Here is a 72089-nt window from a genome sequence, read left to right as displayed (position 1 = left end):
AGGAGATCTACCAACATTTAAAAAGTGTTGCAGACACCCCCCCCCCCCCGATCATGAACAGCCCCCAGGTACAAGTGCCTCCAGTATAGGTAGCTATGTATAGGTCCCTTCAGCAAAGGTAGCTGGGTACAGGTCCCTTCACTGGGTACAAGTGCCTCTAGTATAGGTAGGTAGAGATAGGTGCCTCTAGCATAGGTAGGTAGGTATAGGTGCCTCTAGCATAGGTAGGTAGGGATGGGTCCCATTAGCATAGGTAGGTGGGGATGGGTCCCATTAGCATAGGTAGGTGGGGATGGGTGTCAGCATAGGTAGGTAGGGATAGGTGCCTATAGCATAGGTAGGTGGGGATGGGTCCCTTTAGCATAGGTAGGTGGAGATGGGTGTCAGCATAGGTAGGTAGGGATAGGTGCCTATAGCATAGGTAGGTAGGGATGGGTGCCTATAGCATAGATAGGTAGGGATGGGTGCCTCTAGCATAGGTAGGTGGGGATGGGTGCCTCTAGCATAGGTAGGTAGGGATGGGTGCCTCTAGCATAGGTAGGTAGGGATGGGTCCCATTAGCATAGGTAGGTGGGGATGGGTCCCTTTAGCATAGGTAGGTGGGGATGGGTCCCATTAGCATAGGTAGGTGGGGATGGGTCCCATTAGCATAGGTAGGTGGGGATGGGTGTCAGCATAGGTAGGTGGGGATGGGTGTCAGCATAGGTAGGTAGGAATAGGTGCCTCTAGCATAGGTAGGTGGGGATGGGTCCCATTAGCATAGGTAGGTGGGGATGGGTGTCAGCATAGGTACGTAGGGATAGGTGCCTCTAGCATAGGTAGGTGGGGATGGGTGCCTTTAGCATAGGTAGGTGGGGATGGGTCCCTTTAGCATAGGTAGGTGGGGATGGGTCCCTTTAGCATAGGTAGGTGGGGATGGGTCCCTTTAGCATAGGTAGGTGGGGATGGGTCCCATTAGCATAGGTAGGTGGGGATGGGTGTCAGCATAGGTAGGTAGGGATAGGTGCCTCTAGCATAGGTAGGTGGGGATGGGTCCCATTAGCATAGGTAGGTGGGGATGGGTGTCAGCATAGGTAGGTAGGGATAGGTGCCTCTAGCATAGGTAGGTGGGGATGGGTGCCTTTAGCATAGGTAGGTGGGGATGGGTCCCTTTAGCATAGGTAGGTGGGGATGGGTCCCTTTAGCATAGGTAGGTGGGGATGGGTCCCTTTAGCATAGGTAGGTGGGGATGGGTCCCTTTAGCATAGGTAGGTGGGGATGGGTCCCTTTAGCATAGGTAGGTGGGGATGGGTCCCTTTAGCATAGGTAGGTGGGGATGGGTCCCTTTAGCATAGGTAGGTGGGGATAGGTCCCTTTAGCATAGGTAGGTGGGGATGGGTCCCTTTAGCATAGGTAGGTGGGGATGGGTCTCTTTAGCATAGGTAGGTGGGGATGGGTCCCTTTAGCATAGGTAGGTGGGGATGGGTCCCTTTAGCATAGGTAGGTGGGGAAGGGTCCCTTTAGCATAGGTAGGTGGGGATGGGTCCCTTTAGCATAGGTGGGGATGGGTCCCTTTAGCATAGGTGGGGATGGGTGCCATTAGCATAGGTGGGGATAGGTTCCATTAGCATAGGTGGGGATAGCTGCCATTAGCATAGGTGGGGATAGGTGCCATTCGCGTAGGTAGGATGGGTGCTCAAACACTTACCTCCCTCCAGCGGCGATGTCTGGTCTCCCCTCTCAGACTCGGAGCACTCCGGCGGGCAGCGTGCTTGCATGAGGCGGGCAGCGTGCTTGCATGAGGCGGGCAGCGTGCTTGCATGAGGCGGGCAGCGTGCTTGCATGAGGCGGGCATGCGTGCCCGGCGCCGCCTCCAGCGATGACGTCGCGTCATGGCCTCTTCAGCCGCGCCTCCTCTCTCCTCCCCTGCTTCCTATTGGCCAGCGGCTGGCAGCAGAATTCGATGGGACAGCTGCCAGCCGCAAAATGTGATGGGACGCGGCCAAGAGGCCGCAATCTACCAAATAGGCGGTCGCGATCTACCGGTAGATCGCGATCGACCTATTGGGCACCCCCGGCTTACATTTTCTGTTTAACGTATTCCTGAACTGAGAGGGATATGGTGTCCATATGTTATTTCCTTGTAAACAATACCAGTTGCCTGGCCATCCTGCTGTTCTCTTTGGCTGTAACAAGCTTGTGGCTAATCCAGTCAGACTTGAGTCAGAAACATTCTAAACTGCATGCTTGTTTAGGGTCTATGGCTAAGGCTGGGTTCACATTTGCGTTAGCAGTCAGGATTTTCCGGACCGGATCCGGAACGTATACTGTACATACGGAACGGACGTTTGGCAATCCAATGATAGTCTATGGATGCGTACATACTCGTTCGTTCCACGCGGACCGGATCCGGACCAGATACGGACTCCGGACACTTTTCCAACTTGCTCTATTTTTCACGTACGTCGGATACGGCCGCCGCACCCGGACCGGATCCTGACTGCACCATCCGCACAGCTGAACCAATGAGAAACAGAAAGGAGGCAACACACTGGCTATAAAAAAATCTGGACGTTCTACCCACTTCCTATGCGTTTTCATGGGCCCAGCGTTTGAGGAGTGGAGCAGCAGGGACTTGTGGCTGGAGATATTTGGCAGCATGTCGGACGAGAAGAGGTGAGGCCCTACACACCTGAGGACCTGATTCTACAGGTGCAGCAGCTACCTGCCTGGTGCACCCACCATCTCCTGCGAGGAGCACGCCTTCTTCCCACATAGTAATAGGTAAAAATCAAAAAGGAGACAATTCCCAGGTAAAATGAGTACAAAAACACTGGATCCATGGTCCAAACTGCAGTCTCTATATCCAAGGATGGTCTCCACACTTCAGGCTGTCTCCAACAATGACCCCAGGGCTTCTGCAGACCTCCCAGACCGCAAGAATGTATGTAGTCTGTATCTCTTTAAAAGCAGATCCGGATATCAACCGGATCACCTACTGATGAAAAAACGGATGCAAACAGAACTGATCCGGACCGGATCCTGAGTGCAACCGTACGCATCCGGTCCGGATGTGCACGGACTGGATCCGGACATCCGTTCCGTCTTTTGCAAAAACGCAAGTGTAAACGGGGTCTAAGACCATTAGAGGTAGAGAATTGACAGGCTGCCGGACAACTGGTATTGTTTAAAAGGAAATACATATGGGATCCTCCATATCCCTCTCAGTTCAGGTTTCCTTTAAATTAAAGCCATTTGAGTCATAGGAACAGGAAGTGAGGAAATGTTTTATCTAACTGGGGACACAGAGAGCAGCAATAAACTAGAAGAGTTTCTAGCTACTCCCCACTAGGTTACTATATGTTACTATTTATGGCCAGGAACTTTTTTCTTCCTGGCTATCTCCACAATTATCCCCCACCTCCCCTTAACACATTTACAGCACTCTTCCTGCATACCCTCTAATTATACTTAAAAAATCCCCTCAAAAAACAGCGATTGCTTCACTTTACGATTTTCAGAAAGCATCCCAATGTATTGCGGGGGAATGCTGCCGCACCATTGTAGGGGGTCAACCTACTGCAGTGTTCCTGTTTAAAGCTCAAACACTCTGGTGTTACACTCAGAATCAAGCTTAATCCAGATTTTTTTTCTTCTCTATTAGCATATGCAAAAATGCAAAAGAACCCAAAGAAGGCACACGAAAACGCCATGCAGCATCTGAAAAATTGTAGCGCTGCTATCCAGATGTTTTCTGTGTGCGACTTTTGGATACAGTGGAAAAGACGCTGATGGAAATACATTAGTATGCAACTCTGTGTGCAGAACATGCAAATGAATTCGCATGTAGTGGAAATAGGCCCTAAAGTGGAACTGTTTAAGAGGAGGTCAACAATGGAAATCGACATATGTCTCTCACTTCAAGCTTTAGATCTCCTTTCAAGCAGAAGTTGGAAAACTTGGTTAATCTCAATTTTGGATTCCAGCTTTGTTCGCTGCAACAAGGTCATGCAAACTGCAAAGAGTTGGTAGAGTTGAACAATGGAGTAGGTGATGTATTGTCTGGATCTTACCATATTGGCTTTCTGAGGTTCTCATGATAAATGCCACTTTCACAATTTATGCTCAGTGTCCTACGATCAGAGGGACCCATGCCACTTGCCATTGACATAGCGTCCATCCACTTTTTTGCAGGGCCAGTTTTTTAGTCACAACGGGAAAAATGTATTCGGGGATCCCGTGAGAAACACCCTCACTAACATACCTTACCCCCCCCCCCCCCAAAAAAAAAAGAGGCATTCGGCCTCCTCCTGCTAAATCCCCCCCCCCCCCAGGTCTCCTCCAACTTTATTGTAGTTCCCAGAGCCACTGCAGAGCTTTTGGCAGTGTAGTGACTCACCTGTCTCGGGTGGCACACACCTCTATTAGTCCGTGGGTCCATCTTCATCCTAACAGGGACACCTCTTCTCCGTGACCGGACACATGTTGTAATGTAACATGCCATTGGGTCATTGAGAAGATGCGGCCAGTGAGAATAAAGACGAGAATGCATGGAGCAATGAGAAGTACACCACCCGGGACAGGTGAGTTGCTACACTGCCCAAAACTTTGCAGGGGACTACAATAAAGTTGGGGCGAGACCTGGATGGGGCCCTGGGGCAATTACCTAAGTTACCCCTATGGTAGTGCTGGCCCAGACCTGCTTTTTGGAACCATCATACAAGTCTCTACCGGTTGTAAGTATACTTTCTGAGCACAGGAACTTCCTGCAGAAGTGGTCATGTGATTGCTATGTAATTGACACATCTCCAACAAGGCTGTACTGACTGTGACCCACATCACATGCATTACAATGTAATAATAATATATCATAATGTTTAGTAATACAGTTCCATTCCATATACAAAGGTATAGTGACAAAGAAACAATCCTTCTACAATTGTATTTTTGAATCTGTATTATTATTTTCCGGCGGCTAAAGAAAGTGCCAGCATTTTGTGCCACACTTTAATTAAAGGGCACTTCAAAATAATGCTGCTGTGATTTTTCTGCCTTTTTAAAAGTCAAGTGACTCCTGCTTCCCACTTGTCATCAATCAGCATACAGGTTCTGCGCTTTTATAATAATTGATAATGGATGTATTGTTGCATGTACAATGACTAAAAGCGCTTTACGGAAGGGAGAAAGACATTCACTGAACTGCCTAAAATAGATGTTTTCTGTTCTGCATTTGTCGCCTCGTCTCTTAGCGAGCCTTTGAAGTTAATACACGACATAAGACAAGGGATGAAAAAATTGATATCATATGAAAGCCCGGGAAGAATTACAAAGACAGAGAATTACCTTTAAAGTTTGCAAAAGAACCGGTCGTGTTTTACATAGTGTGCTACTCTGCCTCTGCCATTGTTCCGTACCCAATTAGCCATGTCATAGTAACTGATCACTTATGTTTGAAAGATGCGTGTGAATTATTAACTAGCAAGCAATGGAAGATATGACTTATTCTCATGCTAGTGAACCGGCGATTGTTGAGGGCTGCTTACTTTTTAATTCCAGAGGAACTTGGAACGGCATGACCAAACTTAAGGTGCCTATACATCACTTCATTATGAGGGCCGATCTACCTTCTCATTTGGAATCAGTGTAACGGATTGATCTGGAATGCTGGAATATCTTGGTCACAAAGGGCTTCAAAAACACACGATTGGTTCACACGATGGCCAGGGGCCCCGGACCTCTCTCACTGGCCAGGGCCCCAAGGCCAACACGTGCTACCTGGAGGGGAGTGCAGGTGGGCCTGGACCTCTCACACCCAGGCTCTGGACCTCTCACATCCAGAAAACCCACCAACACTGCCTCCATACTGAATGCTAAATTCAGGGAGGGACCCCTGTGGGAGGGATGCCTGCACGGGGCGGTCCTGCTAGCGTTCTATTGCTTGTGTGTGTTGAATTTAGCATTCAGTATGGAGGCAGTGTTGGTGGGTTTTCTGGATGTGAGAGGTCCAGAGCCTGGGTGTGAGAGGTCCAGGCCCACCTGCACTCCCCTCCAGGTATCACGTGTTGGCCTTGGGGCCCCGGCCAGTGAGAGAGGTCCGGGGCCCCTGGCCATCGTGTGAACCAATCGTGTGTTTTTAAACGTTTTCTTTCAGCTCTAGGACATGGCGGACAGGTGAGCGGTTAGGGAGGGACCCCTGTGGGAGGGATGCCTGCACGGGGCGGTCCTGCTAGCGACGCAATCTTGCGATGGCGTCCAACTGAAGCCTCCCACCTGAATGCTAATGGCTGCTAGATGTGGTATGGCAGGTAAAGGGTGTATGACAGTGCATCCTGATTGGCTGACGAGCACCTGCTGACCACTTTTAAATGTAGCTGGATGCATGTACTGCTGTGTTCTATTGCTTGTGTGTGTTGAATTTCACAAAGGGCTTCATTGGTTGCATGGTGGTAATCGCGTTCAAAATAGCGAGAATCGACATACCCAATGGACCGCCGACCAGTGTCCCTCCAAGTGTATTTGTGTTCCTGTGCTTATGTGCAGTGTGTAAAGGCTCACCTCCCCTCTGGTGTAACTTCTGGCCTTCTCGGGGCCACAGCTAGTGCCTGTACCACGTAACCCCAGTGCATATAGTAACATCCTACATGCAGAGCCGGGACAATGTCCTCCAGAACCCAAGGCTGAGACACCAAAGTGCGCTCCTCCATCCCTCACACTCCAGTCATCACACACTAATTGCAATTAGACTAAGAGGCCCTAACCCCCCTAACACTTTTTTTTTCAGAGCCCCTGAATGAGTCACAATTGTGACGAAACGCGTAGGGCGGAGTGGGAGGTGCGCGCTGACGTCACACCAGGAAGTTGGGTTATTGGAGGTAACGCGTGGCTCTGAGGTCCGCGGGCAGAGCATCTCATGTACTATACGATTCCCTGTAAGGAAGTTTTTATAAAATAAATCTGGACATTTGTTTATTGGAGCAGCAGTGTCTCCTTGGCTGACTGGCTTTATATGATATTCTCAAACTCAAGAGGTGCTTCTGGTGAGTGGAACCACAAAAGGGGGAGTGACACTCTTTCCCTTCCCAAGGTGGTGGCACTACCCCCAGGAGTGCAGCACGGGGTGCAAGTTATAGGTTTATTTTAAGACAATACTTGGCACTATGTGCATGTTTTATTGATTTTACAGGGTAAACTTCCGCAGCGAAGTATTGATGCACAGTGATTTTTTTCTATTGACTGTATCAAGTGACCTTTTCTTACTGCGATCCCCTGCCAAATTTAACCATAGGAGCGCAGTGATTCTTGAAATTTGGTACTCCTTAAACCATGCTGAACACCCTTTCTGATAAAACACTTGCAGCAAGACATGTCAGAACCTCAAGTCGGCAAGCTACTGGTCCATCTTGACATTGTTGGTATCCTAACTGCAATTGACTTTCTTATTAAACATCATGGACAAGCCAATGAAAAGTGTTACCTGGGGACAGGCTTTACCAACACTGCCTTAAAGGGGTTCTGTGGAGGCTTAAAAAAAAGCTGACACTTTCCTGGGGATTCTATCGGCCCCCTGCAGCTGTCATGTCCCGCGCCGTCCTCCTACGAACCTCCGTTCTCTACCACCAGTCTGGTCTAATTATTTGTCTAACAAGACGAATAATGCTTGCTCCTGCTCGCGTCTCCGGGAGCTTACTGCGTGCGCGGGAGTGAGCATGCACGCGGGCCGCGCAGCCGCGGTCTACTTAAATGAATAATTAGACCGGGAACGGCGGCGGGGAACAGATGATCGTAGGAGGATGGCGTGGGACAGCTACAGGGGGCCAATAGAAGCCCCAGCTAAGTGTCAGTTTTTTTTTCTTTTTAAGGCTCCACAGAACCACTTTAAGAGAAAGTCTTTTTTTTTTTTTTTTAGCTTTTATAGGTCTTTCTAGTGGTGGCACTACTGCTGCTGCCTTCTTGTCCACCATAGGTAGCAGAGCTCTGACAGATAGCAGAAGCATCTCTATTACCTCTGAAAAATGTTGTAGTAACATATTTTGTCTTCATGTCAACTGGTCTCGTAGCATTAATCCGAGAGTTTGGCAGAAGCACCATTGACGTGTATTCCCCATAAACGAGACAGGCAGGCCTTAGATCAGAGATAAAAAAGAGCACTGAAAATTTTCTCCCACTCACAAGACTCCGGGATGAGAGCCCACAGCAGCTCTTGTGGGCTGTTATGGTTTGTGTCTAAATTGTGGTGTTACTTTTGTCAACCTCAGCTTCTTTAGAAGCCAGCATTACAAAAAAAATCAAAAACATAACAAAAAACCCTCTTTGAAACATGTTTCCCTTAGTAAAAGTCAAAGCCCATTAAGAAAAAATTATCATAAGAAAAATATCCTTTATTGACCAAGAGAGAACCCCCTGAGGTTTTTAAGATTCCCTTTTGTAAATCTGAAAATAGTGAGAAACTCATTATAAAAATATAATAAGAGACGATCCATCCTCAATGAAGCAAGTGCAACATCATTAAAAGTCAACACAAGTTCTTCGAGGAAAGACAACTGGGCCTTCATCAGCTTAATGAGCTTGAATAAAATTAGTGAGCGTGGTTTACATTTCTTCAGTGGTTTTAATTATAAGTTTCAGATAATCAAAGGACAACATTGAGCAATCTATATGTTTTATGATTATAATTCAAATTTAGAAATGTGTGCAGCTTGCAGACTTGCAGAGCAAACATTGAAAACATGACATTGTCTTGAATTTCGGTAAGCTTCATATCGATGTTTTTTCACCAGTGTTTTGAAGTAGAAAATTATTATTGTTTTGCGTAAAGGGAACCAAGCACCTATTTTTTCCTGGCTTCAAATAGGTATAGGAGCTGCTATAGCTGCTATGTCCCCTCCCTCCCCTTCCAGCTGCAGGACAGCCAGGCAACTGGTATTGTTTAAAAGGAAGCAAATATGGCAGCCTCCATATTCTTCTCACTTCAGTTGTGCTTTAATCTTATTTTGGATAAGCTAGGACATTTGTTATCATCTTTTGCTTTCTGTTTACCTGTTGGGGAGATTTCCCCTCTCCTACTGTTCTTGCCGACCATGTCATCTGGACAGGAAGTGAGGACAAATATTCTCAAGAAGCTCAGGTTTAATGAGAATCACGTTATCAGTTTATTAACCACTTATGATGGATACAAGTATGTGGGCAGTAAGTCTGTGTCTCAGTTTGTCAATGCTTATTGTTAGACATAGATAGTGGGAGGTTACTGTTAGGCATAGATGTAGGGAGAACAAAGAAAACCCTGAGAATCACTCGTGAGGAGATGGACTAATCCAAAACTTGTCAGTTCTCTCAGATTTTAACAGCTTACTTTTTTTTTGCTGTAGTGCCAAATCTCTTGCTGTGTCAGGGAAGAGACCAGGTGCATGAGGAAAACACAGTAGATTCTTGAAGTCATCTTCTCCTTTTCAGCAGAGGGTCTTAATAGCAGTGTAAGAAATGTTAAGTGGAGGGTGAGGGTGGGGGGGGGGGGAGCGTTTCACAAGGGAGATGTTGTAGGGGTAGGGGGCAGAGTGTAGCTGAGCCTGTATGTGTGTGTAGGGAGCAGAACACAGGAAAAAGAAACTACCTGAGATGTTGGTGGCCTCCAGTGCCTGATAACATCTACTGTAAAGTGGTCTGAAACTCCGACATAACATTTAATAATAATGTGTTTTCCTACTTTCTATTACTCATACAGTTATCATATTTGATTTTGTGAATAAGTAATATTATCTGTTTACAAATTACAAGTTTCCAAAGTGTAGTTTATCTTGCCCTGAAAACTGCCATTGCATTTTATTCAAACTGCTTTTTATTATATATTAAAATCTTCTAATTAGCTGTTTGTGTGCTTGAAGCACGGATAGCTTCACAGAGAGCTCCTTTTCACTTGTTAGACTTTGTTTACACACATGTATCAACATTGGCAAGCAAACAAAGATACTGTTATCTCCAGTTTGGATGCAGAGGATTTGAAGCTGAATAGCAGGACAAAGTGCTTTGTTTAACCATTTCAGTGATGTTCTGCTTGAAAAAAATTCTGGGATAGTAGCTTTCAAGCTGTGAGGAATCTTTTAGAGCAAATTAGAAATGCTGACTTTCAAACCACTTATATATATTTAATAAAATAAAACGATTGCATTCCTGGACTGAGAACCTACCTGTATTTATGTGACAGTTTTCTAATTTATCCAGGTGTCATGGTATGTGTAAATAAAAATTAAGGCGCTTCAACTGGACTCCCTTTTCTGTTCTCGAAGATGTTTCATCACTCTTTTTCCTCAATGACCTTTTCTACTTTTTCTTCTTTCTTTAGGTAATTTTAGATACCCTTTTACCTACACGATTGTTGGCTTCTTGCTTGGCCAGTGGTATAACTACAATTCTTGAGGCCCCCAGCTTAACTTTGATGCCCCCCTCAATGTTCACACCCCTTCCCTTGCCTCCCTTTGGTGCCCTTCACTTCCATGGCGCCCATCTCACAATAGTCATAAAACAAGTGTGGCCATCATGATCTTCATACTCATAACAAGTGTAGCCACAACAACACCTGATATGAAGTATAGTTGCCTGTATCGGAGAAAGGGAAGGTGAGTAGGTGGGGGCCCCCCACAGCTCTGGGTCCATCTTCGATTGCAGGGATTGCCCTCCTCTAGTTACGCCCCTCAATTTGGCAATGTCTTCTTCTCTCTCTGCACTGACCTTTTTATCTAAAATAGTTCTTTACCTTCTTTGTAATTTAGAGTGCCTTTGCTTTTTGGATACTCTAGACTGAATTGATGAACAAGTAAGGCCCGGTTCACACTTGCGGTGGCCCTCCGGAATCGCCGTGCTGGAGCCGCACCGCTTGCAGAACGGACGCACGGCATAGCAATGAAAGCCTATGCGTCCGTTCACATGCGTCCGTTCTGCCGAACCGGAGCCGGACCGGATCCGGGCCGGATCCGGACTCCGGCCTCCGTTCCAACATGCGCTATTTTTTCATCCGGCTCCTCCGGCAGCCGTATCCGGGGCGGAGCCGGACTGCACCATCCGGCCAATACAAACCAATGGGAACCGGAGAGCGCACAACACACTGGCTGAGAAATCCGGATGTTCTACCCCACTTCCTATGGGGATTGTTGCGGCGATATTGGATGGGGACACATGGGCAAGCATTTTGGAGTGGAGCAGCACAGCTGGATCCGGATCCGGAGATGTTGGCAGCATGTCGGAGGTGGAGGTGAGTGCTAAACAGCAGAGGGCCTGATTCCACAGGTCCCCCTTCTGCTGACCTCCCAGACCCCAACATTTTTTTTGTTTTTAACGTAACTTTTGCCAAACGGATCCGGATCGCATCCTGATGGACACCTGATGCAACCTGACCGGATCCGGATCGGATCCGGATCAGAACCGTACGGTTCCGATCCGGATCCGGTCCGGATCCGGTCAGGTCATCCGGTCCGTTTGGCAAACAACCGCTAATGTGAACCGGGCCTAAGTTACCCATAAAGCACATTGACCTCAATTCTGGTAGAGTTTTCAAACAAATTACCTAATGTACGGTAATTTACCTTATGGGGTAATAACATTTAACAATTGTGGTAGGTTTTAGTCATGTTTTAGCTCATGTGGTAAATTTTAGTCATGAATTACCGAATGTGGTAAATTATGCCGTAATTTGTGCGGAAATTTGCATTCATTTTACCAAAAATCTCTATTCTCATGGAAATTAGGGGGCATGTTAGCACATAATTTACTGATCAGTTTAAAACCTGCCTGTACCTTGCAGTAAAGTCAATTTGCATGTATTTTGCAGTTTTTAGTGGAGTTCCAATTGCTGTTTTAGTGGAGTTCCAAGTCAGGCTGTGTAATAGAAAATAATAGTAGAAGTAAAACTTCAAATATTTACTGGATATTTGTTTTTATAAGGGATGCCTATAAATATACTTTACATAGATTGCTACATAATCAAATACACCTTCCCCCCTCAAAAAATACATCTTCCAAAGACTATCCTACCTCATGGAAGACAATTTAAGACTACTATTATTTATTTACCACATGCTAACCACTGAAATACCTCATGTATTACCGCACTTTATGCATTTATCGTATGTTTGACGGCATGTGCGAAAATGCAGAAAAATCTTTCAGAATTGCAAAAAAAAAGAGGAAAATGCCGCATGAGGTATTTTACAGACAAAAAAAACAGTATTTACCTCACATAGCTACCAGAATTGAGGCTGTTGTGTTGAGTTAATACAATTTCCTTAACAATACTTGCGGCCTGCACCCATCCAATTTAGAGTGGCCAATGACTGGCTTACTTTACCACCTCCATGTAGTATGAGGTGGACTAACAGATTTTGAATACTATGAACAGATAGTGTAGGTAAACTCTCATATTACATGGAAGTGGTAAAATCGACCAATCACTGGCCAATAAAAATTGGATGTAGGTATCAAGGTTTAGCCAGAGTTGAAGTGTTTGTTGAAGGAAGATAAAGGTTCATCTTTTGAAAAGAGGATTGTTAGGAATATTGTTACCTCTGCAGCGGGGAGCGGCGCGGCCGCCGCTCCTGCGCCTGACGTCACGGCGGATCCCGCTGCGTCCTCCTCCTCATCTCTCTCCGGCAGAACAGGTCTCTCCAGGGTGCATCAGGACAGAATAGCGCACGCGCGCAACAGGAGACAGGACCTTTATGCATTAAGGAGGTGGGTCAGCTGACCTCCTGGTCAGCTGACAGTGATGGGCTGACTTTCTCTGCTGATTGGCTGTGGTGCGCTGGGCGGAACTGCGGGGTTACCTGTCTGTATTTAAGACCTGAGCTGTAAGTAGCTCATTGTCTGCTGTTGCTGATACTTTGCGGTTAAGCTCTCAGACCTTAGTCAGTTCCTGGTGTGTTTGATCCGGCAGGACCCCGAGGATTCACACATAGCTTAGGAATATTATTATTATCTATCGTCATTGTAATTACATTATTGTATATCCTTATTGTGTATGCTGCCGACCTCGGCCCAACCCCAACTCTGAACCTTCGCTCATCTGACCTGTTACCGACCTCGGCTTGTTTACTCACTATGTATTTGCCTGACGATATTGTACCGCTACCTGACAGACCTGTTACCGACATTGCCTGTACGACCACTCTATTTAGTGATAGTCCCTACAGCCAAGGGCTATCACATAGGAGTACTCCTGTGTTATACTGTGCACAAAGACACGTGTGATCACACTCTGAATAAAATACTGTCTTCGATGCTGTTAGAGCTTATACTGATCATTACAAGGATCAAACTAGGGATGCTCAATTGGATTTTGAAGGAAATGCAATTTCTTCATTTCCGATCGGAAATCCGTATTTCCGCATTGCAATGCGGAAATACTAATGAGGGACGTGGATTTTTGCGGAAACGCAGAAATTTGTTCCGCTTACCGATATGCAGTGATTTTACGCCAATCAGAGAATACAGATTTTAGGTGAAAATTTTGGCGGAAAACCATTAAAATCATTACCAATATTTGGTAATTCTAAGCAAATCAGAAGCCTCAGAAAGTCGGAATGAGTTAGCCAATCAGATAATGTATTTTTTCGTGGAACTCTGCTTACTGATATTCAGCAATTTTAAGCCAATCAGAACTTCACTTCAGAAGACTTACAATGAATTTGTCAGAGAATGCGTACATTTTTGGCGGAAAATCCACATCAGAATGTGGAAATACATGGAAGGAGGAAAGCGGTAATCAGTACTGGCGGTAAGCGGAATTTCCACAGGAGCGGAAATTGTCATTTCCGACCATCCCTAGATCAACTATTTTAAACAGGAAGTGGCTGTTTATCCTGATGAGTTAGTCACTTCTGAACAGTTGTGCCAGCAATAGTAAGTTAAACACCTCTATATTTTCTCTTCTATCTTATCCCACAGCCTTTGTCCTAGAGGAAGATGCACATAATGATCTGCTTGCTCCTTCAGGGGCTGACTGCTGACATTATCACCGTGGAAACATCCCAGAGATTTGCTGTAAATCAGGGGCATAGCAATAGGGGGTGCAGAGGTAGTGATCGCACTGGGGCCCTTGAGCCAGAGTGGCCCCGAAGAGCCCTCGCTTAAAGGGACACTTAAGTCAAACAAAAAAATGAGTTTTACTCACCTGGGGCTTCCAATAGCCCGGCAGCCACTTCCTGTTTCGGTGACAGGAGCTGATAGGCTGGGGACGCGAGTGATTCTTCGCGTTCCTGGCCACAATAGCGCCATCTATGCTCCTATAGCATATATGATATACCATATAGCAGCATAGAGGGTGCTAATGTGTCTGGGAATGCGAAGAATCACTCGCGTCCCCAGCCTGTCAGCTCCTGTCCCCGAAACAGGAAGTGGCTGCCGGCGGGGCCAGGAGGATCGGAGGGAGACGGCGAGGGCACCGGACAGCTGCAGGGGGCTATTGGAAGCCCTAGGTGAGTAAAACTCATTTTTTTTGTTTGACTTAAGTGTCCCTTTAACTACAGTATTAGCTTTCTATTGATCTTGTGCTCATAATAATCACTTCTATTGATGCTTTGAACAGTAGTAATGAACAAACTGTTCCCCACCCCCTTCTTGCACCTCTGACACTGTAGTTATCATTGACAGGTTTTGGTGCGCCGTATCAATTGTTATGTATAGAGTGCTTGGGGGGCCCCATTGTAAAACTTGCATCGGGGCATACAGCTCCTTAGCTAGGCCACTGCTGTAAATTATATTTTTTGGCCAAAGTTCTAGTGTGAATAAATCAATCAGGCTTCCTGAAATGGCAATTTAATGCCCCCTCCTCCCCCTTAGCAGCACAATGTTAATAGACGCACAATGGCTTTATGCTCTGATCTTGTATTTGCTTAATGGGATGGAAAAAATACATCCTAGAGCAATAATTGTTTCCATTTTACACCAGCACTGTTTATATAATTTTCCCAGTGTATGACCGGTGATGGCAGATATAACTGTGATAAATATGTACTGTAGTATCAATAACTACAACCTCTTACTGTATCAGCATACAGGAGAAGCACAGATAAAGTGGATCTGAACTCCTGCACAGGGCAGAAAACATAGAGAAATGCACCCTGTATGTATTTATCCTGTATAATTCCCCCTCATTTGTGTCTAATCACAAGTTGTAATTTGATCTCTCCCCTGTGTCACGTGACTGCCAAGGCAGATAAGCTCATTTGAAAGTACAGGATGTTAATAATATGTCTGCCTCCATGAAAGCAGGAAGTAGAAACACTGCAGATTTATTGTAGGCTTTATATCAGTGGTACGAAAGAAATGTTTTTCTTTAAAGGTTATTGTGCTGTTGCGTATCTTTTAGAGCAGAGAGGGAGTTCTGAGTTCAGGTCTGCTTTAACAACGGATGTATTAAAAAAACTTTGGAATGTATTTCCTACCGTTGTCTTCCTCTGTCATTAAGCAGAGCAACAACACGACGTGTGAAAACTGCTCAGCACAGCACAATCGCTGCGTTCTCGGAGGCTGTCCGTGGCCTACAGAGAGATTTAATGGCAGAATTGTCAGTTCGTTGCTGAACAAGCTAGAAGAATATCAAGTTAAACATTATTACAAAGAAGGCAGCATTTTTCCCACAAGGAATTAATTTGTTTTAGGCATCTTACATAGCAAAAGTAAAAGCGTACTTTCAAAACCTGTGAGGGCACCAATACATTGACAATGGTATACTAGAGAAGAAAAGCCAGGCATCGATGGATTAATGTTTACGTACTTTTATTCCTAAGGGTACATCAGTAAAGGCAAATAGGTGTGAGGAGTGGCCTGACAGCCGTTGGGTATGGGTATTACGGTACCTACTTTGTCAGAGGTTACCTGCTTGGTCAGAGGCCTCTAACGAAGTGGGTTAGACCCGTGAAATGGCTGTCAGGGTGCTCCTCAAACCTTTTTGCCTTTACTGATGTATCCTGTTAGTGGAAATTTTTGCTGCTGAGAGCATTTCTGAGTTTCTTAAAGCATGCATGATTGTTCCTGGCCAGTTTACATGCATCACTAGGGATGAGTGTTCTGATTTGTACTGTGAATGCTTTGGAACAGAACTCTTGTTCTGCTTTGCAACAGAACAGATTATTGCCGCCTCTGTGCGCTAGCCCCCACTTTGTGTTTCAGCTCTCCAGCCACTTCCTCTTCAAGGCAGGAAGGAGGAAGTAGCTGTAACGCAATGTGAAGGGCAGCGCAAAAAGCAGAGGCAGCGACTAGGGTGAGTTAACCCCCTCTGCCGTGGTGCACATAACTTTAAATTTGAGTTCTGTTCTGAAGCATTCAGGACAGTGGAACAACTCTGAACCCTCATCCCTAATTCCTATTATAGACAAATGTGTTCTGCTCTCTGAGGAACCTGTTCTGTCTCAAAGGTAGTGGGAGGATGAGTGCAACAGGAACCAAACAAGTGGTCAGCCATGAGTTTTACAGCGTGGGCAATTGGGGGAGGCCCTCAACATTGGGGGACTCTTGGGGAACGCATTAGCTACACATCTACATTGTTCACAAATGACTGGTTCAAGTGACAAAAATCTGTGGTGTAGTTATGGACCCCAGTGCAACTTTTATATTGGGCATCGGCTGTGTCAGAGAGGTCTAAGCACGGGAGGGAGACAGTTTGTTAACGATTACCACTATTTCAAGTACAAATAGAAGCGATCATTACCAGCATAGTACCAGTGAAGAGCTAATAACGTGGCTGATAGATCTCTGGTCCAGGGTTCCTGTGTGGTCACAACGTCTGCATCCCATGTTGCTACACTACTGACAAAAATCTAGTATATGAACATAGAATATTTCTGACAAATGATTTAAAGTTTAACAGTTTATGATGAGAATCAGTCAGGCCTGAATCATAAATTGTGCCTGCCTCTCCCTCCTTCACATTTTCATTGGCCAACTGTCACAAGTCTGAAGCCCGCTAATCTTGTCACTAATATCACATGCCTAAAGATGGCTGGATAGTGTGGAAAGGGTTTAGAGACTTGCTGAGGTTTATATTACGATCTTCCTGTCCCTGAGAAATCCTGTAGTTTACTATGAAATCTGGTGGTCCTGGAAACTTCTCAGAGATGCTAACCCTCTATCTACAAAAAAAGTTTTATTTGTTGCTTCCTCTGGAAAAACTTGTGTCTGGACAAGATATTAAAGAAATGATCCTTGACTGGAGCACCAGAAAGCAATAAAAAGCCCAAAATAGGCCCTGAACGTCTCCACATCAAAAACCATTTTTACCCAGGACTTAAAAAGAACCCAAGTAGAACCTAATGCAAAAAAATGAAATGCTTCCCTAAGAGGAAAGATCTTCCAGAGGCTTCCCATGTCCCCCTCCTGCCCAGGACCCTCTAAAAATGTGCGTCCATACTCCTCTTCATGCATGAGCACATGCGTGCTGCACCCACACAAGCACGGCTACACCTGTGCAATAGCATGGAGCCATTTGTTTATGAGTGGCTTTGGCTTACTGCACTGGCATGCCCTTAATCGCGCAGGTGCAGTATGGCCATGCTCATGCTTGTAAAGGAGTGCAGCCACATAACATATTTTACAAGCTTTGGTTGGATATGTTTCGGGGGTCCATGTTTGGGAATAGTGGGGGTCAGGAGGATGTGGGTAGCCTCTATAGGAGCTAGAGACTTCCCTCTTCTTAAGGTAAAGGGGGAAGAGGCGCCCAGAGCAGATAAAATACGTTAAAAACAAATAAAATGAAAAAAGTGAGGTGGCTTACCTCAATGAAGACAAGTTCACATATTAATAGAATTTTATTGCACTGGCAACGCGTTTCGTGGGTGCATACCCACTTCCTCAGGCCAAATAGCAGTGCCTAATAGTGCTTGTAGCCACAAATAAGGCGCCTTATTTATAAGCAATATGGAGGGCGCTTGTGGAGGTGCTCCTATGAGCGTGCTGTTTCACCTGCTGCAAACTAGTTAAATATGGGGACCCACTCACCTCATATAAACTGATAGATCAATGGTAAACAAAGAGACTAGTTGCGCTGGGCCTAAAGATGTTATCTAGCAGTTTAACGAATAATAGATACTGTTCAACTTAATGAAAACATTTACAAATTGGGCAATTTTTATCTTGATTTTTTTCATGCACATTGGAAGGTCTGTGTATGTCTGAGTGAGTGGATGATATGTATATACATTGAATATGAAATATATGCAATATTGTGATGAAAAAATTGCTTTATTTATGCAACAACTGACAGTTTGTGTTTTAAAAGTATATTTTGAATAAATTCTGATAAATGTTTTCATTAAGTTGAACAGTATCTATTATTCGTTAAACTGCTAGATAACATCTTTAGGCCCAGCGCAACTAGTCTCTTTGTTTACTAAGGCGCCTTATTTGTGGCTACAAGCACTATTAGGCACTGCTATTTGGCCCGAGGAAGTGGGTATGCACCCACGAAACGCGTTGCCAGTGCAATAAAATTCTATTAATACGTGAACTTGTCTTCATTGAGGTAAGCCACCTCACTTTTTTCATTTTATTTGTTTTTAACATATTTTATCTGCTCTGGGCGCCTCTTCCCCCTTTACCTTGTGCCTTCACCCTCCTTTTGGAGGGGGATCAACCCTCTTTGACCAGCTTAGGTCATTTGAGGTTTGCTTTTTATCAAGAGTGCGACCATCACCAGCTCCGTCTTGTCACCCGAGTGGAGACGGGGTTATACATCTCCACCTGCTTCTAGTGGTCAGTTGCCCTTCTGCAACCCACCTTTGTGAGTATAATACATTCGCATATTTTACATGCTTCTGGTACTGACATACTGCACCATTTGGGCTCCTGTTGTCTCTGTGTTTTCTTCCTGCAGGGTGCAATTTTTATTATCCCTACTTTTTGTCTGTCCCTCTTCTTAGGTAAGTATCTGTTTTGCTGTTGTTGTTTTGGCCTTGGGTACGCTTAAAGGTTTGTTTTCCATTGTAGGCAACTTGCCATTTTTTTCAGATTGTTTGCGATTTGCACAATGTCACCAGGATGCTGTCAACGTAGTGGTAATCATGGCGACACACTTTCATTAGTGTGATTCAACGCAAACGTAGGGTCTCCTGCAGTGTGCTCTACATTCTTCAAATTCATTTTTTTAAATTTTTCTTCTCACAAATTGTCAGAGAAATGCAAACCCAATCGCATGGTGACAAAGAAAGTTCACCCCCAATAATTCCACGAAGAAAACATTAAAAACTGCATTGGTGTAATTAGAAAAATGGCGATTTGCAGCAAAAAAAAGAGGCCTAATTACCATAAATGTCTGTCCTGGTAAATCTGCTCCAGTAATAAAGAACTCTACCTACAGATATTTGGGTGGAGATGACTGCAGGTACGTGTAAGATACACATCTGTCACACATTGTTGGATTCACTTGATTGAAAACAAGGTCCCTTGACTGTAACATGCCTATCTGCCACATTACCAGCGTGTTTTGAGGATGAGGGGCATCAAGGTTTCATGATATTTAGCTACATCTCTGGTACACAAAATTCATCTGTGGAAGGTTGAAACAATTACTACAGAGTACCAGACTTTCTCTGCAAGATCAACTCATTGTGAATACAAGAAGAACAAAATAAGAGAGGCACCAAAAACTATAAAAGAACCCTAGATAAATGGTATTTAAATGTAAAGGAGGCAGGGGTACACTTTTGCCCAATGAAGCAGGCTGTGTCCTATGAAACGCATTGCATCTTGGAGTTTTTTCAAAATAAGTTACCAATAAAAAGTCTTTCAAAATATTGACTATTTGAGTCATATGATATGAGGTAAGTGTCCTACCTGCTTTACACTTACCAGTCAATCCCATTCATCTTGGGTTCTTTTATACTTTGTGGTGCCTCTGTTAGTGTGTTCTTATTGATTGTTCACCGTCGGTGGAGGGGTGTCACCCTCCCTTTCTTCCATTACAGAGAGTGTCTTTAACATCTGAAGTGGGGTTGGGTCTATCTCCCCACCTGCCTTTACAGTGGATGCCTTGCAGGCAACCCAGACTCGTGAGTATAATCTTTCACGAGTCACATACCATACGTCCTGATGTATTATTATACTACACTATATTGGGCTCTCTAGTTATCTAGTCCATTCCCCTATACACATTATGTAGTTTACACCAACCCATTCCTTGCAATCACCCCCCTACTATAACATATCACTAAACACTATTTTTGAAGTACTATTCTTATTACACTAACTAATAATCCATTTGTATCTTTTTATGGCAACATTTATAGCTATGCCTCTGTCTTTTGTTTACAGTTGTTTATCCCTTGCTTATTGCCTGAAGAAGTGGGCTGTGCCCGCGAAACGCGTTGCATCTTTGGGGTATTTTCAATAAATGTGTATATCTATATATTTACATTCCTTGGTGTCTGCTTTAATGAAGGCGAGTCCACCACATCCTCCCAGCATTTTTTTTTTAAATTTTATGTACTTTTATCCTTCTGGCGCCTCTGTTCACCTACCAATATATTTGAGTCCACCCCAGGTGGAGGGGTGATCTACCCCCTTTCTTCCTATCTACAGAGAGCGACTTCTTAATCCTTAGTGAGGACAGGTCTACTCTCCTCACCTGCCTAATGAGTGGTTACCTTGGTGGTAACCCGTGTTTGTGAGTATTACCATCTCACTGTTTCATTTATCCAATCAATTTTGACATACTACACCATATTGGGCTCTTGATTTCTCTTCAACTTTATATTGGGCACTCGGTTGTCTTCTTCTCCTTGTACATACAAGGCTGAGATCACCCTGTAAAATATGATGCTTCAGCTGGAGTGGTGTCAACCAGTTTTTCTCAACATTATTAAAGTGCAAGTCCAGCCAGAAACAGAATGTAAAATATGAAATGCACATCTGTTGTTGTCAACATTGGTAGTGTGTTTTATGGCTTATAAAACTTCTAAATAACTTTACCAAGGTTCTCCCAATGTCACAACTGTTCTTTGTTCCAGACCTCTATACTTCTGACACCAGTAATTAACTGCTACTGAATTTACTACGGTGATGTCAGACTTGCTTCCAAGCCTGGTGGGAAGTGAGTGTCTCAAGAGAAGTTTGTAGATTTGTGGATCAACCCCTCCTCCCCACACATTTCTTTAGATTGTAAGCTCACAAGGGCAGGGCTCTTTCACCCTTTCTGTCTTGAAATTTGTTATTCATTTTGTATCTTGCAATCCGTTATACATTTTATCCGTCATGTTACATTTGTCACTGAATACAGTTTACCAATTCTGTATCAGTGTCCATACTTGGTGTGTATACCAGTGTCTGCATTATTATGTACCCCGTGCTTGTTTTTCTTACTTTGTACAGTGCCAGAGAATATGTTGGTGCTTTATAAATCAATAATGATAGTAATAATAATGATGAACCAGGGCTCAGCCATTCCACTCAGGTACCAGTGCTGTAATTGACAGGATAATTTTAGCAATCCAGCAATCTCAAAACAAAATCTCGAAACAAGTCAAACCCTGGATTTCCATATTTCCTCTCTGGACAGGGTGGAGACACGTGATGACAACATTACTCACAGATGGGGATACACAAGAAACCAGGGTTCAAATCTTGGCTATTCCTGTTCAGTAAGCCAGCACCTTTTCAGCAATGAGACCTTGGGCAAGACTCCCTAACACTGCTACTGCCTATAGAGCGTGCCCTTAGTGGCTGCAGCTTTGGCGATTTGAATCCGCCAGTAGAAAAACGCAATATAATTGTTCTAGGTCTTGTCTTGTTTTTTTCTTGAATAATACAAGCTGTGGCTTGAATAAATCCATTGGTGTAGAAATAGGCCATGTAGATGTTGCAACCACACTGGGCTCCTGGACTGGAGGGGCCCACTAAGGACACCCTATTAGCTGCTATGTTAGCTTTTGATCGGTGCTATGCTGTTAATGATTGCCTACATGTGTTTTGTATTGTGGTAATTATTACCCTCCCCTGCTCACATCTTTCTGACACTGCTGCTGGCCTTGGCATGTTTTAGTGCTCTTTATAATGTTATGTATGGAGGGTCTGAGTGACCCCAATATAAAACTCAACCTGGGGACTATTGTTCCTTAGCAACACCACTAAATGAAGTAGTCGTGGATTTATACACATCAACTTTGTTGTCTATAATAACGTGTCAATAATTAAAGGGGTGTTTTAGAAGCCCTGTGTGTAGCAGATAGGTGCTCTTAAAAAAACGCTGTAATGGCCTTGGCCAAATATAATTATATATAACCATTTGCAGTTATACTTTCTCATCTGCCAGAGCGTAGAGGATTTTCTGCATTAATACTATGAATTAATTAACATTCCCTTTCCCAGCAGAATAAATTGCAGAACATCTTGACACTGCCATAGCGTACTCACGGCATTGCCTACTGACTGATTTAGGCGCTAAGGCAAGCACTTATATTAAAGGGCTGATGAATAGCTTATAGCCAGATTATCATGCAAATTAATTTTTTTCAGCTTTAATTCTTTTCTCTTTGAACACAAGCAGTCATCAGCCCAACAGTTGTATCAGTTCGAGTACTGCACTATTTTATTTTTACATTAGTTTTTGTGTATTCAGGTGGCCATACCCTATATACAATTTTAATAGATTCGATGTTAAATTTGATAATAAAATCAAATCTAGGGAAAATCTATCTGTAATTTTACCAAAATTGTATTATCGCCTTAACCTTCCTCTCACACGAACCCTCCCTCTATCTACTCCTAACATTAACCTACCTATATCAAAACCTAACACTAACAATCTTTACCAACTCATAATGCTAACCTGTCACTATCTAATCTAAGCATAACTACTACTACTTTAGCCTAAAGGTGCGTACACACGCACTACTACAGAGAACGACGGGTCCGTCAGACCCTCCCGTTCAGAAACAGCCTTATCAGTTTGCAGACAGACTGTACACACGCACTACTGTCGGGAGAACGACCGCCCAGTAGGAGGGTCTGACGGACCCGTCGTTCTCTGTAGTAGTGCGTATGTACGCACCATAACACATACTTATCCCTACCTACTCCTAACGCTAACCCGGTAACTCACCCCCGCTACCGATATATAAAACTCTGCCACTTTTTGTCCCTCTGTCACTGCGGCGCTTTAGAGGCAGTTTCCATCTCCCATGCCCAATGTTTATCGGACTCCATGTGATGCAATATGGTCTGTGTGCCACCGGTCTTCTCTGTTTCCAGTACCCTCACTCTACTTCCTGATTAGCGGAAGTAGAGTGAGTGCGCTGGAGATGGCGAAGACTGGAGGCATGCCAACCTTTATCACATTGCATGGCGCCTGGTAGAGATATGTGTTCCAGGTAAACGCTTCTTGCTGCCCAAGCTCTGCAATAAGAAGGAGAGCCAGTGGCGTAGCTAAGAAGCAGTGGGCCCTGATGCAAGTTTTACATGATTGCCTCCCCCCCCCCCCCCCATGCACTCTATACATAACAATTGATACAGTACACCAGAACCTGCGAAGGACAACTATAGTGTCAGAGGTGCAAGAAGGGACTGGGGGGGGGGGACTTTGTTAATGATTACTACTATTCAAAGTATCTATAGAAGTGATTATTATGAGCACAGGACCAATAGAGAGCCAATACTGTAGTTGAGGTAGGGCCCCCCAAACCCAAGGGCCCTAATGCAGTCACTACCTCTGCATCCGCTATTGCTACAACCCCTGAGGAGAGCACAGAAAAGGGTGGCTGAGGAGAGGGAGGGAGGAGTTGGGCCCCCCGAAGTTTGCACGCTTCTCCTCATCCTGCGCAGGGCACATTATCTGTCTACCTATACTGGGGGCACCTATACTTAGCTACCTATACAGGAGTCACATATACCTGGCTTCCTATGCAGGAGGCACCTATACTTGGATATCCTATACTGGGGGCACATATACCTGGCTACCTACTTATCTATACTGAGGGTATTTTTTTGGGTCGCACCGGGCCATAACATATGGTGCACATTGTCGATGAGTAGGGGAGGGAGCATCCTCACAAACTTGCTTCAGGCAGCAAAAAGTCTAGGACAGGCACTGGGTGAGAAAATATGTGTTAATCTTCTCCTATAAAGTACCATCTGCTGCCCTGCATTGCTCTGCATGGCCTAGCCCCAGGCTACTGAAGCAGCACTAGAATGTATATCAGAGGGTGAAAGTAAAAAGCCCCCCCCAGCACTGGAGCCCACCTATGGCTGCTGAGGCTTTGCCCCTACTAGTTTTATTATTATTATTATTTATTGTATTTATAAAGCGCCAACATATTACGCAGTGCTGAAAGTTTTATCTTTGCTAGACATATACGGTACTTTGATGAATATTAATAAACTTTTGCAGCTGCCAACTTTTGAAAGCAAAACATTTTTAAGAGGTATGAATTACAAATGTTATTCTTGCTCTTTGCCCAATTCAGCGAAACTTCATTGAGACCTTTAATGTCACACTCTGATTCCTACTTCAATGAAAGTCTGATAGACACTCTCAGCTTGTTACTCGCTCCTCTTTCACGGCAAATACCTTCCTGTCTTCAGCGCTGTGTCACAGACTTCCAGGCTTGTTAAGAGGATGCCATGTTGTGAGTTATTGGTCCAGGCAAGTTCAACTTCTGACAGGCTCCGTTTGATATAATGCATATTGGAAGACGGGGGACACAATGAATCTCTCTCTCCAGAGCCCTCGTTCTTTCAGTTATTTATGCTTGTGATGTGAAGGTGCTGCCTGTGTATGTCTAACTTCTTTGCTCTTGGGGCACTGGGAAGGCATCCTGCTGTTTTGCTCCATCTGGATGATGCCACAAAGATCTCTTCCAGCCTGTCTTACTTTGTTTTGTTCCCTCTTGTTTTTTCTTCTTCAGTTGCTGGGAAATAAGTTTCGGTTCACAGAGGTATAAAACTCGGGCTGTCAGCAGAAGAAAAGAAACAATTCCGCCTTTCTTGCTGGGAGGACGCAACAAGCGGGGGCCGTTAGCAGCCCGTGGATCGGAGATGAAGAGGGCATAAAATGGTAGAACGCCTCTGGGGTTTACTGGAATGATAAGACTCTTTCTTCATAGAAACACAAAGCGGAAGACATTAGCGGTTCTTATTGAAGGTGAAAGTTATCTAGCGGTGTTTAAAGGCCTACTCTAGGAATACATTTTGTTTTAGTTTTCTACAGTGTGAAAAGGAGTTAACACCTCTTTGGGGCTTTTATTGCTGTTTTTTGTCCACCCCTGGGAGAAGTTGAGTCACTTTCTCTCCTCTCTCTCCAGTAGGGGCGATGATGGCAACAAGTGAAACCATTTTGGAACATAGGAAAGTAACAGGACTCCTGTAAATGTTAAAGCAATCCAGAGCGCAGGAAAAAACATAAAAAGAACATACTACCTGATCCAGAAGGCTAGCTGGATCAGGTAGAGCCTCTTACCACCACTCCCCACTACTCCTGAACCTTTCATTTTGGTTCTGAAAAAAAATGGCCACAACCCCGGGGTCACGACGCTGCAGCTCCCCTCTCTGCTTCTTCTCACAGAGCATAGAGGTGGGGTAGAGCCACTGAGGGGAGGGATAGAGACGGGGAGAGGAGAAAAGAGGCAGGAAAGAGGCTCCAGGAGGAGGGGAGGGGGCGTTTTGCAGGAATGCCTCTCCTACAAGGGACTGGTGTTGATTCTTCGTGGTCGTAGTTGCCTCTAAGTATCTAGATGAGAGAGACCAGGAGCCCGATGGTGCAGTATCGTTTGTTAAAGGGAAGGTTCGGGGAGGGCTGTAAAAAAATCAAAATCAAAATCCACTTACCTGGGGCTTCCTCCAGCCCGTGGCAGGCAGGAGGTGCCCTCGCCGCCGCTCCGCAGGCTCCTGGTGGCCTCCGGTGGCCGACCCGACCTGGCCAGGCCGGCTGCCAGGTCGGGCTCTTCTGCGCTCCAAATGCCGGCACTTCTGCGTCCCACGCGGACGCGCTGACGTCATCGGACGTCCGCCGGGCTGTACTGCGCAGGCGCAGAACTACTGCGCCTGCGCAGTACAGCCCGGCGGACGTCCGATGACGTCAGCGCGTCCGCGTGGGACGCAGAAGTGCCGGCATTTGGAGCGCAGAAGAGCCCGACCTGGCAGCCGGCCTGGCCAGGTCGGGTCGGCCACCGGAGGCCACCGGGAGCCTGCGGAGCGGCGGCGAGGGCACCTCCTGCCTGCCACGGGCTGGAGGAAGCCCCAGGTAAGTGGATTTTGATTTTGATTTTTTTACAGCCCTCCCCGAACCTTCCCTTTAAATTTGCATATGTTAATATGTAAGTATTATACACACAAGGATGGGTTGCACTATACTGCAACCACTATTCAGGCTTATGGGAAAGTAACCATCCCGTTTGGTATTCCGGGTCCACGTGGCAGGCTCTGTTTGGTCACACTCCTTGCGTTATTCGGGAACGCAGTGTTCACAATGTAAGCCCCAAAAGGTAAAGCTAATCTATACACACTGTACCTGAACCAGAATTGAAACCTTTGGATGGTTTCAATCCCATAAAACAATCTGTATAGAACTATGGTTTGTAATGTTTACTATACAGATGTTTTACAAAATTATATTTGTAATGCTATCTGTAATGATCCGCTCAGGTGGCTGCACAGGCAGACAGCTGTTTGACCATTCCTCAAGCCTGTAGGATGCAGGTCTGTGGATAATAGACCTGTCTTTGTTTTGCAAGCTTCAGACCTGCTCTGCTGCTGAGGAATTTGCATATACTGATTATGCAGATTGCCTGGTCGCCTCCCTTGAAGGCTTGCAGCATAAATACCATGTGATCCCACAATCCTTTGCTGGTCATAATGGTTTGTTACTGTTGAAACACTCCTGCAGTGACAGCCTTGCTATTGTTTGCTAAAGATTATCTTATTCCTGGGGACTGCATTAGGCATCCCTCTAGTACAGTCAGGTTGTTTTATTTGTATTGCCTGTTCTGTCTTCTGTTTGTCCTTGCGATTGCACTGTCGCCAGCGGTGGGCGATGGTGAATCGTTTGTTCCAGAACTTGGATCACACTTGCTCTGGCGGAAAGAGCAGTGGATCCTGGTAAGCTCTGTTTCTGTACTTGGTTCACACTTGCTCTGGCGGAAAGAGCAGTGGATCTTGCTAACTCTGTTTCCCTACTTGGTTTACACTCGCTCTGGCGGAAAGAGCAGTGGATCCTTCCTGTCCTGTCTCTGAACTTAGATCGCACTCGCTCTGGCGGAAGTGCGGTGGATCTTATTTGTCCTATTCCTGTTTCTGTTCGTTTGTCTGTCTGGATCGCACTCGCTCTAGCGGTAGCAGCAGTGGTTCCTTTTGAACTCTGTCTGGGAGTGTAGGCCAGAGCTGCGGTTGCTGCTGGCTGCTCCTTCTCTCTGTCTTGTCTGATACGAACGCTTGCTGTAGGCTCGGTGGGGTAACCGTTGAGCAAGCGTTTGCGTTCTATGTTTCGTGTTTGTGTGGCGTTGGTTAGTTAGGGTGGTGTGCTTGTCTCTGTTGCGCTTATCGTGTGGAGACCGCACCGTAAACGCGTTCACTGTTGCGAATGAGTGCGGTGTTCGCGTTTAGCTAGCGTTTGTTGCTTTCCTTATCTTCTCATTGGTGTTTGCTGTGCCTTTGCTACTCTCGTGCTCTGCCTTGCTCACTCTTGTGTCACTTCTGGCAATCGCCTCTCTCGCGATTGCGTTCCTACTTTGTTTTTGCTGTTGTGTGTTCACCGTCGCGGATTGGCGACTAGATTGGTGCACACACATACATTCTGTCCCTGTGCTCTTTCTCATTGGCAATCGCAGCTCTTGCGATTGCGTTCTCACTTGGTTTCCCTCGTACAATTCCTATCTGGCATCTGTGGCTGGGCAGAGGATCTGTTCCTCTGCACTCCACGGCTCCATCTGCCGGCAGGAATTCCCCTCTACAGGTGCATTGCACCTTTTGCTGGGTTCTTTCAGATTATACGCTTGTGGAGGATTTCCGCAGTGTCAGCGTGCATCCTGTGCACTGACCACGGAGAGAATTCCACAATCGTTACACTATCAAAACTATACTATGGCTTGTGAGCAAATAGAACATGCGTCCATATGTTTTTATAATAGGCACTTACTTTTTTATTGACCTGAGGAAGTGGGCCAGCACCCGTGAAACGCGTTGTCTATTGTGCATGATTAAAACGTATACGGTACTTATCTTTGTGGTTTGTCCTTAAAGTGAACCTCTGGACTAAAAATCTACTCAGCAGAACTGAAAAGGCTTGGTGTTTCTTTAACAGTTTCACAGCATCAGAACTTTGTTTTCCTTACCAAAGCATAATTTTTAGTTGCATTTTTAGCTAAGCCACCCATCAAAGAAAACTGCCCGGGCTTTTTTTGCCTGATGCTGTGCAAAGCATGATGGGATTTCCTATGTTGTTATTCACGTTGCCTAGCAACTGGGAGGGGTGATCAGCACACAGGACAGTTGGAACTGTGTCTCAGGCTCCCTGTCACCTCCTTTCAACCAAAAAGATGGCTGCCCTCATGAAATCAAACATTTGCCGGTCTTTTAAAACAGGGTGGGTGAGAGAATTTATTGCCTATATATTTTAATTAACATAACTAATGTAACTTAATGACAGTATGTTTGTTTAGGCTGGAGTTCCTCTTTAAGAAGGTAAGCTCTACATATTCCTAGATATTACTTGATTATTAGAAACTTAGGCCGCCTCCAACAGTGTATATAGATCTCCTGCAAGGGACACCCCTTCTGTTGTCAGCAATTTCAGGGGTCCGCAGAGGAGTGAAGGGAAGATGGAGATCGGCACACAAAGGACACAGAGGCATGTCATCAAGCAAAGAATGTGCCTCTGTGTCCCATTTGTATTAAAAAAAAAACACTTTCTCGATTCCATAGTTGGGAGGGTTTGGTGTATGCACAGTTGCAATTTTTACAAACTGCACCAGCGCACAATGCTCCTAGCCACTGGAACGCGATTGAGGAAGCACATGCAGCTTTCCAAGGGGACAGCTGCTGAATAAATCGCCACAAAATAAATGAGGGACCAGTAGGACTACAGGGAGCCAGAAGCCCTAGATAAGTTAAACTAGGCAGATTACTTTTACCTTAAGTTTCCTTTAAAGAGAGTCTGAAGCCATAATTAAAGTGGCTTTTTTCCTTATATATAGCAGGGGCATGTGTGCCCCTGCTAAAACGCCGCTATCCGGCGGCTGAACGAGGGTCCTTTCCCCTCCAAATCCCCCCTGTGCTGCCCGGGGAGCGCTTCAGTGTGAGGCAGGGCTATGAGCTGCAGCCCTGCCTCACACGCGTCTATCAGTGGCGGATCTCCGCCTCTCCCCCGCCCCTCTCAGTCTGCCTTCGCTGAGAGGGGCGGGGGAGAGGCGGAGATCAGCTGCTGATAGTCGCGTGTGAGGCAGGGCTGCAGCTCATAGCCCTGCCTCACACGGAAGCGCACAGGGGTAGCAAAATCTGGATTTTGCAGGGGGGATTTGGAGGGGAAAGGACCCTCATTCAGCCACGGGATAGCGGCGTTTTAGCAGGGGCAAACATGCCCCTGCTATATATAAGGAAAAAAGCAATTTTTATTAAGGCTTCAGAGTCTCTTTAAGCAGAGAAAGGGGCTGATGCGCAAAATGTATCTGATAAATTATTCTACTTTACTTATTTTTCAGCCTAAGGAGAGATAATTAATAGATAAATGGATAAGGGGCCTGATGACGAAGTACCAGGAAATTTGCTGTGTGCAGATCGGTGCTAACACTAGGGGAGCACCGCGGGTTACATTTGTAGCGCTACACTGATTACTAGGGCAACTTGTGCGTTGCTATTATAAATGTACTGCATATTGCCATAGCAAGGCGTGCATTATCCTGTTATAGGAAGTTGCACTAATAGTATTAATACTGGTAAAATTGCTGTACATGGCACATAAACAGGTGGCCCAAGAAGGGATAAATCATGAGCTAAGACAGATAAGGAGAGTTAATTCAAGAGATAAATAGAAAAGGAGCGATCATTTATCAGATAAAATGGAATAGGAAAGATACATGGGCCTGACGCATTATACTGCTGTAACGTTTCTGTGCACAGAGAGCCCACGTCAATTTTTCCGTTACTAGTAATGACCGTGGTGCTAAATAGTTAATGTGCGGTGCTCCCCTGAACGCTTGTAACGGTAACATTTCTGTGCGCTCCTTGCACGCGGCAGACTTTACAGCAGCATAGTGCATCAGTCCCCTTGTGAGTTAAAGTGGACCTGAACTCTTGCACAGGACAGAAGAAAAACCTAGAGAAATGCACCCTGTATGTATTTAGAGAGTTTAGCCTTTCTAATTCCTCCTCACCTGTGACTAATCACAAGCGTAACTTGATCTCTAGCAATATGGTAGAGTGAAGAGAAAGGCTCGCACTGCTGCAGAGATGAATTTATTGTTGGAAATATCAAAGTGCAATAAACAAAATGGCAAAGTTGGATGCAAGAGGTACACATACCATGGTGAGAGGAGGCACATGGATGGTGGTGGGTGGTGGGTACAGGATGCCTGATGTCCGTTTTGCGCAACATACCTACGGTAGCCTCTGTAGAAGCGCTGTGTTGCGCGAAACGGCCGTCAGGCATCCTGTATCCAGCACCCACCACCATCCACGTGCCTCCTCTCACCATGGTATGTGTACCTTTTGCATCCAACTTTGCAATTTTGTTTATTGCACTTTGCTACTTATATTTGTTGGCTTGAGCACGCTAAGGAAGTACTTTTAGGAAGAGGCACCTTCAACCCAGATTGTGCACAGTATATGTTTGTTTGCTGTAGTGCCAACCTTCTGTTACTCTTTGGCCTCCCCTGTAATTTGATCTCTCACCTGTGTCAGCTCAGTCAGGAATCTCCTCTGCCATGGCAGAGCAGCTAATTTGTAAACACAGGATGTTAACAATATGACTGCTTCCCTGAAAGCAGGAAGTAGACACACTGCAGATTTATTGCACGATTTTAATCAGCTGTAACAAAGAAATGTTTTTCTTTAAAGGTTATTATGTTGTTGCGTATCTTTTAGAGCAGAGAGGAAGTTGAGAGTTCAGGTCCTCTTTAAGGCAGATATAGGGCCTAATGCAGTAAAAATCCATTGGCTGACTTACGCAGGGAGTGCATGGCAATTCACAGTTGCTAGTGAAGGGGGAGCACGAGCTGTTATCCCTTAGCGCCATGTGAGTTATTGCAGTAACACATGCATTGCTATGGTAATGCGTATTACACACCATGCACCCTTTGTACTAGTATGGTAAAATTGCTGCATGCTCCCTGCACACTGCAACATTGCTGAAGTATACTGCATCAGGCCCATGAAGAAAAAAATAATGAGGTATGCAGATACGAGTCACAGTTAACTTTTTCACCTGAGTTTTCTCCTTGGCAGTGGCTTAGCAATAGGGGGTGCAGAGGTAGCAACTGCATCGGGGTCCTCGGGCCAGAGGGGCCCTTAAGGGTCCACCCTCTATCACAGTATTAGTTCTCTATTGGCCCTGTGTTGGTAATAATCACTTCTATAGATGCTTTAAATAGTGGTAATCCTTAAAGAGAACCCGAGGTGGTGTTCTGACAATGCTATCCGCCTACAGAGGCTGGGTCTGCCTATGCAGCCCAGCCTCTGTTGCTATCCAGATCCCCCCTAAGCCCCTCCTGCGCTCTGTTATCCCCCATAAATCCCAGCTGTACTGTGTGGGCTGTGTTTACCTCTGTAGTGTCAGTCTCGCCTCCTCCATAGGGGAGGGAAGGGACACGGGCGGGGACCGGAGCTATGCAGGAGGAGGGGGAGCGCCGAGACTGACAGTACAGAGGTAAACACAGCCCGCTGCGACTTGCTGCGTGTCGACAGCACGCCTGTGATTTATGGGGAATAGCAAAGTGCAGGGGGAGGCTTAGGGGGGATCTGGATAGCAACAGCGGCTGGGCAGTATAAGCAGACCCAGCCTCTGTATGCGGATAGCATTGTCAGAACCCCACCTCGGGTTCTCTTTAACAAAGTGCTCCCCATCCCCTTCTTGCATCTCTGACACTGTAGTTGCCATTGGCAGGTTTTGTTGCGCCGTGTCAATTGTTATATATAGAGTGCTTGGGGGGCCCCATGGGAAACTTTCACCTGGGCCCATAGCTCATTAGCTACGCCATTCCTCCTTGGTGATATTTTCACAACTTGTAAATAAGATGCATTTTAAATCCACCGGCAAGCAAGAAAACTTTGCAGTACTTTTTCAATTAAATGCTGAAAAGTTATTTTAAATACAAGATGAAAAATTATCTCCTAGGAGCAAACTCGGTAGAAAAAGTGAATTGCATATGAGCCAAGGAGAGATAATTCATACATTTAATTTATGATGCAATCCTGTGAAGTGAAAACATCCCATTAGGTCTGAGACACAGAACCCCACATTAAAGGGAACCTGAACCGAGTAACATTATTTAAACTAAACACATGATGTAACTGCAAATGAATACTACACATTTACCTTGTCGTCAGTTGCTCTCAGAAGCTCGAGTCCTTCCAGTTCTGACTAAATCTAGTTGGAACTGAAAGCTGTTCACCATATCAGTTGCTACCAGTTGCTGTCAGTTATAACTAAAAGGACAACTGATGTGCTAGGTAATGGCCATGTTTCCCTATGGCTCAAGTGGACAATTTTACAATTTAATGGAGGGCTGACCTGGAAGCTGTTACTGGGTCATCACCATTTTTAAAATGGAGGACAGAGAATTTCATTGATCACAGTGGACAAACAGGACGTAGTAGAAGAGAAAGATATTGATGAGTAGACGGCACAGGAGGTAAGTATGACATGTGCATGTTTATTTTTACTTTTGTTTTTCAGTTCAGGTTTTCTTTAAAGAGGAACTGTCACGAAAAATTTTAAGTTTAAAACAAATACAAATAAGACGTACATTTCTTCCCGGTAGAAGCCGCCAAATTTCGGAGAGCGGCGAATCGCGACGGCACGCCCATGGATACCATGCTCCATTTGTTCCACTGACTCCTTCCTGGTAAGCACTAGCTCACTTTTCAGCGGGCACGCTGTCCTTACTGCACTTAGCACTGGTTTATGCTCCTTTGCACACACTTTTTCAGCATAGTTATGCTGACTCCATTATCTTTTGCACCTTATATCTATTGTCGTTTACTCTATGAGGGGTTCATCTTTACACAGTCATATCTTTCTTATCACGTGTTTGTTCAGGCTGCCTTGCTTATGCATTGATTATATTGATTAGTGACCAGTAGTCCTAATTATTATTGTGCTTTACCGCTTATTATCTTGTTTTAGGGACAGTGGTATATATCCTTATCAGCATTATATAATACAATATATGCATTCTCATTATTGTTGCATGGCTCCTATTGTTTTTAAGTGATTTTATTTTTCTGAATAAAGATGATGGATTTAATATTTATTCATTGAGTGGTGCGGTCTTTGAGGGAACTACTTTTCTTATTTAGTTCTTGTTTACATTTTTGAGTTCCTTACTGCACACTCAGTACACTGTACTTCATTGCATTATTGAGTGGTTGATGGTGCTTGCCCATTTCTGTGGTCTACTCTGTACATTTCTTCCTGAGTAAAATGAGCCATAAATTACTTTTCTCCTATGTTGCTGTCACTTACGGTAAGTAGTGCAAATCTGACATTACCGACAGATTTTGGACTAGCCCATCTTCTCATAGGGGGGTTCTTAGGGTTTTCTTTATTTTTAAAAGCACTTAGTGAATGGGAATTGCTCTGTCCAACTGCCAAAAAAGTGTGCAGCGAGCACCGAGGCTGGCCAGCATCTTTGTATTAATCATTTTAAGGGAATGTCTTTATAAAGAATAAAGGCCATGCTGAGAATCCCCCATGAAGAAATGGACTAGCCCAAAACCTGTCGGTAATGTCAGATTTCTACTACCTACTGTTAGTGACTGCAACATAGCAGAAAAGTCATTTATGGCTCATTTTACTCTGGGAGAAATGTACTTCTTATTTGTATGTGTTTTAAATTTTAAGATCTTCGCAACAATTCCTCTTTAAGTAAGAGTGGTCTAGAATGAGGAGTCCAAGATCAGAGACTGTGATTTTCCTTTAAAAGAAAATATATTTTATTTTAAAATGGTTATTCTAACGTTTCCTTACAGGGGCGGTGTAGTAATAATAGGACAATTTATGCACCTGGAACTTAAGTGGTTTCATATAGTTCTTGAAGTGAAGTTTAATCAAAGCTGATTACAGCACAGGGTTAAACTCTTCCCTGTGATTTATGCAGGTTTGCATGCTCTGTGTAGAGTAATGAGTCACTCAGCACAAATAGAGGGATAATATGGACATGTATCATACGAGATCAATTTAGCCAGATTAAATGATAATTACAGTTACTGGAATAATAAGCTTAAAATATGAGGTAATGTCTTACGATGACCGCATACAGTAGTCTCAATGAGCGGATCCATTTGATGGCTGGAAAAAAAGCATCTTACATGTTATGCACCACTCAAAAGACAGACGATACGCAGCAGCCATGATGGAATATTTCAGCCAATCGCTTTGTGGAAGGGAGCAGCAATTGAGCCTGTCCCCCCCCTCCCCATTATTTGCAATAAAAAACACTGCTTCTATGTGTAGATGTATTCTTCTTCACACTCCTGGATTCTGATTTGATTCATTTGAGGCACTATTCCCCTTTTGCAATTCACTTTTTCTTGGGAGATACGATTCATCGGCCCATATGCAATTCACTTTTTCACTTGAGTTTTCTCATAGGTGATATTTTCACAACTTGTCAATAAAATGTCTTTTAACTACTCTCGCCTTTTGGATGTTGCTATTACGTCCAAAAGGCTGCTGCTGCTCTGTTGCGCATGCCTGCGCACTCCCGTGCCGCCTCTCGTTAGCCCGGAGATCAATGAATGGGAACACAGTTTCCACTGATCTAAGTCCCCGTTAGAAAGGCCGATGGTTTTTTTCAGGAGCCGCAATCTTTCTAAAGAAAAAAAAAAGTTTCCCATCCTCCCATTTTCCCATCCATTTCCCATAAATACAATTTATTACATTGAAAATTAACTGTTCACCACCCACACTCCCAAAAAGTACCCAATTTTTTTTTTTTTAATTAAAAGAAAAAAATTACAATAAAAATAAAAAACAAAGTATACATAGTTACCTAAGGGTCTGAACTTTTTTAATATGTATGTGAAGAGGAAATATTACTATAATATTTTAAATTATAAGCTTGTAAATAGTGATGGATGCAAAACTGTAAAAATGCACCTTTATTTCCAAATAAAATATTGGCGGACATCATTTAAATTGTGTAATAACGGGGACAAATGGGCAAATAAAATACGTGTCATTTTATTTATTCCAAAACCTTTAGAACTAATTATTGGAACATAAATTGGCTTGGTTAGCTCAGTGACCCCTGACCTACATACACAGGTTAATCCGATTACAAGAAAGAGTATTTAAGGGGGTCAATTATAAGTTTCCCTCCTCTTTTAATTTTCTCTGAAGAGTAGCAACATGGGGGTCTCGAAACAACTCTCAAATGACATGAAGACAAAGATTGTTCACCATCATGGTTTAGGGGAAGGATACTGAAAGCTGTTCCAGAGATTTCAGCTGTCTGTTTCCACAGTTAGGAACATATTGAGGAAATGGAAGACCACAGGCTCAGTTCAAGTTAAGGCTTGAAGTTGCAGACCAAGAAAAATCTCAGATAGACAGAAGCGACAAATGCTGAGAACAGTCATAGTCAATCCACAGACCAGCACCAAAGACCTACAACATCATTTTTCTGGAGATGGAGTCACTGTACATCTTTCAACTATTCGGCGCACTTTACACAAGGAGATCCTGTATGCAAGAGTGATGCATAGGAAGCCTTTTTTCCACCCACAGCACAAACAGAGCCGCTTGAGGTATGCTAAAGCAGATTTGGACAAGCCAGCTTCATTTTGGAATAAGATGTGGACTGATGAGTTATTTGGGCATAACAAGGGGCATTATGCATGGAGGAAAAAGAACACAGCATTCCAAGAAAAACACCTGCTACCTACAGTAAAATATGGTGGTGGTTCCATCATGCTGTGGGGCTGTGTGGCCTGTGCAGGGACTGGGAATCTTGTCAAAGTTGAGGGACGCATGGATTCCACTCAGTATCAGCAGATTCTGGAGACCAATGTCCAGGAATCCATGATAAAGCTAAAGCTGTGCCAAGGCTGGATCTTTCAACACTGCTCAAAATCCACTAAGGCATTCATGCAGAGGAACAAGTACAACGTTCTGGAATGGCCATCTCAGTCCCCAGACCTGAATATAATTGCAAATCTGTGGTGAGAGTTAAAGAGAGCTATCCATGCTCGGAAGCCATCTGTCAGAATCCGCTCTGCTGGCCTTGATTCCCTGGATATTTTGTTGGTTTCTTATGCAGGTTGCATAGTTTAGTCCAGGGAAAAGAGGCCTTTTTGTCACTTATCTTGCAATCTGCTTGTCTGCTTCCTTTGAAGGTTTTCAGTATAAGTGTCACTTCCGTCCAGAATTCCATGCTCGTCATAGTCTTTGTCCCATACTCACGGGCTGCAAAAGTGGCCTGTCGCCAGCACACGTGAGCGTGTGGGCGACAGGCCGGCGACAGCTCCTCGCCTTGTCCCTCCGCGTACACACGCGGAAGAGAGACCAGCGGCGCGACGGAAGCTGTCGCCGACGTTCCTCCTCCCCCCGCCGGAAGCTCCGTATACCTCAATGGAGGTTGCTGTTGCTAGTCCGCGTACTCACACGGACTAGCAACAGTTGCGGCGGAGTTGCGGCGGCGACTGTCGCCAGGCGATTGAAACTTTCAATCGCCTGGCGACATCAGCGACGGGCGACAGTTCGGGGTGCGCGCCCGTGCGACGACGCATACGCCGCAACACGCACGCGCCGCGTGTTGCGGCGACAATTGTAGCCCGTGAGTATGGGCCATTAATTCTTGGGGAGTGCATTTTGCACTCCTATTAGTGCAGTCAGGTTTGTGTATAATTTGTACTGCCTATTCTTGCCTTGTCTTGTCCTTGCGATTGTACTATCTCCAGCGGTGGCTGTTCCCTTAAAGAGAGCCAATGCATAAGATAAACAAATAAGGAGAGATACCGGTAATTCATGAGGTAAACGCATAAGGAGAGAAACATCATCAGTTAAGTCGAATAAAGAGAGATAAATCATGAGTTAAGTCATTTAAGGAGAGATAAATTGTAAGTTAATAAGCAAGGTGAGATAATTCAACAGAAAAGCTTTGTGAATCGATCCTGGCATTTATTCAATTCCTTTTCTCCAAAGTTTTCTCCTAGGAGATAATATTTCGATTGCATTTTGCAATTGAAAAAGTACCAAAAACTAGGTAAGAAGTACTGTCATAATTATTCAGAGTATTTTCTTGCTTGCTGGTGGCTTAAAGGAGTCATCAGGGAAAATTAATAAAATAAGTGCTACTTACCGGGGGCTTCCTCCAGCCCCAAGCTCCCAGCATGTTCCTCGCCGCAGCTCTGCAGTCAGCCATTCGCCGCAGCTCTGTCCAGGTCCCCGGTGATGACTTCAGGGCGACCTCCAGGTCGGCCTGTACTGCGCCTGTGCGAGCGGCGCTGTCAATCACTGCCACATGAGCCGGAGTGGACTGCACAGGCGCAGAACTACTGCGCCTGCGCAGTCCGCTCCGGCCCACGTGGGGGTGATTGACAGACGCAGTACAGGCCGACCTGGAGGTCGCCCTAACGTCATTGCCGGGGACCGGGACGGAGCTGCGGCGAATGGCTGACTGCAGAGCTGCGGCGAGGGACATGCTGGGAGCTTGGGGCTGGAGGAAGCCCCCGGTAAGTAGCACTTATTTTATGAATTTTTCCCCTGATAACTCCTTTAACTACTTGAAGACCTTAATGATTGAAATCTATGCTCTGTTTTGATGGCTACCTGGCTGCCGGGGTGTAGATTTCAATCCACCGACGCCACGCATTCTCGCTGCTTTCGTCTCTCCCGACGATCTCGCTGATGTCTCCCTGCCGCAGCTTATCCGCTCTGCCGTCTCTATAACGACAGAGGCCTGTGAGCAGGTCAGGAGCCGATTTCATTGGCTCCTGACGCTGTCTATCAACGTAAGCGATTCCCATTGGCTTACGTTGATAGGCAGGGTCAGGAGCCAATGAAAGCAGCTCCTGACCGGCTCACAGGTCACTGGGTGGCCCAGGTTCCCAACGTGCGACTGTGATGGCGATTGCAGCGGGTATGTGCGTTGATTCGCCGGTATTTGTTATTTGTCGCTATTCCGCTGTTTCTTGTACCATAGGCCTCTGGTCCTTAAGGGGGCAGAGACCGCTGGTACTTAAGTGGTTAAAAATAATTTTATTGATATGGTGTAAAAATATTACCTAAAAGAAAACTTAGGAGAAAAAGGGAATTGAATAAGGACCCTTTATCTGTTTCTCAGCTTATCTATACCTAACAACCAAAAACAATTCTAAAAAAAGGTGGGAAAGGTATTGTTAAAATTAAACTAATCAAAAACAACTTCTTTTGATAGATATTCTTGACTGAAAAGTGCTGAATATTTATTTTATAAATAAGTAAAAATAGATATTTCATGAGATTCTTTTTTGTAAATTGTAGAACGGGGAAAATTGCAACCTCATCAAAAGAAAAAAAATGGCTGTAGGATGATCACATCTCAGTTCCCTGAGTTGGTGTTACTTGCTCTCACTACAGAGGATAAGCTCTTAAGGTGCCCATACACTTGCCCGATTTACCGCCGACAGACAGCAGATTCGCTCACTGGGAGCGGATCTGCTGTGAAATCGATGCGCAAACGCTGACCGTTCGACCGATTTCCACCTGAAAACAATCGATCCCGTCGATCTGTCCTCGTGGAAAATTTCGCTTGAACGCCGGCGGGTTGGGAGTGCTTCGATGGCGGCGTTCAAATGTCCGACGACATTGGCTAGTGGCAATTCATTACCTGCCCCTTTACTGTTTAAACTTCCCCCGACAGGAAGTAAAGGGAAGCTGGAGCCCAGAGCGAAGTAGAGACAGCGGCCACCAGGTGACTCGCACCGGCCGGATCAGGTAATGTATGCAGGGGACGGCGGCGGCAGCTCCACAGATTTTGAATCGGTTTCATAGTGAATTCGATTCAAAATCTGTTTGCAGTGTAGGCAGCAAATAGATCCCTCTTTGATCAGATTCGATCACAGAGGGGATCTATCTACTGGTCGATCTTGTGGCATAATCGACCAGTGTATGGCTGTCTTTAGGCTGCTCCCTCTGACTTGATGTGAATCTTCACTAAAAAGTTTTTCAAACCATTAGCAACTTCAATAGAGTTATCTAGATTGAGATAAGAGCACTGCTTTTGACTTCGGTCAGCAGAACTCCTTGTGCTGTAAATTCTTGGAATGCTTTGATCTCTCTCGACTAACAGAAAATATAGAAACTGAAAGCAGAAGTCCTCTGTTGTTGTCTCACACTGACCCTAGTGACAAATGGCCATAAATCCACATTACAGCAGTACTAATTAGAAGCAGGGAAATGTAGCAAATAAGAAAGAAAAAACTGTGTGCCTTCTCAGGCTTAGAATCTCTAACTGCTTGACAGTATCTGATATCTGTGTCCACAGACAGCCTCCATTTTTTATTCTAGCACGAGTGAACTACAGTGTGTTGCTATATAAAGTTTTACTAGTTTATCTAAAGCTAAATTGGTTTTATTTGATTTGTTCTTATAGATGCAAATAGTGCTTTCTACTTAATTCCTTACAAAGACACTAGCTTTTATCGGCTATAAATGAGCATTGCAGTTATCTTTTCCTCTATGTGGCTGCGTTCCTATCTGCTCTTATTAATGTCTGCTGTCACTTGTAACCTAGGCCTGAACTTCATCCCAGGTACTCAGCAAAGCCGGGCAGCCCTGTAATAGGCGTCACGTTGCGCTGATCTCAGTGAGAGAGATTCGCTAGCGGAGTTATCTATCATACGAGGCCTGGGGAAGAGAGTACGACTGGTGGCATCTCTGCTGTGCTCAATGCACAGTGAAATACTGGAACGTCACATGCTGCCTTTCCTCGCCAAGGGGCCTCCGGTGACCTGGAGAGTCTTCTGCTAGTTCATGCAGCCCTGGAAGCTAAGACGGAAGGCTGGAGATTAACCCTATCAATGTCACTTACATCTTTTGCAGAGTTAGCTTGTAACGGACATGATCTGTGCTTTAAAGAGAATCCAGTCTATACATACATATTAGATATATTTATAATCTATCTTTCCGTATGTATATTTGTTTATATTTTACACTAGAGTAGTGAGCAAAGCAGCGCTTGTGTAAATACAATTCTGCATACATTTTACAACTGTTTCCCTTTGAGGCTGGGTGCACCCATGGCTGGCTGTGCATGAAAGGTCATGTTTTAATTTTTCCATTGTTTTGCGTGCATTTTTACGCGTTTGCGGTTTGCATATACAAAACGCATATGCATTTTGTATGCGTTTTCCAAGCGTTTTCTATTGCGTTTTATGCAAATCACTAGGAAGACAAAAGGAAACGGAAATACATCATAAAACCATTTTAAAAAAAAGCATATAAAAACGCATGAAAAATGCATACAAAACACATTACATTGCAATCGACTTTCATTATTTGTTTTTTCGATGCGTTTTTGAAAACTATGTAACAAAACCAGCGTTTTTCAAAATGCATGTTTTAAAACACATACAAAACACATATGCATTTTTTATATGCGTTTTTTGATGCGGCCCATTGACTACCATTGACAGCAAAACACTGCGGTTTCTGCAATGCTAATGTTTCTGCTAAGTGTGTTCCTAGCCTCAGCGTGACTGCCATTGTTATATCTGTGTTTTGTATTTATATTTCCATTTTTCCAGAATTGTATTAGAATGTACCAGGAAACCCCCAAATTTCAAAAAGAATCCCGCATGCAGTGCGCACATTAAGCCGCCGCCCACACGAAGCCGCCGCCCACACTAATCCAAACCCACAGTAAGCCACTGCCCATAGGTGCGTTTGTGCATTGTAAGTATGCATAAATGTACCTGCCCCACTAAGCTGCTGCCAGCACTAAGCCACTGCCTACACTAAACCACCACCCACAACTACATCACCCACTCTGCCACCCACAACAGCACCCCCGCCCACAGCTACTGCCGGATCTATGCGTATTTACAGCTTTCAGTTAGTATATAGGATTCCTGACAGCAGTGTGTCCATGCATAAAATTACATCCTTCATTTAGTATATAGGATGACAGATGGAACCATTGTGCACAGTTATCAGTACAAAGAGAGCCCACTTTAGGTTTGTGTTCATCAAATATGAATGCAATTCATTTTTGTTATGATTTAAAAAGTAAATTCCCACTTGACTCGGTTTTCTATGATTAGGTCCTGATGCCACTAAGCACATATTGGCCTGCCTTTTGAAACAATGGCGGTTGCAGTTCGCAAGTGCATAACCCCCCCCCCCCCCCCCCCCAGCAAATCCATTATGGTATTCCCACCAATGTGCTGCCAAGCGCCAAACATGGCACGTTTTCTTCACCCGTTAATGCATATTTTAGTGGGAATTAGTTCTTATGCTGAACATGCAAGAGACAAGTAGACCTGCTTATATTAGAGGTCCTAACACAGGTCAGATCTTTGTAAAAGTGAATATATTGTATAGACATGCAGCATAATGTTTGCTGACTAGTTCAGCACTACCCTGCATTGCTCACCACACCACTACTATTTTCCATAAGTTTTGGGGTATGTGGCCTCCTCCCTCTGCTAGGTGCCTCTAGTGCCTTTACCTAATTCTAATGGGCTCTAGGAGTTCCCATAGACCATCTTTAGGTAGTGCGTGAGTATGCTTGCCATTCCAGTGTGATTATGAAATCTTTATGGTATGCATGAGCAGGGGTGTGTCGGGGGCATGATTAGTGGTGGGGTAGGGGCGTGGCTTAAGTGTCCCTCTTTCTTATCTCAAAAAGTTGAGAGGTATGGTGTTTAGCAGATCAAAGTGTGTCTCACACCATATGGAGAATTAAGGCTTACCAGCCGACAATGACCCAAATTATAGTGTTGTTACTGCGCAATATTTATCAAGGATGATGTTTGCGTCCATCCAGGCACATCATTAGGGCTAAAGATCCGGGGCTAATGCCCTGGTTCTCATCCCACTGTGCCCTAGATATCAGAGCAAATAGTGCTCACCCTGTTGCCCTGATTGAAGCACTGTGTCCGTTGCTACCACTCCCCCTCCAGGGTGATCAGTAAGAAGTCTTCTGTGAGTAGAAACAAACCACTTCTTCCCTCACCCCATGTGAGTGGCTGTTTTGCACGCGACTAGCATGCTCCTCGCAGTACTTCAGAGGAACGTGCATAGTGCAGTCATGTTCGCTACCCCGAAAGTTGAAGAAGAGAGAAGAGCAATCGGCCCCATGAGGATGGATGGCTGTCAGTGCCTTAAAGGAATACTATCGATACCCAAGTGTTCTAAAATGACAGTCTGCAAATAATGTCTAAGTAGCTGTGTAAACATTTTCCTACTTTTCATGTAAAATATCAGAGGCAAAAGCTGTAATTTATTGAGGGTAGGATTTAGCTATATTGGGACAAATCAATTGCAGAAGGGGTGTCTGCTTCAATGCACAGCAAGAGTTACATATCAGACTACAGAAAGCAAATATCAAACATATCAAACTCTGAAAGCAAAAACAGTATGAAAAAGCTGTGACAATTAGTTACATTTCCTCTGCTCTCTTTAGGCACTTCAGTCAGAAACACAGGACACAGGACCTGCAGCTGTTGGGAGCTCTCTCTCTCTCTGTCACAGACAGAGCTACACATAGGCCCTGATTCACAAAGCGGTGATAACTCAGTTATCACGCCTAAAAGACTTTAGGCGTGATAAGCCGTGCAAAGCTGAGTTATCACCGATTTGTGCTGCTCTTCGCGCGAAGCTCCCGCGCGCAAAGTTTTGCGCGCGCAAAGTCCCATAGGGCTCAATGGACACTGCGCGCGAAGCATGGTACACTGCGCGCGCAGCGCGGTGCGCTACGCGCGCAAAACTTTGCGCGCGGGAGATCGCGCGAGTTTCTTCTTATCACGCCTAAACTGAGTTTAGGCGTGATAAAGGGCTTTTCACAGGCGTGCAAACACTTTGCACCGCTTTGTGAATCAAGCCCATAGAGTTAACTGATCAAGTGTGAGGGGAATTTCCCCTCTCCTCATGGCTCAGTCAGCTGTCAGTTTTGGCGTCAGTAAAGTTTGAATGTATTTTGATAACAGTACACAAAGAAGTTGCTACTAAAATGTATACACCAGTACTTAGCAGCACTTCCCAAACAATTCCTGTCTCAATTGAAAAAAATATGTGAATCGATAGTATTCCTTTAAGTCCTCATGTACTGGTGTAAGGAGCTGCTGTGCAGGGAGGCAGGAGATATCATCAGCTAGCCACACACTGATAAGCAATAAATTCCTTACTGTGTATTCCTCACTGTGCTGTCTATCTTTTGTTTATAAGGAATTTATTGCTTCTCCTGTCTATTTATTGCTTCGCTGTCTAAAAGTTAACAATGCATTTACAAAATGAAATGAATATAAAAGCTTCTAACAAGTTGAGAAGATGCAGCTGAACGTCCTTGCCACATAGCCTGCGCTTAGAGTGTATACTAGAGGCTTGCGCAGTGAGCTGGGGGACCTATCTCCTACCGTGTTTCCCCTAAAGTTAGACCTACCCCAAAAGTAAGGCCTCCCTTATATTTCAAGCATGCTTGAAATATAAGCCCCACTTCGAAATTAAGACCTAGCTGGGGGACTCTTTGTGTATGGGGAGGTGTGTGGTCTCTTACCGCACCTCCCTTGTGGCTGCGTCCCCCTCCGTTCCAAGTAATTCCTCCGGTGGCGGCGGCGGCAGCATTGTAATTAATCTGTGAGGGTGCCCTTTGACCCTCACGCAGTACTCTAGTTCGGGCTCTGCGCTGGCGCTCTCTACCCTGTCATCATCTGCGCCTGGGACGCATCAGCCGGGCGCATATGATGACAGGGTAGAGAGCGCCAGCGCAGAGCCCGAACTAACTAGCGTACTTGCGTGAGGGTAAAAGGGCGCCCTCACAGATTGATCACAATGCCGCCGCCGCCACCGGAGGAATTACTTGAAACGAAGGGGGACGCAGCCACAAGGGAGGTACGGTAAGAGCCTCCCCATACACATCGTGTCTAGCCCCTCCCACCCCCGAAAATAAGCCCTAGCACTAATTTTCTCCCCAAAAAGAATATTAGACAGTGTCTTATATTCGGGGAAAGACGGTAATACTAGTTCCGTCACTGAGAACATGTTTCTTCGATACTTCCACCTTTGTCAGGACTCAGGCCCAACCGCTGAAACATGTTCTGAGTGATGTAACTGGCATTAGGAGATAGGCAAGTATTTTCATGCTTGCTGTTGGCTTGAAAGGCATTTTATTGATAAGGTGGAAAATATCACTTAGTAGAAAACTTAGAACTTAGGAGAAAAAGTGAATTGGATCAGGCACTCTGTAAGAACCCCCTGGGAGATACTTACCTCGGGAGGGGGAAGCCTGTGGATACTAATGAGCTGTCTCACCTGAAACTATAGCTGATAGGGATGTTGGCTGAAGAGCAGGCACAGTATCAACGGCAATATTTACCTACCACGATCCTGTGCGGCTTTCCAATTGGGCACGGGTAGAAATAGCAGAGCCCAATTGGATCCGCTCTACTTTGCAAAACTTTTGCAAAATTGCTATGGCAATCTATCACTATCCATCACTAGGTAATTTACGTTTACAAGTGTGAATGGGGTCTTAACCTGCCACCCGGCTCAATAGGAATGAAGTGGATAAGACCCCTGAGCCATATTCTGTCCCCTCCTTCCCATGTTACTTCCCTTCCTCTTTTCCCTCCTTCCCCTTCCCTATACATAAAATGATGTTCTAGTATTAATAAGCAAGGTTATTTCTGTTGCATATGTAGCTAAGGCTCTTGCCCCGAACCAGGTTGTTTTGGCGCATGGCGCTCAGCACCGATCCCCCGAAACTAGGCTCCCCATAGCAGTAATGTTATACTGCGGACCCCATACCATAAGGCACTGTAGGCAAGTGCCTACTGGCGCCTGATCATAGAAAGGCGACTCACTTTACATCTCCCTCTGAGTTGCGATGACTCGAAGGTGGAATAGTATTTAATGCCACTGGGGATTTTAGAGGCAACAGGGTGAGCCATCGTTCGGTTCACCCAGCGCCCAGCTCACCGGTGGCTCAATGACACATACGCTCTTAACCCCCTGCAATGGGGACAGTATATTGTTGTTGTTGACTTTGTTTGTCATGCTTTAGGCTTCGTTTACACTAGCAGCCGTGCATCATACAAGACGCGTGGGGGCACTTCCTGTTCTGTGAGTATGCGACTGAATCCCGGAATTCGCACCATGCACGGCTATTGGAATGGCTGCCACTCACGCGCAAACTTGCTGCAATGTCGTCCGAATTGCTATGGCAAGCGATTCGGACGGCGGCAGCATTATCCCCTATGGCAGAGTTTCCCCACACAATTTGCATGCAGGGAAACTCTGCGGATTCGTCCCAATTTCTACTCTGGTGGAAACGGGCCCTTCATTTTTTAATAAACACCCTTGAATCTAAATATTTTGACATGGAGTTTTAATTGCAAGGTTACACCTCCTTATGTGTTTCACCATATGTTCTGTTTGTATTGCCCCAAGATCACTCCAAGGTCACTTTAAACAAAAATCCAGTTTCACCTGTGATGTGTAAGTCTGCAGGCAGCGTGGAGCGATCTGGGGACAGGTTCTCTTATGGCTTGGGACTATGTGGTGTTTCATTTTAATTCAGCTGCCCTTCAGCAAACTAGCTGTTACTGCCGCTGTTGTGTAATACCTTACAGGACTTGGAAATGTAGGCAGCGAAGTGAAATGAAGTTCAAGGTCGCAGATACCTGAGGGGTTTGTACTGCAGTACGAGAGCGATGAGCTCCACAAGAACAAGCATTTTCTCTAAAAAATGTAACACTCTGAACTTAATCCATCACAATGCGGAGCCGTCATGGCAAAACAGTTTACAGTGTAACTTGTGCACTATTAACCCTTACACACGTGGATATCGCAAGCAAAACATTTCTACAAATGGAAAACCTTTCAAAAGATATCAGTAGTATTTATGGTATGCATATACTTTTAACCAGTTCACCCCCAAGGGTTTTTACCCTAACGGACCAGAGCAATTTTCACCTGTCAGTGCTCCTCCCTTTTATTCCCTAATAACTTTATTACTACTTATCACAAGAAAATGATCTATACCTCGTTTTTTTCGCCACCAATTAGGCTTTCTGTGGGTAGTACATTTTGCTAAGAATTATTTTATTCTAAATGTGTTTTAATGGGAAGAATAAGAAAATAATGTTTTTCTTTTGTCCGGTCCATAGTTACAAGCCCCTATGTAGTAAAGTAATTTTCCATCATAAAATCTAGATTAAAAAAGCTGAGCCCCTAAGGCAACTATTTATGTAATTTTTTTAACTGATTTTGTTTAATAAGTATTTTTTTTTATTGGGGGGGGGGGGGGGGGGCTTTGGTAATGCAAGGTATTAAATGTAGTAGAATTGTGTAGGTATGTATGTGTCTGTATGTGTAATTTTACTTTTTCGCCTCAAGATGGCACTCATGAACACATTCCCGTTATAGGAAATGTTCACTTTTTTTTTCTACATTTAAATACAATGTGACGGCTTCCTGTTTTATGAATGGACGTGGCCGCTGATCACGGTCACGTCCGTTAATTCCAGGCATTGCGATTGGGTAGAGGAGCGCTCGGTCCTCTCCCCCAACACGGAAACCCGACGGAAACGGCGGCAAGAGCGGCGCGCACACGTACGGAGCGACGGCGGGAACGCGCGACGTATTAAAATGTCATGTTGCCGTTAACAGGCTAAAACATAACGTTTTAATATGTTAGAATGCCATTAAATGTTTAAAAAAACAAAACAAAACAAAACAAAGAAAAACTAAAAGAAAGTCTTCAGGTTTTTTATAAAACATATTATAATTGCAGTGGCTGCACTTCTTCTTTGTTCTGAGCCACCATGCAAGGTCCAGGCAACTTGGTAGTCCAGGACACGCCCCTTAGTATTGACCACAGCTGGATGTGTGCCCTCAACCAGTTCAGCCACATGGATGTAGCTCCTACGTCCAGAAAAGCATCCGCTCATGCAACCCGGACGTGGAAGCTACGTTCCAAGTTTAAATGGCTGGTCGTGCGTGCTCCCGTAGCGCGCTCCTGCAACACCGGTGCAAGAGTTCCTTTGTTCCCTCAACCCGATTGGCTTTCTGTTAACCCTTGATGATCACTGTTACAACTAGTATCATAGCTCCTCATTGATCACTGTTATAGTTTTAACAGTGATCATTAATAAAAATAGTTTTAAAAAAAGGTCACGATCATGCCCCCACCCTCCCATGCAGCGCCGGGCCGCCCATGATGCCAGGTGACACCTTTTCCTCAGGCGGCATCAGCGTCAGGGTGGCGTCCCAACCCCCCTCCCTCTTATAGGGCCCCCTCTGGTGCTTTACTCTCCCTCCGTCCTTAACAGCAGTGGCAGCGTAAAGGTACTTATGTTCAGCTGCCAGCGGGTCTCCTCTGTGATGTGCCTGCAGCTGCTGGGGTCTCCCTGTGATATGCCCTGTGTCCCCCTCCGGTGCTCTCCTCCTCCTCCATGCAGAACAGCATTGGCAGAGTAAAGGCACTTACTTCCAGCTGCCGCCAGTTCTCCCCTGCAGGGCCAGGCTGAGGCAGAGGCGAGAGAGGCTCCAGCCTCAGGGGGCAGTGTAGGAGGGGGAGCACAACTCACTCAGCTATCATTCCCCTATTGTGTTTGAAGCAGAGAGAAATAAGAAAAGGGCATACATGGCAGTGACTGCAAGCCAGATAACTATAGATTAAGGTGTTAGGGGAACCTGGGGCGCCTCTTAGTTTAATAGAAATCAGTGTGTGACAGCTTGTGGGAGGGATGGAAGGGCCTCAGCCTTGGGTGTTGGAGGACCCTGTCCCGGCTCTGCTCCCCTGTGATGTGCCTGCAACCGCTGGTTCTCCCTGTGATCTGCCACCCGTAGCCGCCACTTGTCTACTTCCTGTTTCTGTAGCAGAAAGAGATGAACAGCGGCTACGGAGGTCAGATCACAGGGAGACCCAGCGGCTGCAGGCACATCACAGGAGGGAGACCCGCTGGCAGCTGGACGTAAGTGCCTTTAGGGTGACACTGCTGTTCTGCATGGAGGGGGAAAAGAGCACTGAAGGGGGACCCAGGGAGAGGGAGGGAGGAGATAAATTGGGCCCCCCTCTGGCGAACAGCTGCCCCTCTTCCTCTAGCGGGCTCTGTGTGATCATTGGGAGAAGGGGGGGGGGCAGCACATCCTCAAGTTTGCCTCAGGGGGAAAAAGTCTAGAACTGTCCCTGCTCCAATGCCCCCAAGGCAGCAATGGTTAGTATTCATACATGTAAAAGGACTGATTCCCTGTCACATAAAATTGCAATGTGTGTATGATTCCCATAGAGTGCTAGCAGGTGCCGGCAATCTATGGTGTAGGACACTTGCAAAAACGCAAAAAGATTGCAAAAATAATCTGCAGGAAGCCGCCTGTGTCTTCCGCAGACACAAGTGTGGTCCCTCCCTAGCTGTGTCTCTCTCTTAGCAGTTCTGTGTTACCTCAGATTTGTTCTGACTCTGTTAATAAGTTTGGGAGAAGAGAAACAGGATAGCCAGTCAGGCCCAGTGCACACCAAAAACCTCTAGCAGATCTGCTAACGCTAGAGGTTTTTGAAGCAGATTTCAGAGCGATTCTAGGCATGTTTAGAGAGGTTTTCTAAACATGCCTAGCGTTTTTTGGAACGTTTTTGTGTAGCAGATTTCATAAATTGTTACAGTAAAGCTGTTACTGAACAGCTTCTGTAACAAAAACGCCTGGAAAACGCTCTGATCTAGCATTTTTAAGAGCGGTTTTCCACTTTCCTATATTTTAACATTGAGGCAGAAACGCCTCAGAAAAATGCTGCAGCCCCCAAGTTTGCGTTTGTGGAAAAAACTAACCGCTCTGGTGTGCACCAGCCCATTCACTTTCATTAGCCAAGAAGTTTTCCCCCTGCAAGCGTTTTAAAAAACGCTCCAGAACCGCTCTGGTGTGCACCAGCCCTTAAAGTGGGTTTGCCTTATTGTAATAAAATCTGTTTTTTTCCAGCTTACCACAAGGTGGTGGTGGCTGTTCACAAGTTTTTTTCTAGTCCGTTCTATACCCTATAGTCAGATGTTAAACTTTGTAACAGATTCCTTCTGCGGCTATGGAAAGAAGGAAAAGGGATGGTGTCAGAGCGGTAAATTTGATTTTTTTTAAGGTATTTTAACATGTAAACATTATTGAGTCCTTACACACCTTACGACTGCCTAACGCCGATCGGCGGCTGCAAGGTGGCTCCCCCAGAAACGAGGAGATTGCAGAGGATCACGAGTGCGGATACGCACGCATCCCTGCTGAGTTACGGAGCTCCACTCCGTGGTTGGAATTGCCAATTTCTTATTCCAACAAAATCTCCTTTTTCTGAAAGTAACTTTCCAATTCCCTGATATCCGCATATTTCCAAAAATGTAATTTTTTTTTAATAAAGTTAGTTAATTGCAAGAATAAAAAAAAACCACAGTACACTTCTGCATTAAAATAAAATTCAATCCACAGCGCTATTGTGAAGTAATAAAACCTCTTTATTAATTAAAACAGCAAGCAGCATGTATCTCTTGGGTCCTTAACCCTTTTTAAGGCTGGTTTCACAGTGGGACGTTACAGGCGCACGTTAGAGCAGCCTGTAACGCACCCCAACGCACAGCAATGAAAAATCAATGGGCTGTTCACAGTGCCCACGTTGCGTTACATTGTAACGCAGCACGTCTACATAACGTATTGCATGGAGTACTTTACACGCGGCTAAGCCGCGTTAGACGGTTTGCACATGCTCAGTAGGGTTTTTTTCCATTTTATGGGCGGAGAGGAGGCGGGGAGAGGCTGCTGCGTAGCCAGGCACATGGCTACTTATTATTCACTGCACTTGCAGTGTTTACATCCTGGAGCGGCCGCGGATTGGCTGGCGGGACCACGTGATGCGGAGAGCTCCGCTCACGCGGTCTCTGCAGTGCCTCCAACAGAGCAGGCGCACCAAGAGCTGCTTGTAACACGGCTCTTGGTAGCGTCCTGCTCCGACACCACTAGGCGTTGCGTTAGGGGCACGTTTTATGCGACCATAACGCCCCCTGAATGCAACGTCCTGGTGTGAAACAGCCCTAAACCATCACTAATCAACAAGCATGTCTTACCCACACACACAATTCACTGCAGTGAATGGACTTTAGATGGAAAGAGAAAAAACTGGGCCCAAAGCAAAAACATGCGCTGAATCAAATCTTCTAAAATTATAAGAAATTATTGTATATCAACAGCAAAAAATGTGCTGTGCAGTGTGTACAACTATTAAAACAATCTCCTGTCAAAAAGCTAAAAGCAACTGTTCCAACAATTGTACAGGCATTACCTGATTGGCCTAAAATTATCCTGGTAATCTATTTCTATGGAAAATGTCTGCATTCTCTGATTGGTCTAGAGCTAGAAAATACCAAAGTTGTCTGATTGGCCTTAAATTACAGCGGTAATCCCATTTTTACTGAAAATTCAGTATTTTCTGTTTGGTCTTAAATTACGCAGTAATCTAATTTCTGTGGAAAAATTCTGCATTCTCTGATTGGTCCAATGCTTCTTTTTATTTTGTTTTTTTTTCATACAATTTTAGTTTATTGGAAGAAAAGTAATTGCATCCACAAAACAAACAGAATACAAAAATACCATCATCAATAATACCATAGAGCACCATTTTCTTCCACATTCCCTATTAACAAAAAGTCCAAACAATAAATCAAAAAGACACCCCTAACACTCCTCTCCCTCCAATCATCTAAAAAAAAAAAAAAATCTCATATAACTTTTCAACAAAACTGAGAAATCATCCCGCCCTACAATCACAATTCCAAATTTTCACAAATGAGACTCCTCCCCCTACATTCTCATCAAAATCTCATATTGAGACGATATCTGAAACATAAACCATCTATCCCATTTATCATTAAACCTCTCCAGTCTATCCTGCTGCAGCACGATCTGGTTCTCCGCATCTTTCAATAAGTTAACTTTTCCCTCCCAATCCTTAAGGGTTGGAGGATCTTGACATCTCCACCTAGCTGGAATCAAACTTTTAGCCGCAATCAATAATTGGGGAACCAACAGTCTCTTATAACTACTAATAGACTTTGACGTATCATGTAATAACACTGAAAGGATTCCAAATAACATTAGCATAAATAATCTTGTTGATGCATTCCAAAACTATTTCCCCAAAACTCACAATTATGGGACACTCCCAAACTAAGTGCAATACTGTACCTTTCGCCCCGCAACCTCTCCAGCACCTATCACTTATACCAGGATATATAGAAGCCAATCTATCAGACTTTTCATACCACCTTCTTAGCAATTTTAAGTTAGCATCCTTAATCTTAGAATTTATAGAGGTAGCTTGCACTGGAACACAAACTTTCCTTTGTAGGTATCACTAAAAAATAAGTCAAAATCCTTTTCCCACCTATTTAAAGCTGAGATGAAAAACTAACTATAACAAGTAACTTGTCTATACAGTATATCTTATCTAAAGTTTAGATAGTTTACACAGGAAATCTGTCTGCAAACAACTTTAATAGAATATGATTATTTCATCCTGTGATACAATGACAGCAGCCATGTTGTTTGTAAACATTACACAGAGGCAGGCTTATCTGCATCTTGAGCAAAAAACCTAATCCCCCATCCTCCTCCCTCCTCCCCTCTGCCTCTGAAATCTCTGGCTAGTAATACCTCCCCGTCCTCCTGCCCAGACTTAGCTCCCATGAGCCCTTGCTACTGTCTGAAAGTGCCTTGGCTCTCTGAAAACCTGTGGGCGTGGTGGTTTAGTTTATAGGGAATTAGAGTATTAAAACAAAAACTAAAAAGTATTTGGCTTGAGGAATGCCCTATAAACAATAGGAAAGGAACACAATTATGCAATGTGTAAAAGATCATCTCAGATCCACTTTAAGTAATCCGGAAAATCCCCAATATTATTCCGAACTAACAACTCATATAAAAAAGATGAACGGCAGAAGTTCCCTGCACAAAAAGTTTTTCAAGATCTGTCAATTCCATATTCCTACGAATAGTTCTCTCCTTCTCCGCCACAAAATGTTCTAATTGCCTATGCCTCCAAAAATCAAATGCAAACTGACCACATTCCTTGCGGAATCTAGTCAAGGATTTCAACTTATCATTAACCAAATTATCCTTTAGACTAACTCTACCTCCCCTTCCCCATAATCCCAAAAATCCTTGCTCCAAACCAGGTGGAAAAAAGAGAACCCTCCCAAAGGTGACATTGGAGAAATCCCATCTGCCCAACCACATTCTTTACTAACACGATCCCAGATCGTGAATATGTTCTTCACCCAAGAAGGAGTCCACTTCGGTAGCCCCCTAAAATTCCCAGGGAGCCAGAAAACATCTGCCAATTCCTTCCCCTCTATTCTTTTTTCTATATTAACCCATCCCTTCATATCTCCCCCATATGTTCAATCAAAAAGCCTCAATAATATGTAGGATCTATAATACATCCTCATATCAGGAAGTCGGTCCTATGCTTCTGAGCTCTGTGATTGGATTCAAATTTCTGAGTTGTGGTAGTGTGGTATTTCCATGGAATTCCAATTTTTACATACCGGTTTCCAGCGCAATAATCCCATTTCCGATCAGATAAATGGAAAACAGCTTTTCGCAGAAATGTTCTGCCTGCCCCTAGGACTGATCATATGACTCACTCATGATCACTCATGTGATCAGTATATCTATGTGGGTGCTTTGTTAGAAATGAAATGGACACCCTTGTGTTGCATTATTTTTTTTTTACTTTTTTATTTGCTTAGACATAGCATGAGCGAAAGAGAAGTAATAGTGTAGATACAAAACTTCATAAACTACTGAAGCTCCTCAAGTGTGGAAAGCAGATGATCAGAGACGGAGACAGACCAACTGTGTGGCATAATAATGATGTGCTCGCTGGGTTTCTCACAAATATCAGAGTAGGAATACTGGTGCTTCAAAGGTATAAACAGTTTGGGTTATATTTATGACAAATAATAAAAAACTTTTTTTTTCCAAATGTTTCTATTTCTTTCTTACCTGCATCTAAAGCACTGTTTGGTTGATAAAATCTTATCCACTTCATGCCATGGCTGAACGGTTCAAATGAACGTACACATGCAACGTGCACTTTAGCAAAATAGTTGGACTTTTATAATTGCATTATTTGCACTAAAGGTGTACAAATAGGACATTTATAAATTTTGCAGGAAGTAGTTAAAGAAAACTAGAGAGGAACAAACATACAAGATTTATACATACCTGGCTGAGGCTTCCTTCACCCCATCTGCATGGATCGCTCCCACACCACCGTCCTCAGCCTTCTCTATCGCTGGTACCTGGTCCTGTGACTTCGAGCAGTCGTGGCCAGTTTACACATGCACAGTGTGTTCTCTCTGTCTCTCCGGCAAAGAATAGTACTGTGCCTGCGCATTATTATTCCCCACTGTAGAGAGACGGAGTGAGGGCACTGTGCGGCCGTGACTGGCAGAAGTTACGAGACCCGGTACCAGTGATAGAGAAAGCTGAGGGCGGCGGCGTGGGAGCGATCTGTGAGGATGGGCTGGAGGAAGCATGAATCTTGTGTTTCTCAGTCTCTGGTACACTTTAAAGGAAACCCTAGGTGAAAATAAATTGACAAGAAAGCAATTGCATCTATCCCACTACTCCTGAAAATGACTTTTTTTTATAATCCCACAGTGTTTTATTTTCTTTTTAAAAGCTGAAAAGGTAAGTTTAATGTTGTATTGTCTCATATGACTGATATAGTCTTTCAGTGACCCAGAGCTAAAATATAAAAAAGATAACTTTTTTTTATCTATCCCCTGCACCCAGAAGCTGTTCTTTGCTAGGGAGCTAGGGAGAGATACACTTTAGTCCCATTGGGTCCTAAATGGAGAGAAACTGTCATTTGCATACCTGACAATGTAACTCTTTCAGCCAGAAAAAAAAGAAGAAAAAGAACACAGACTAGTTTTATTGATTTTTTTTTTATATACTTGGCACTGTACATACGCATGTCTGTCTCATCATGTCACATGTCACCTTGGTTACGCTTTGAATTGTTTTTGTCTCTCTTATGTCCCCCCTCCCCATCTAACACTACAGAGGAACCCATTGAAACTCACAAAGAGCCCTTAAGTTCTAGTGATGAGGACATGTTAGCCTTCTAGAAATTAGACAGCAGCCTAACCTCTTGTGATCACTTCTGGGAAGGTGTAGCACCCATGCCTCTCTCCCTCTCCAGTTACTGCTAATTGGAAGTCGAAATGGCTTGAACCTCCAATTTTCGGTTTGCGAACCTCGAACGCGAACCTCCGTAAAAAGTTTGGTTTGCGCGAACTTCTGCGAACCGTAATAGACTTCAATGGGGAGGCGAACTTCGAAAATTAGAAACATTTATGCTGGCCACAAAAGTGATAGAAAAGATGTTTCAAGGGGTCTAACATCTGAGTTTTTTCATGGGGGAGTGGGATACACACCAATAGTCACGGGGAAAAATCTGGATTTGACGCTAAGCGGCGTTTTAAGGGCAGAAATCACATTGAATGCTAAATTGCAGGCCTAAAGTGCTTTAAAACATCTTGCATGTGTATACATCAATCAGGGAGTGTAATTAGAGTACTGCTTCACACTGACAGACCAAACTCACTGTGTAAAGCACCACAAACAGCTGTTTGTGTAGTGACGGCCATGCTGGACCGGTGCGCACCATGGTCAGAGTGCAGGCCATGGCAGATTTCAAGCCCATATGGTCGCCGGGCTGAGGTAGCTCAATGACAGAACAACAGTGACTGTTCAGCTGATCGAATTTGGTCTGTCCACAATGAAGCAATGACCTCATTATCTCGGGTGTGCCCCCCCCCCCCCGAGACACTCATATAGCCGTCGATCATTGCTTCATTGTGATACGCAAGCCCCTTCACCGTGGCAAGGTAATGATCATGAAGGGGAATTGACACATGTACATGCCTTCTGTTTTGTTGTTGCAGCTGCAGTGCAGCCAGAAAAATTAGACAGGCATGTACACGCACCAGAAAAATTATTATAGCGGCTGCTGCAAACAGCAGCCTTAAAAATTCAGGAGTCCTGGACCCTGTTGGTGGTGGCGGAGAAGGCAGTCAAGTGGCCTGCAGGCAGAGATGCTGTGTGGGGATCGACTTAGTCATGGGGCAGGCAGACACACGGCGTGCAGGCAGAGATGCTATGTGTGTGGACTGACTTAGTCTTCAGGCGGGCAGTAGCCCTCCGGGATCCATGCCTCATTCATTTTGATAAAGGTGAGGAACTGAACACTTTTGTGACCTAGGCGACATCTTTTGGCAGTGACAATGCCTCCAGCTGCGCTGAAGGTCCTTTCTGACAGGACGCTTGAGGCAGGGCAAGACAAAAGTTGGATGGCAAATTGTGACAGCTCTGGCCACAGGTCAAGCCTGTGCACCCAGTAGTCCAAGGGTTCATCGCTGCTCACAGTGTCCACACTTAAGGCCAGGTAGTTGGCTACCTGCCGGTCGAGGCATTGGTGGAGGGTGGATCAGGAAGGGCTAAGGCGAGACGTTGGACTAAAGAATGTCCGCATGTCCGACATCACCATGAGATCGCTAGAGCGTCCAGTCATTGCCTGCGTGGACATGGGAGGAGGAGGATTACTGGCAGTGGCACCTTTATTCCGTTGTGCTGTGACATCACCCTTAAATGCACTGTAAAGCATAGTTGCCAGCTTGTTCTACAAGTGCTGCATCCTTTCTGCCTTTTGGTGATTTGGAAACATCTCCGCCACTTTGTGCCTATACTGAGAGTCTAGTAGCGTGGCCACCCAGTACAAGTCATTTCCCTTGAGTTTTTTCATACGGGGTCCCTCAACAGGCTGGACAGCATGAAAGATGCCATCTGCACAAAGTTGGATGCAGACGTACTATCCATCTCCTCCTGCTCTTCCTCAGTGATGTCAGCTAAGTTCTCCTCCTCCCCCCAGCCATGAACAATACCATGGGAAAGCCCCCAGCGACACCTGCTGTGGTTGTTCTTCCGCCGCCTCCTCCTCCAAAACAACACCTTCCTCATCATCTGACTCCTCTTCCCCACATGACTCTTCCTCCTCCTCCTCCTCCTCCCCCCTCTGTGCTGCTGCAGGTGTTGAGGAATCATCTGCTTCTGCTGAGAATTGATCCCACAACTCTTGTTCCTGTTCACGCTCCTCCCCAGCTTGATCCACCACTCTACGCAAGGCACGCTCCAGGAAGAAAGCATATGGGATCAAGTCGCTGATGGCACCTTCACTGCGACTCACCAGGTTTGTCACCTCCTCAAACGGACGCATGAGCCTGCAGGCATTTCCCATGAGTGTCCAGTACTTCGGCCAGAACATCCCCATCTCCCCAGAGCGTGTCCTTTGACTGTAGTTGTAGAGATACTGTTTGACGGCTTTCTCCTGTTGTTGCAGGCGGTTGAACATCAGGAGGGTCGAATTCCAGCGAGTCGGGCTATCGCAAGTCAAACGTCTCACCGGCAATTTGTTTCTCTGCTGAATATCGACAAAGCATGCCCTGGCCGTGTAAGACCACCTGAAATGCCCACACACCTTCCTGGAATGCTTCAGGATGTCCTGTAAGCCTGGGCACTTAGACACAAATCTCTGAATTATTAGTTTCAGCACATGTGCCATGCAGGATACATGTGTCAACTTTCCCAAATTCAAAGCCGAAATGAGATTGCTGCCATTGTCACACACACACCACGTTGCCGATCTCCAGTTGGTGCGGGGTCAGCCACTGATCCACCTTTTTGTTAAAAGCAGCCAGGAGAGCTACTCCAGTGTGACTCTCCGCTTTGAGGCAAGACATGTCTAAGATGGCATGACACCGTCATACCTGGCATGCAGCATAGGCCCTGAGGAGCTGGGGCTGTGTAGCTGAAGAGGAGATCGCAGCACCAGTAGAGTAGCACTGCCACTCAGCCAAGGAGGAGGAGGACAACGACAGCGAAGAGGATGTAGCAGGAGGAGTAGGAGGAGAAGGAGAGGAGGTGGCAGCATGCCTGCCTGCAAGCCGTGGAGGTGTCACAACTTGGTCCGCTGCACAGCCACGTACTCCCTGCTTGCCAGCGGTCACCAGGTTGACCCAATGGACTGTGTAAGTGATGTACCTGCCCTGACCGTGCTTGGCAGACCAGGCATCCGTGGTCAGATGGACCCTTGATCCAACGCTGTGTGCCAGAGATGACACCACTTGCCTTTCAACTTCATGGTACAGTTTGGGTATCGCCTTTTTTGAGAAATAATTGCGGCCTGGTATCTTCCTCTGTGGTGTCCCAATGGCCACAAATTTTCAGAAGGCCTCAGGGTCCACCAGCTGGTATGGTAACAGCTGACGAGCTAACAGTTCCGCCAAGCCAGCTGTCAGACGCCGGGCAAGGGGGTGACTGGCAGACATTGGCTTCTTTCGCTCAAAGATTTCCCTCACGGACACCTGGCTGCTGCTGCTGCTGTGGGCAGAGGAGCAGGAACCGCTCAAGGTGAGAGGTGGAGTGGAGGAGGGTGGCTGTGATTGTGAAGGTGCAAGGGAGAAAGCGGCTGAAGATGATGGACCTGAAGGAGGAAGAGGAGAAGGAGGGTGGCTTTGCTTTTGTGTGCTTCTTTTCGTCTGGTGCTCTTCCCATTGCAGTTTGTGCCTTTTCTCCATATGCCTTCATAAGGCAGTTGTCCCTACACAGCTGTTGGTCTTTCCACGGCTCAATTTTTGGCGGCAGAGAGAACAGATGGCATTGATCTGAACTAAGGCAGACACACAAAAAAATTTCCAAACCGCTGGTCCCCCCTGGGGTGTGGGCACTATGGTGGCCTCAACAGGTGACGTTAAAGGGCATGTTGGCTGGCTGTCCATAGGTGGGGATACATGGGGCCGGACACTGCCACCAACTGTTTCTGAAGACGAGCTCCCCCTGCTTCTTTCAGCAAATCGTCTTCTCCTACTCCTCTCTGACTCCCCCTCTGAACTGTCCCCTTGGTCATCTTGTCTCTTAGGAACCCACGTGGCATCCGTATCATCATAATCATCATAATCATCCTGCCCAGCTTCGCTTGCCTCATACACCTCATAAACTGCACCAACAGCAGGTACTTCATCCTCCTCCTCCTCACACGTTACGTCCATAGTGTCGCCTAACTCCCAAAAATGAGGTGGTGTAACTTGCTTAGCGCCTTCATCTTGTTGTAACAATAATGTCTGTGAATCAGTTAATTCCCCACCAAATAACTCCTGGTGGCTGCGGAAGATGAGGTGTTCTGTGTTAAATAGTCAACCACGTCCTGACAATCTTGGGAGTTGATGGGACGTGCCTTCTTCTGAGCACTATACTTTGGGCCAGGGCCACACAAAACCATGTCAGCACAACCTCGAACAGACCTGCCGGGTGGCCTGCCTCTGGGTCTGCCTCTGGCTCTGTCTCTGCCTGTTGTTTTGTCCATATGAGGGGGGGGGGGGGGTGAAGTGAAAGGTATACACTGACTTGACTAATACAATGTGCAGTCACACAGGTGCAGTGAAAGGTATGCAGTGACCGGTATAATACAAAGTGCAGCTGTCACACAGGTGCAGTTAACAGGTATGCATGGACTGGTATATTACACAGCGTGCGGTCACACAGGTACTGTGAGCAATTATGCAATGACTAGAATTAGAAATTTGCAGCTGTCACACACACAGGTATCGTGAACAGGTGCAGTGACACTGCGTATATAACACTGCTTGCGGTTGTAATAATCAAATATTTAGTCTCTGTGTGTGACTACCTTTAGATCAGCGCTTGTCCTAATCACCTTCGGAAAGTATACAGCCGGTAGCAGACTTTCACAGAACTTGGAACGCCAGAGCCAATTAAGAGTCTTTATTGTATCCAACCGGGATACTCGATACAATCTTGGTTACAAACTTATATTGAAAAACATACGAAGCAAAGCAAACATCAGCATGTAATAATACGGATATTGAGCAAAGCTGAGATTAATATGAGCGCGCTATCCCGACATATAAGGATCAATCTTATATATGGAAAAACCTCCAGATCCACAAGTGTTAACTAACCACACGCCCCCGAAGGTGGGATATGGGTGGGTTCCAGATATCACCCCTATTAAACACTTGCTATTGGCTTATAGAACTCTGTGATTGACATCCAGAACTCTGTGATTGACATCCGTCTAGTGCGCAAACGCGAAGCCTATGCCCTGTACCCTAAATACCTAGAAGCTGGTGTTTAGAAACACCAGGCATTGTTTGGCTCTGGCTATCCCAGGCTCAGACAGCCAGTCTGCACATCACATAGATAATGCTGCATTCTGACCTTTACTGTTCCCTGTAATGTTCCCTCTTAGATTCAACACTAGAGATGTCGCGAACCTCCGATTTTAGGTTCGCGAACCCTGTTCACGAACCTCCGCGAAAGGTTCGGTTTGCGAAAAAGTTCGCGAACCGCAATAGACTTCAATGGGGAGGCGAACTTTGAAAATTTTTAAAAATTCTACTGGCTGGAAAAATGATAGAAAACATGTTTCAAGAGCTCTAATACCTGGAGGCACACCTGATTGAGTGAAATACACATCACTGCTGGAGGATCCTCCCTCCTCCAAGCAAGGTCCTTATACCATTTGACTCAGTTGTCTGCCTACACTAATTAGTTATGGGACAGCTGCTACACACTCTGCTAGGGAGATTTTAATTAGCCTCTTGTGGGTCTCCTCCCTCCTTCCACCTCCCACCTCCCTTCTATCTATTCCCTCCTCCCTCCTACCGGAGGGAGGAGGGTCTCATCTGCCAGGGAATTATCCTATTTCAAAAACCAGTATACATCATACCATGGCTGGGAATTGAACCCAGATCTCACTGTGTGGAGGGCAAGCACACTAACCACGGTACCATTACAGTAGTAACTTAAGCTGGCCTAAAATTTACCATTTATGCTCAATGCAATAGAAACATTAGGTTGCTTAAAGGGAACCTTAACTGAGAGTGATATGGATGTTTCCTGTAAACAATACCAGTTGCCTGGCAGTCCAGCTGATCTTTGTGACTGCAATAGTGGCTGAATCACACCCTGAAACAAGCATGCAGCTACTCCAGTCTGACTTCAGTCAGAGCACCTGATCTGCATGCTTGTTCAGGGGCTGTGGCTAAAAGTATTAGAGACACAGGATCAGCAGGCGATTCAGGCAACTGGTATTATTTTAAAAGGAAAAATCCATATCCTTCTCCGTTTAGGTTCCCTTTTAGGATTTGTAGCATAAAAGCCAACTCACATTGGGAGTTGAACCTGGGTCTCACTGTGTGGTAGGCAAGCACACTAACCACTGTACCACAACAGTAGTAACTGAAGCTGGCCTAAAATTTACCATTTATGTTAAGGGGTCAGGTCTTAACCCCTGACCAATGATTGGTGGATTGAATGGTGGCTATGTATAAATTGAGTTGTATATCTGTTAACACACATTCTGTCACCTGCTTGAGAAAGGGGGATCCCCCCGAAACGTTGCATATCTGTGTGACGGATTGTTATGAAGAATAAAAGAGGATAATACTACATTGATGGTGCCGGCTCTATTTCTCTACTACTGTGCATCCGTTTGGTATACGGACAGCCAGGCACATTACACTTGTCTTTGGAAGGAGTGCCTCCTCTTCATATCTTTACTCCACACATGATAGCATATATGTCTGTCACACATGATAGTACACGTCACACATGATAGCATATATGTCTGTCACACATGATAGTACACGTCACACATGATAGTATACATGTCTGTCACACATGATAGTACACATGTCACACATAATAGTATACATTTCTGCCACACATGATAGTACACATCACACATGATAGTATATATGTCTGTCACATATGATAGTACACCTGTCACACATAATAGTATACATGTCTGTCACAGATGATAGTACACATGTCACACATGATAGTACACATGTCACACATGATAGTATACATGTCTGTCACAAATGATAGTACACATGTCACACATAATAGTATACATTTCTGCCACACATGATAGTACACGTCACACATGATAGTATATATGTCTGTCACATATGATAGTACACCTGTCACACATGATAGTATACATGTCTGTCACATATGATAGTACACACGTCAGTCATGATAGTATGCATGTCTGTCACACATGATAGTACACGTCACACATAATAGTATATATGTCTGTCACACATGATAGTGCACATGTCACACATAATAGTATACATGTCTGTCACAGATGATAGTACACATGTCACACATTATAGTATTCCCTCCAATTAGCAGTTGCTTAGTTCTGTTTTATACGTCACGTGTATATGTCTTCAGTGTGGTTGTTCAGGGCAGGAATAGGGATGTCTGGTTGTCCTAGACGTGAGGCCACTGAAGCACATTTCTGACATTTAATATGGAATTGCAGATATGTCACATCGTATTAGAGAGAGGTTATTCAAATCCTGAAGGAAATAACTGGAATCGCTATCCCTTCAGACGAGAAAGGTAGGCTGCTTATTTGGTATGCTAGTTGAACACGAAGGTCAAAAATATGTAAGAATAATACTAAGGGAATATTCATTTTTGACTAGAAAAATGTAAGATTAGAATGGATGGATGGCTAACCACAAAACACAAAGTAAGCCTGCCACTTTCTCCAGCATAGTACACAGAGGGCTGCACAGGGAATAGGCGTATGGCGTAGTATGGATGTGCTTCTTGTGTTAATGTGAGCAGCCCATAGCCAGAAATTTACATAAAAGTAACATGTCTGTCGTGTCTTATCTGAACGTGACAAAAAATCAGCTTCTACTATTAAAGGTCCCGCCCCATCTCAAATTACAGCTAATCATGTTACTAATCATGCTAGCTCTAGTGATGATCGTAACTTGCTAATTACCATTATGTGAAATTTCGCATAATTTTTTGCAATTACAGCCATACATAATTACGATATGGACATTCAATTGATTTTGTGTAATCCATTCTTTATTCTGCGCAATTACATTAAATTTTGCATAATTTTGTGCTGACTTTAGCAGTTAATAGCAAAGTCCCCATACATGCTATTGTCACATGTATGTTAAGGGGAAGAGTGGGAAGTAAAAAAAAAAATTCTTCAAAAATACTTAGTTTTTGAGATAATCGATTTTGAAAATGCAAAGGAAAAATGTAAAGAGAGGGAAACCGAGAGCCCGATATGGTGTAGTATGTTTATGTAATAGTATCTGGTGATAAAGAAGGTGATTATACTCACAAAGGTAGGTCGCCACCAAGGCAACCACTGGGCGATCAGGCGGGGAGAAATATAACCTGACCCCGCTCAGGTCTAAGAATTCGCTCTCTGTGGATAGGAAAAAGTGGGGATACACCCCTCCACCAAGGGTGGATTAAATTATTTACAGAGGCGCTATACCCAGCTCTTGACCAGACAGTGTACCCTCCAAAAATCATTTGCCTGAAGAAGCGGGACTGTTACCCCGTGAAACGCGTTGCACTTTTGGAGTTATTAAATGTTACTTTAAACTGCAAGTAACTTGCCCATTGTCCGGCCATTTTGAGTCCACCCACTTCACCCTTTTTAACGATTTTAATTAATTTTACTCTACCTAGCGCCTTTGTTATCCTGCTACAAAGCAAAGGAAAAATGGTTTTTAAACTCAGAAATAGTTTCAAAATTTTTCCTTTGCAAATTTCAAAATTGATTATCTCAAAAATTACAAAGTCTTTTTGAAAAATTTTATTTTTTTGACTTGTTCACACTGTCTCCATTAACATATGTAGCAACTTTGGTGACAACAGCGTGCATGGGGGCTTTGCTACTAACCGGTAAAACTGACACAAAATGATATAACAATTATGCAAAATTACGGTTAATGATGATGATCTTTATGATTTTTCCTGAAATTCTGCATTACGATTTCACATTGTCATTGCAAATTATGATGCAAAATTACAATTTTGCTAATTTTGTGCTTATCACTGGTTACCTCTTCTCAAGTGCTTGAAATTCATTGTTGAATACTATTTTTTCCTTGATTTGGAAGTATGCTAAAACTAGAAATTCAGAGCTTATTCCACCTCCTGTGTTAAAGAGTTCTTAGAACATGCTCAAGAATTCACTTTAAACCTTGTTGTAAGTAAAGTTAGAATCAGGGACGGCTCAGTGAATTAGCTCACCCTTAAATATACTATTCTGCCCCCCCCCCCCCCATGTGCCTTTAGCCTGAAGTCCTTCTGAAGGACACCAAAACTCTGTAGCCATCCCCACCTGTGACACCGCAGCCCATCCCAAGCTTGGCTACCGCCTATTAGGGATGGCCACACCGAATTTGCCAACAGTGGTGAGATTTCAGAGTAGTAACTATTTGCCGGCGAGTTAGTGAGTAAGTTCATTTAGCAATCGCCAATTCTAACTTTTACTTTATACAAGGTCTAAAGTAAATGTATTCTTGAGTGCTTTTTGAGAGTGATTATCAGACAAAATTATATAGTATTTAACGTTAACAACATTGTCCTTGCTACAGTAATGCTAATTATAATTCTCTTTTGATTATCTCCAGACTCAAACAGATGAATTGTCCAGCTTAACCAAGAAAAGCTTTTGCAGGTAATACAATAAAGAACAAAAAAAAGTATTAAAACGTGGTAATTATAAATATTTTGACATTACAACCACCTTTCATTAGTGTTGCGTTAATATGGCCACTTCACTAAAATCACAAATTTGGGAAAAATAGGCGCACCAGTATGAATAAAATTGGATTAAAAACCAATAAAATGAAAAAAGTGAGGTGGCTTACATCAATGAAGAGATCCTTGCGTGAACAAAGAAATGTTTATTAAGCACAGGCAAGGCGTTTCACAGGTCTAAGCCCGCTTCCTCAGGCCAATAACAGTGACGGTTTGCAAATACTAGCCAGCATAGGGAGCCTCCCATTGGAGCGGGCTACTCAGACCACTTATGGTTTTACCATCGTGATGACCTGTCACTTCTACCAAGGAGAGCGACCACACCCAGGTCCGGTTGGCCCACCCCGAGTGGATTCATTGTCTCCACCTGCGTCCTGTTGGTTGCCCCTCTACAACCCGCTTCTGTGAGTAGTATTTATATTTCATTCAATGACTCGATTGAGACAGACATACTGCACTATTGGTCTCCCGTTATTTTGTCTTCTATGTCCTGGTTCTCCAGGGTGTCAAAACACCCCCAACTGTGTACGTCACTAAAATGTTTCATTTTTGCAAAAGTATGAACATTTGGAAAAATGAATGGGCACAAGACAACTAATTTTCACCAAAGGCATTAAAATCTATGGGCATGAAGAACCACATTTTTGCAGAGATGAGCATATGCACAAAAATGTATAGGTACTCGAGTAGCATGCAAAAACACATTTTCATCAAATACATTGAAGTCAATAAGCATTAGAAAACATATATTTGCACATATGAGTATATGTGCAAAAAATTATGGGCAGGTGTGCAAAAACACATTTTTTTCCCAAATGCAATAAACTCAATGGGCAATGCTAATTCGTGATGCTGTCCGCCTGGTTCCATTCATTGATCTGCAGTTCAGCCTAGTAAAGCCCATGACTCAGCCTGCGCATGCGGGGTTATGAGTCTAAACAAACTGCCCCTATGCAGACTGCTCCCGGCTACGGTTAAGGTCAGCACAGGTGCAGTAGTGCCTGACTTAGCTGAGTAGTAGCCCACACAGCAGATCAACAAAGGCGACCAAGAGGACTGCAAGGGACCTACAACACTACAGGGGATGGAAAAAGCCACAGACAATTAAAAGCACATTCTTTAACGGCTTCTGGACCTTGCTAACTGAAATCTATGCCCTGTTTGGGACTTGTTTTCCCTGCCATGGTGTAGATTTCAATAACCATGCAAAAAGCTACCACCACTACCACCAATGGCGCCACTCTACTGCTGCTGCAGCCCACTCGCTCTGCTGTCGGTATCATAGGAGAGCTCAGTAAGCCACCCAGAAGCCGATTTCATCGGCCAGAAGCCGATTACACTGTGATTGGCTCACAGTGTTCACAGGGTCAGGAGGCAGTGAAATCAGCTCCTGAACGGCTCACAAAGCTCAGCTGTCATACCGATAGCAGAGGGAGTGGGCTTCAGTGGCGGGAAAGAAGCACAAACAACAAGAGAGAAGGGTGACGTCGGTGATTCCCATTTCCTGACCATAAAGTCTCTGGTCCTCAAGGGGCCAGAGACTGCTGGTCTGGAAGTGGTTAATTACGACTCGAGTAGTATTAAGTGTAAACAAATCAGCAATACCTCCTCTTTCTATTTTTAAGAACACCAAAATATTTCAAAATACGCCTAGGAATCATTTTGAGGCTTTTTGGTAACATTTTTTAATGCTTCCCCTCACTTGCTCTCATAAATCTTTCCACTGTGCTGAAGTGCTTTGAAATGCTTCACAAAGTTGACATTTTTTAAATCAAGCCAGGCCTTTGTTATGCCGATGTCTTAAGAGGCCTTTACAATTTGTATGTAGGTGAGGCTAGTGTCAGCTGTCAGGAGTTTGGGCGACAGAATGAGCGGAAATACGTTTTGGATTGCTTCTTATGTAAAAATATTTAGCTTCAGATCCTGTGTGCTGAACAGCCAGCCCTAAAGAAAAAAAATGCTGGTTATAGCAGTTCCCGGCCGGCACTTATACAGTCAAACCAGTTTTCAGAGTTCATTTCCTCACAGCTGTATTTGAGACTTGATGAACCGTGAGGAAAATGAGGAAAACTTTTTACCTATATGGTGCCTACATGCTGTGATACCGCTTCCTTTAGAAGTTGACCTAAATGGCTGTGTAATGAGGCAGTGTTCTTAGGACCTGTCATCCTACAACGTTCTTATATAGCAGCAAAGGATTGCTAACACGCATTTCTTTCTCTGCAACACAGGGACATAATTATCAGCTTTCAGCAAACCATTTCTCACATAAAGCTAATGAAGTCAGGCACACAATAAGGGTGAGTTACTGAGGGAGTTGTGAAGGAAGAAGTGAACTTTCTCTCTGTTCCCCTGAAACATCCAATGGGATAAATAGGAATTTACGAAATGAGGAACTCCGCTGCAGCTGATTTTGTGTTTGAAGTAAGTAGTGTAAAAGTTCATAGCATTTTTACTTCAGCATTTTATCTCCAATCAGAGGCATAAGTACACATTTTAGGGCTCCAGGCCTAAGCACAAGTGGCGAGCAGAATGGAATGCAGAGGCTGTGACCACATGGGGCCCCTGGATTAGAGGGGCCCATCTTGGGCCCTCCTTGAGCCACTGCCTTTGCTCATCATGGGTGCTACACTGGTAATGACCACCTCTCTATATGCTTTGAATAGTAGTAATCTAATCATTAACAATCTGTTCCTGCTATGTCTTGTATGGCTATTGCTATGCTCATACTGCCAGTGTTTAGCATATTGGTCCATATGCAATTAACTTTGTCTCAGAATCTGGAGAATCAAGTGTTTTCGCCTAGGAGATCGTTTTTCAACTCCTTTTTGAAGTAACTTTTCAGGACTATGCAATGAAAAAAAGTAGGTGACAAAGTTCTGTAAAAATCATTTTGAGTATGTTCTTGCTTGCTGATGGTTTAAAGAGCATTTTATCGTCAATGACCCATATGAAATTAACTTTTTCTCAGAATCAGAAGAATCAACTGTATTCACCAAGTGTGACAAACGTCACATATGGAATTTTTTGTGTGGTACACATTGAGAGAATAAAACTTAGTGCAGATAACAACATAACAACCAAAGCAACATACTGTATAACATAGTGCAATGGGTCAAAGGACACGTATACAGGAGGAAGGCATAGGTAGGGTTGAGCCGAAATTTTCGAAATTTCGCGTTACTATAATTACGCATGCGAAATTTGCTATTACGATGCAAAATTATGGTAGCGTAATTGAAAATACTGTAAGCGTAATTTTCAATGCGTAATTTCGCGTTTTGTTCATAACGTAGTTTCGCGTTAACCATAACGTAATTTCGCGTTAAACCATCCCGTAATTTCGCATTTCTTCGTAATTTTGCGAATTTCGTAATTACTTGTTAGCTATAAAAAATTACTTGTTCGCATTAGCCAATCAGAAGCGAATCAGCGGTAGTCAGACGAACGCTAACAAATTTTTGCATATAAACGCTTTTTTGCGTTAAATAATGTAAAAACTAAGCATGCGCAGTTCAAGGGTGTAAACTACGCTTAAAAACGTTTGCATGCAAGGCAAACGTAATTTCGCGATACCCACCGTAACGCGAAAATGACACGAAAATTAACGCTTACAGTAATATGAACTATAGCGAAATTACATTATGTAACTACGCTTACAAACAGTTGCATGCAAGGCAAACGTAATTTCGCGATACCCACTGTAATGCGAAAATTACGCTTACGCAGAATTTCGCAAAATCCTTCTTTATTACGATTATGTACTTACGGCCATAATCGTAATTACACTAATTACGCGAAATTTCGTGAAATCGTAATTAAGTCATTACGCTCATCTCTAGGCATAGGTCCTGTGTGTTAGGCCACCAGAGATGCTGGAGGGAGAGTCTGGTGGGGCTTGAGTTCAGGACTAGGATTGCTTAGGGGAAGAAGGTATTCCTGTGCCTGGAGGTTTTAGGGGGGATGGTCCTGGAGAGGTGTTCGGTGGGGAGCAGGTTGATTGATGAAATGACTGGAGGGATGAGAGGTGTTGTCCATTATCCTGTTGGCCCTGGTGCTCATCCTAGATGTGTGGAGGAGGTCTAGAGGTGGCAGGAATGACCCAATGATCTTCTTAGCCACGCTGATTTCTCTCTGGAGTTTGTGCCTGTTGCTTGCATTTGCCCCTGTGTACCAGGCGATGATGGAGAAGCAAAGGACTAATTCAAAGGTTGCAGTTTGCAAAATGGTCAGCAACTCCCATGGACTTCCAAACTTTCTAATTTTTCTCAGGAAGAACAGCCTCTGCTGATACTTTTTGCTTATAGTAGTGTTCACGTCCCATCTCAATTCGTTGTTAATGATAGTTCCTAGAAACTGAGTGCTGTGTACCCTGGGGACCTCAGTGCTTTCAATGGAGAATGGATTGGGTTGGTGTAGGTGCCTTCGGAAGTCCACGGTCAGTTCAACAGTTTTAGCAACGTTTAGGTCAAGCTTATTATCTTTGCACTGCTTTCAGATCCGCTCAGGGCTCTTTCCACTATTGCGGTGCAGAATTGCCTGGATTCCACCGCTGTTGAAATTCCATGAAATAGCATGCGGATGCAAATTTTTGCGCGTTTTTTGCCGCGAATTCGCATGCGAATTCGCATAGGTGAGGGTATATGCGAATTTAACCATGTCACTGCCTGTTTGAATTACATTGGTACCTATGCGAATTCGCATGCAAATTCGCATGAAAATTCGCATACCATAGCCGCATGCGAATTTCCTATTAAATACATTAGCGGCGATTCGCATGCATTCCACTCGCAGGCGAATTCGTTGGCTCTTTTGTGCGTTTTTTTACCGCTGAAAAAAACGCACCTCAACAACGCTACAGTGGAAACAGGCCCATCCACTTGCATTACATGTGCGAATCCGCATGCGTTGGACGCATGCGGATTCGCGATAGTGGAAACGAGCCCTCAATCTTGCTGCAGAATGCATGCTCCCTGCTTTCCCTGGTGAGGTCAAGGATGGTGGTGTCATCTGCAAATCTGATGACCTTGACAGAGTTGTCAGATAAGGTACAGCTGTTTGTGTACAGGGCGAACAGGATCGGGAGAACAGTTAGCTTTCTATCCAGAGTTTTCTCCTAGGAGATAATTTTTATCCTGTATTTAAATAATTTTTCAGCACTTTGCACCTGAGAAAGAGTAGGTAAAAAAGAGAAAGAGTAGGTAACATTAGTCTCAAGTGTATATGAGGCTTTTTGTCCTGAGCAGAAGTCTGTGTGCAGACAGATAAAGGTGATTTACCTTCTATTTACTTTGCAGGTCGAGGCTGCATTTTGCTGTTCAACAAAATAGATAAAAACATTGTTTTTTTTTTTTCAACTCTTGCAATATAAAAAATAGAAAGTGAAGTTAGGCAAGCTCTAAGCATCATTGGTACCGCATGTACTGATGTATATCTAATCATGTCACACATGTCAGTTCAGATAAGCTCAGAGAACATTACACCACTTCAGAAGAGTCCTCTTCAGTGTGGTCAGGTGCTCTTTCCTACTTAAAGAGAGTCTGAAGCGAGAATAGATCTCGCTTCAGACCTCATATATAGCAGGGGCACGTATGCCCCTGCTAAAACGCCGCTATCCCGCAGCTTAACGGGGTCCCTGTCCCCCCAAATCCCCTCCGTAATGGGGGGGGATCGCTTCCGCATTGGGGCAGGGCTAACCGCCGCAGCCCTGCCCCACGCGCGTCTGTCAGCGCGTATCTCCGCCTCTCCCCCGCCCCTCTCAGTCTTCCTTCACTGAGAGGGGCGGGGGAGAGGCGGCGACGCGCGTCTGATAGACGCGCTGGGAGGCAGGGCTGCAGCTGTTAGCCCTTGCCTCTAGGAAGCAAAATCAGCGACCAAGTCTGCGACCAAGGTTTTCAGGGGGTGGGTTGGGGGGTCAGGGACCCTCGTTCAGCCGCGGGATAGCGACGTTTTAGCAGGGGCACACATGCCCCTGCTATATATGAGAGCTGAAGTGAGATTTAGTCTCGCTTCAGTGTCTCTTTAAGGTTTATTGAGTAAGTGCATCACCCATTGGCTCCCTCGCCAGTCATGTCCAGGTACTTACAGTTTCCAATTTCAGCATCGTGAGGTAATGACATTTTGCAAGGCTAATGACTTTCACAGTCTGGAATGTAATGTGCACTGTAGCTGTTGTTTAATTTAATTCTCTGAGTTTTCACGTCTCCTAAAAAGGGTTTGGACGTGATGAGAAGATGCAGATCGGTAAATGGTTTATGGAATAATTGCACACTAAGTAATTTGATCTGAAGCACATTGGTAATGGAATTATAACGCAACGGACACTTTGTAAGGAATTAGACTGTATCAGGAGTTTTTTGGGGGGGTAAATAAAAGTCTGGATTATCTTCTGCCTAATCACTAAACTCCAGGTCTGATAACATTTAATGATGCAGAGGTATAACTAGAATTTAGCACCTACTTTGTAAATACTTTCTTGGGCATTAAAATAAAGTTTTTTTTGTTCAAAAGTAGCATTTTATTTTAAAGAGAACGTGTGTGTGTGTGTGTGTGTGTGTGTGTGTGTGTGTGTGTGTGTGTGTGTGTGTGTGTGTGTGTGTGTGTGTGTGTGTGTGTGTGTGTGTGTGTGTGTGTGTGTGTGTGTGTGTGTGTGTGTGTGTGTGTGTGTGTGTGTGTGTGTGTGTGTGTGTGTGTGTGTGTGTGTGTGTGTGTGTGTGTGTGTGTGTGTGTGTGTGTGTGTGTTGTACTTAGCACAGTTCTTTGGTGAGGTACATGTCAAACTCTGGCCAGCAAGTAGTTTCCCCACTCTGCATTATGTTTGGCTCACTCTAGACACCAGAGGCAATATGTAATTCCCCTTTTCTCCTGAGTTTTCTCCTAGGAGATAATTTTACATCTTCTCTTGAACCCTTTCACGTTCCACGGTTTTTACAACTTAAAGTTCCTGGCGTTTTTGACACTTTAGCTCTGTCGTTTTGATACAGTAGTAACTTTTTAATTATCTCTGCCATCTTAGTGATACATATCTTGTTTTTTTTCAGTATAATCTAGGCTTTCTTTGGGTAATATTTTTCTCCCCAAACTATTTTGTTTTATAGTCCATTTATGGGGAAAAATTAGGCGTAAATGCAGAAAACAATTTTTTTTTCATTTTTCCCCCTCCCTAATTTTCACAACTCACATCCTACAGTTATAAAACATGTACAAACAAATTATTTGGCCCTTCCAGATTAAAATGATACCCCATATGCCATATTTTACTTCTAGCTGAGAATGAGGAGGACCGTTATCCCCAGTCTGCGCGTCTGTGGCGATCGAAAGTGTTCGCTAGGGCGACAGTTCAGGGGGTATAGAGCTGTACAGATGCATCACTAGGCAACGGCAGAGTGTTACACCTGTAGAGCATTGGGGCCTGAAACGTTCGCCCTAGCGATTGCATCCGATCACTAGTGGTGGCAGTCGTTAAACGTTTATAAAAAGGCATAGGTATTGCAGGGGTTAATAGTGGGTTAATAGGCTAAGCTTGGGTTAAACATTAATGGGGAATTAAAAAAAAAACATACAGGGGGACTAATTAGGACGTAGAATCTACGTCATGGAACTTAAAGCAGTTAAAATCATTTTTGAGCACTTTGCAGCTGAAAAAGGATTAAAAAGTAGATTCAAAAGTGCTGGCAAAATTATTTTGAGTATAAGCTTACTTGCTGGAGGTTTAAAAGGCATTTTATTGACAGGATTCACCTAGGAGAAAATTCAAGAGAAAAAATTAATTAATTGCCCATATGCAATCAACCTTTTCTCCCGAGTTTTCCTCATAGGTGATATTTTAGGAGATTTTTAATCTTCTATTTCAATTTTTTTCAGCAATTTTCAACTGAAAAAGTACAGAAAGGTAGGTGTAAAAGTACTAACAAAATTATTTTGAGTATTTTCTTGCTTTCTGGTATGGCCTAGGAGAAAACTTAGGAGAAAACGTTAATTGCATATGGGTCAGGGGAAATATATTGGAGGGGAAGAAATAGAGCTGTGATTCCCAACCGGTGTGCTGCGACACATTCATGTGACGCAGCAG

The 72089-nt window shown here is 44.5% G+C and overlaps 1 long non-coding RNA gene across 1 annotated transcript; it reads left to right on the top strand.

Moving 5' to 3' along the window:
• Positions 1-24864: 24864 nt before the first annotated feature.
• LOC137531947 (uncharacterized) lies at positions 24865-40188 on the top strand. Its single transcript, XR_011023813.1, has 3 exons — positions 24865-25090; positions 32916-32999; positions 39873-40188. It is a non-coding gene; the product is annotated as an uncharacterized lncRNA (long non-coding RNA).
• Positions 40189-72089: the final 31901 nt, after the last annotated feature.

Source organism: Hyperolius riggenbachi, chromosome 9, assembly GCF_040937935.1.
Source record: "Hyperolius riggenbachi isolate aHypRig1 chromosome 9, aHypRig1.pri, whole genome shotgun sequence".
Classification (NCBI taxonomy): Eukaryota; Metazoa; Chordata; class Amphibia; order Anura; family Hyperoliidae; genus Hyperolius; species Hyperolius riggenbachi.
The sequence above is the reverse complement of the archived record's forward strand: the minus strand, read 5'-3'. Positions and strand labels throughout refer to the sequence as shown.